This window comes from Oscarella lobularis, chromosome 11 (assembly GCF_947507565.1).
Source record: "Oscarella lobularis chromosome 11, ooOscLobu1.1, whole genome shotgun sequence".
Lineage (NCBI taxonomy): Eukaryota > Metazoa > Porifera > Homoscleromorpha > Homosclerophorida > Oscarellidae > Oscarella > Oscarella lobularis.
This window is the reverse complement of record NC_089185.1, coordinates 2119236-2190193: the sequence shown is the minus strand read 5'-3', so window position 1 is coordinate 2190193 and position 70958 is coordinate 2119236. Positions and strand designations below refer to the sequence as shown.

Below are 70958 nucleotides of genomic sequence, written 5' to 3'. Positions count from 1 at the left end.
TATAGGTTACATGTTGCAAGTTGCAAGTTGCAAGCTGCAAGTTGCAAGTGGCAGGATGCATGTCGCCTGTTGAAAGTGGAGCAAAACCGTCATTCGATTTCAGAATTTTTCAGCAGAAATCTCTTTGAACTACTCTTGCAATTTTGTTAATTCTGTTTATAGTAAAGTGTCCAAAGCAAATCCAATTTTGGTTGTAATTAGAAGTGTTCAATGGTTTTCCGCTGAAAGCTGAAATCATCCTAGTGTCGTAGGACTCCTACTGAAAAGCCATGTAAAATGACTTTAATCTCAGCCACTTTTGCTTTTGGCAAATGAATTTCTTTGCGAAGATCGTTTCTGTATGCGCCGCGCGTCGCATCATTTTCCGAATATGTTCAGTGTAGCAGCTTCATGCAAGTGCAGTACACAGTCTGTACGGCAGTGTCTGCAAATAGTGATCATTATGTTACATATTCCTTTGAACAAAACGGACAAACTGTACAGCTAAGTCTAGAACTTCTTTCATTGGCATGTAATGTAACTGTTCGGGGTCACTATTGCGGCTATGCAAAAATTGTCGCCGAACAGTCTTCAATTCGTTTGGCACGAGTAGCTCCTGTGACGAATCCATGGTTTGTTCTTTTCCGTATCTTATGACGTCGTCATGCACAGGTTTTGCATAGTTTTGTCCACCTGACGTTACCAAAATTATTGAATAATTTTGATTTTCAGCTACATACCAAATTCTTCGCTCAAACAGAAAAGCTCGTTTGGAGAAGCTTCTTTCTGTGCCGTTCGCCTTCGCTGTTTCCGAAACGGGTGGTTGTTCCACCTCACTGTGAAGTCATTCAGTGCCCTCTGCATTGGTCTCCACAGGATGACTCTCATACAGTCTCTGAAAGAAATAGAAATATTTGTCATTGGATATAATAAAGCTGCCTGCATTACTTTTGGAGGCTATTTGAAAAATTGACAACACCGTTTATTTGCAAACTCTTAAGACAGCTAAATATTAGGAACATTTACTTCACCGTTTTCAGTTGCTGGCATACCCTTAGGTGTTCAATCCACCAAGTGGCAAAATATTTCTTTAAAATGCTCCACAAAGCTTCAATACGTTGATTGAACACTGAACGACCATATCGATAGCTCTTTTCGCCTCCAAATCTGTCAGCCGCTCCGTGACGTTGCATTATATGCAGTGTTGCCAACAACGAATTCTCAGTTCCGCAGTCTGAACGGATTATTGTTGGACAACCTAATGCAATTAAAGTTTGTAAAATTTGGTAATGACGTCATTACAAACCTCTTACTTTTATAAAAGAGAACGCTGTCTAAATATAGATCAGCCACTTGGCGACGATCGAGGTTACTTGAAACCATTGACAGCCAAATTATTTTACGCGAGAATCTTGAAGATCGGACAGCTTACATTTACGTAACTGATAGTACAGATACGAAGCTTACCCGTCAATCGCTCCGTGTATTTCAAAGCCAAATGCTTTAAGCTTATCATAGCCATCGATATGCCAAAATTTGGCCCCTAGCAAATCAACAGAGCTATGGATCACATGGCCTGTCACTGGCCGCTTTCATTTAATTAACGTACTGGGTTCTCGTATTGGCGTCGACGAAATCGCTGACGGCTTCGGTTCCTAACTCAACAAGGATCAACAATCTTCAGTACTTTTCTCACAGTTTCTCTATAATTCAACATATAAAAGTTGTTATACCTTATACAGTTGAATATACCTCAGCACTTGCCCGTCGCACTTCTTCCTTACCACCTGCCACATCTGCCGGTAACCAATATCTCTATTGCAAGAATGTAGTTCAATCTATGTAAAAATTATTTAGCTACGTATGACTATTACTTCTTTCCCAAACCATTATCAAGCGCACAATTGTCCAGAAATGTTCTCGCCGGTGCCCTCGTCTTCGAAGGCGGTGTCGCCTCAAGTGACGCTTTAACGATGAAAAACTGAACCAGATAATCCTTAAAAAATGTAGGAATAGTAGGATGCAGAAATACCTGATACGTTGACCAGTACATCGCTGCAAATAGATCAGTATGACGTTCAGCTTCTTTCCCAGTTTGAACAAGCGCCGAATGATTTGCGACAGTTGATCGATCTGAAAAGAATGCTCTGGTGAAGGAAAACAGGAGAATGGAGTCTTACCATTGTGTCGCGAGTAAGGTACAGGTTAGCGTATATGTGCGCATGCGCTAGCATATCACGGCCACGCAAAAGAACGGTTTGGGCTCGCGAGTGCAAGCAAGTAAAATGAGTGTAGTTCTTGTTGTATTTGGTTGTAGTGATGCGCTCGATGCGGCAAGGCAAAGGCATTGCGGCTCGCACGTACGACGATCGTGAAGAGACCTCATCGGAGGAAGAAGAACCTGTTTACGAGCATGAAGGAGCCAGAATACGTGAAAAGAAGGGCGCTGCGCTTTCGTGTACGTATTTATCCATGAAAACGAGTGTAATTTGAACAAAATTTTTCAGTTGCTGCTAAATACGAACTCGACAAGCTAAGCAGAGTCTATCAACAAGAAGGAATCGCGAAGAAACACGGAGAGTCGCGCAGTCGTGCTGCATCAACTCGTGGACGAGATGATGACATTGTGGACGAAAAAGTTAGAGGAAAAAATTCTCTGCCAGTTAATATTTTTACACATTGGTGGCAGATGGTTGAGGTGTTCGTATTGCCTCGAATCTTAGCGAAGAACGCCAAAGGAAAAACTGTCCTTCAGGAGTTGACCGACGAGGGCGACGCTGTGCAGGACCTTAAAGTTCGGCCAAAGCACCTACGTGAGAACACTTCTTTGCTGAAGCTGCGTTTGCTCTGCATTTCAAAGGACATCCCGAATACGTCAAAGCTATATACAAAGGTTTTACTGTAATAAATATTGCCTCTTTCAATAACAAGGATTTTTTTCTATTAACATAGATATCGTACTTTTTCAAACGAAGAACCGTGAAAGCAAGATCATTGACGACAGGCTTATACATCCGCAGACAAAGCAGAGTGTTCCATTTACCCTCGGGCTACTTCTGAAAGCCAGTCGCAAGACAAGTCTTACAATATATGCAGCTGTTCCCCATAAAACCAACTGTTGAGCAAGCTTTACAAATATTAGCGTGACATTTTTGGGATAGAAATCTGCAACTTCACTTCTAATGACAGCGATGAAGAAATAATAGTGGTGAAGGACAGTTCGACGACTCAAGAAACAGCAGGTTATAAAATTGAAAATACAATTTGTAATGTACAATTTCTTTTAGATAAAAGGTTTCAAAACGTCCGTCGCGATTGCAATCATACTCCTCTCAAAAGAGACACGTGGAAGTCGACGACGAAGTATCTGTGAAGGTGAACGCGAGTCAGGATTCAATTTGTGAGTGCTGCTAAAAAACCAAGCAGTATCGCCACTCAAAAATTTGATTGCTTAGATGTGACGCGAGAAGTCTATGGCTGTCAAAAATTCGGTTTGTCTACGTAATACTACGTATATTAGTACATCTTCATGTGTTAGTGTGGTAACTGCTTTGTTACAGATCGCGATGACGTCGACTTAATCAAACTGATTGGTCGAGGATCCTTTGGACGGGTGTACGAGGCGCAAATCAACTTTACCACGTATGCAGCGAAAGTCTTCTAGTTTGAAGTCGGAGCTGATCACGAGAAGGAGGGAAAGATTCTGACGTACGTGATAAGGCTTGTAATTCGCACTATAAATTTGGAAATATTGCAGACGTTTAAATCACCCGAACGTCTTTCGTTTCTTCGGGTATGTAGCCGACTCCGAAGGAACAATCCTTGTGACGGAAATGGTCAATGTAGCAGACTCGCATCGTTTGATATTTGGATCACTGGCACAAACTCTAAGCACATTATAAATTTCACTATGTCTCCGGAGATACTTTAATAAAACGTTAGCTTTCGACCAAGAAAGACAAGGTCAATATTGCAACTGGAGTTTGTTCGGGACTCATGTATTTGCACGACAAGAACGTCATACATTTTGACGTCAAACCTAATAACATCCTGGTAAGAATTTATTTATCTGCATGAATTTGCGGTTGTAGCGATGCTGCAGGTTGAACTGCCATCAATGGCGTCAAAGCTTTGCGACATGGGTGTCTCAACTCTTCTGAAAACCGGCCGTACGACTCTTCGTGGACCACGCGGCACCCAAGAGTTTATGTCGCCGGAAATGTTTGCTTTTAACGCTCACATCACAAAAGCAACAGATGTCTGGTCTTTTGGCGTCGTTCTCATTGAGTTGTTTGGAAGACAGCAAGTGTGGCAACTTGCAAGGCATGGTAGCGCAGCAAATAGTTGGCGCTCTGAGCGGAGGATATAATCGTCCTCCTCAGGGACCGGACAGAAAGCATTTGGAGGAGAGCGTTCGTGTCATCGTCGACAAGTGTCTTACGCTTGATCCCGACAGCAGGCCTCCTTTAGAAGACATAATAGTTATCTTGCTTTCACTTCTGGAAACGCCTTTGGAAGGCAAAGAAAGAAGCAAAGAAGGCGATTGAGACAAGTTACGATGCCGGTTAAGATAATTGAGAAGGCGGATAATTCCGCTAAGTACTGTTGAGCCCGTTGGCCAAACATACGTGTTCTTTTTTTGAGATAATTACTTGGGTAGACGTTTTGGCGATCTATCGAACTTTCTGAGTTATTGTTATTAAGTAACGCATCTTTTTCTGATTTAATACATGTTATGTGAAACTACTCTTAGTGCACAAAAACATTGCTTACTATGAAAAAGCCAACGAATTTCGGATGTTCTAACCTTCGCAACTCTCATGTTACAGTAACAGGAACTGGCACGTTCTTGCAGGAAGACATCTTGTAACTTTTAATTTTTAACATGCAACATGCAACTTGCAGCTTGCAACTTGCAACATGCGCTATGCAACATGCGCCATGCAACTTGCAACTTGTAACTTGCAACTTGGAACATGCAACTTGTAACTTGCAACTTGCAACGTGCAACTTGTGACATGCAACATGTAAATTGCAACTTGCAACGTGCAACTTGTGACATACGCTTGTAACTTGCAACTTGCAACTTGCAACTTGTGACATGCACTTGTAACTTGCAACTTGTGACATGCACTTGTAACTTGCAACTTGCCACTTGCCACTTGCCACTTGCCACTTGTAACTTGTGAGATGCAACATTGAACATGCATAATATGCACGAAACTTGTAACAAGCAACATGTAATTAGTCCCCACATAAATGGTCAATAAAAAATTTTACTTGGGCGATTCATAATATTTAGAGTCCCGTATCAAATGTCGGACAACATCAAATCCCGGACAGCTTCTAGCCTTACCAGCCGACCGGGGGCGGCCGACCCATTGCTATCCACAAAGCTTAGGTAGTAAGCATTAATGTGGCACAGCATTTGCCTAGCGATCTATTCGCACGAAGGAAGGAGAGGGCTTTATTCGTTATTTTTAGCAACACCTATTCTCGGACGGATGACATCATACCCGGACAACGCCTTCCCTCTCGTCGAGCATAGGGTCTGAGTAGGAAAGCCGCATATCGCCCGAAAGCTCTGGCTTCGCTCTATCTGATGCCGTTTAGTTTCGTCGATTCGACGGACTGTTTTGGAGAAAATGGCCACCTAAGGTATCAAAAGTCGGACACCTCAATATTCGCTAAATGTGATCTTAGCTGGAGGATTGAGATAAAGTAGAGCTGAGCAACGTTTTAGCAAGTAAGGAAAAATATCAGATGAGGCATTTGGTCAACTTGAGAACACATGGGTGAGGGAGTAGGTGCTAGAGCCTTTATTTTTCTTCTTCTTGCGTTTTTAGAACGTGCAGATCCTCTGCTTGAATAGCTCGTCTGCTGAGCGATACATAGTAATTAATATTTAACCTTTTACGTATGTAACCTGATTGCTACTTTTGTACAATTTTTGTATATAATGTCATTCGAGTTTCTTACCAAATCTTCACTTTGACCCGCAACTGAACCGTTCTCTAAGCTCTTTTGGCTTACAAGGCAAAAGCAGGAAAGTGAAATTTTTTAATTAACTAAACCTATGGTGCTGAGAGGCACTTTTTTGGTTGCGTTTGCAGCTGAGCTCATGAAAGTAATCGCAATCTTTGATGATATTTGTGAGTTTACGGTACCTTGTTTGCGCTGTTAATATCAATTTGTTTCCTGCTTTTCTCCGTACTCGTATTTCCTTTTCCTCGCTGCTTCTTCATGTCTCGACGGGGACTTGCGCAGAACGTTGGGCCAGTGTTTCCTCGCCTAGGTAGGTCTTGTCTGGCGCAGACAGCTGCAATAGGCGTAGTAGAATACTGTAAAGTGTCTTTCGCTGCAGTTGAGCGACCAACTGTTTTTAAAAAATGGGCAAAAGGTCCGCATGGAGCAAAAAAGCTAGAATCTGCTTTGCATGACATTTCCGAAGGAGCATCGCTAAGAGTTGTTGAGCAAAGATGGGGTGTTCCCAGATCAACAGTATTTGACGCAATGAGACGCAAGGAAAAAAATTCCCACGTACCGGATCAAAGGAGGTACCTCTCCAACAAGGAAGAAAATGAGTTTGTTCAGTTTCTTCTCAATTGCGCTTCTCTTGGCTATCCCAGAACAAGGAAACAGGTTACCATCTGCATGCTCTTCATGTTCATTTTTAGTGCAGCCTTAACTAAAGTTTAAGCAGGTTATCACCCTTGCGTCCGAGATCGTTAGTCGTAAAAGCGCCGCAGAAATTACAGTTGGTCTCGGATGGTGGCAAAGATTTCGAGAGCGCCATCCGCAAATTGCTTTGCGTCAAGCCGAACCACTTGCCCAAGTTCGTCTGAACGCCACGAAGAGAGAAGTCGTCGACGCATACTATTTGAACCTGCATCGTATTCTGGAGGAAGAGAATCTGTTTGAAAAGCCCGGACAGATTTTTAACTGTGACGAGACAGGAGTACCGTTGAATCCGCGCACCGGCCGAGTAATTGTGGAACGAGGCTGTTCGCACCCTTACGTCGCTACGTCGGGCGATAAAACGCAATTGACTGTCCTTGCATGTGTGAGCGCAACAGGCTATGTTTTGCCTCCCACGGTGGTATTGGATCGCAAGAAGATCAATTCAGAAATTTTTGAAGAATGGTTAACCGATCATTTTCTTGTTCACGCTCCCAGGAGTCGCCCATTGTTCTTGCTGCTTGACGGACATTCGTCCCATTTTACCTTGCCTGTTAATAAGAGAGCTGTTGAAGAAGAAGTGGTCGTTTTTTGCCTTCTACCCCATACGACGCATCTTCTTCAGCCACTCGATCGCGGTTGCTTTGGTTGCCTAAAAGTATACTGGAGTGAGGAATGCCAAAAGTTCACAACAGAACGATTTGGCATGCTGGTCAACAGAAGTAATTTTGTCGAGCTTTTTTCTAAGGCTTGGCGTCGAGCCATGACCATAGCAAATGTTGAAGGAAGTTTTTGAACTTGCGGTGTTTACCCATTCAACCCTAAAGCTATTCGTTTGCCGGGAGAAATCGACCCAGTTCCGTCAACTACTCCAAAAAGGAATCTTCTGCCCATGCTAACTCCGTTAGCTGACCGACATACATGTATGCAGCCTCGTCAAAGTTTTTTTGACCCTTTAGAATCGTTCACAAGAGAAGAAGTAAATCGGTTTGAAAAATGAAAAGACGAAGGATATGATTTGCCAAATCAGCGCTACAAGAAGTGGCTTGAGGTTACCTCCGTAGCTAAAAACCGCTCTCCGCCTTCACTTCTTCCGAATTCGCCCTCAAAATTTCAATTGACGGAATCGACGACTCCACCCTCTTTACCCGCCATCTCAGAGCCTCATGTTGCTCAAGTACCCCGGAGATTTCACTCTCCACTGGTCACAAAACGAGTTCCTTTTTCGTTGCGAATTATTACATTGCCGCAGCTGCCGCCACCTCCTGAGACAAGGAAGATTCCAACCGCAAAAGTCGTAACAACTGCTGAAAACATCGAGAAACTTGAAGAGAAACAGCGAAAGAAGAAGGAAGCAGAAGAAGAAAAGGAGAAACGACGAATTGAAAGGGAAGCAAAGGCCCGAGAAAAAGCTGAAAAGAAAAGGCTTGCTGCCGAAAAAAAATTACAAAGAGCTGCCGCAGCTGCAGAAAAGAGATTGAGAGAGGCAGACGATGCTCAAGCAAGGCCTGAACGGCCTCGAAGAGAAAGAAGAAAAAAGCTGATGACAACTTCGAGTACAATTTCGACTAATTTTGAATTTTGCTGTCATTGAACGCCGTTTTGTTCAGTTTGGTGACTGTGTTAGATTAAGGAACTCTGGAGTACTTTGAGAGTTAATTCCGTTGAATTACTTTGCTTCAGAAATAAAAAAAGGTGTCCGACTTTTGATACCCTAGGTGGCCTCACGAAAAGTCGATTTTCTCCAAAACAGTAAGTCGGATCGACGCAAACTAAACGGCATCAGATAGAGCGAAGTCAGGGCTTTCCGGTGATATGTGGCTTTCCTACTAAGACCCTATTCTCGACGAGAGGGAAGGCGTTGTCCGGGTATGATGTCATCCGTCCGAGAATAGGTGTTGCTAAAAATAACGAAAAAAACCCTCTCCTTCCTTCGGGCGAATGGATCGCTAAGCGAATGCTGTGCCACATTAATGCTTACTACCTAAGCTTTGTGGATAGCAATGGGTCGGCCGCTCTCGGTCGGCTGATAAGGCGAGAAGCTGTCCGGGATTTGATGTTGTCCGACTTTTGATACGGGACTCTACCAGGTTTTTTAAAAATTTAAAGATTTTCTAAAAACTGTTTCCTCATTTTAAGTAATATTAGTACAGAGTTTCTAGAAGTGCTATGAAAAATTCATTTTCATGCTTTTAACGCTAAGTAAAAGAAGTTTCAATTACCAGGTTAAGAATAGTGACGTTACATACATATTTACACACTTACATTAATTAACCGTAGACCTATCTGTGATAAAAATGTATTTAGACACACCTCTGCTTTCTTACCGAACACAGTTGGAAGGCTTTTTGCTCCATGAAGCGCATCGTAACCCTGTCATATCAAAATAGGAGTATCCTTGCACTGTATGATAGGTCAACGGTTTTCACAAGATTGGCCTTTGAACAGCCTGTATTCATGAATTCCTCTTGCTGGGGCTTTTTGGGAAGGTGTAGAACGTAAGGCCTCCGTCTTCTTGTGTGTTATTGAAGCAGATGGAGACACGGCACGTCTCGTCACACCGCCTTCTACCGGCGGAACCGAAAATGACCTTTTCTATCGGAGATTCACGTCGTTTAGCGCACTCTAGTTGGTCAGCGATTTCTGTCCTTTTGCGAGGGAGCGACGAGGAGCGAAACGGGTATTTTTGAAGTAGAGTTCTTTACCGTACAGATGCACTGTCCTAAAACCCCGTCTGATATTCGACGAAGGCGTGGGACGTTGCCAAATAGGCGACCTCTTTTCGCTTGTGGAATGGCGTCCGCTTGAAGGAGATGCTCGAATCTTGGCTCGAAGCAAGTTCTGATTTACCAGAAAGGCTCTTGCGGGGTGACGATGTGCTTACATAGAATAGGAATCGAGAAAATCGGTCTTGTGTCCGACACGGTAGGTCATTGATCCCCTCTTAAGATGGCTCCGTAGAGCATGCGCAGCTAATACGGGTTCGGTCTATTGCATTAGACGACGATGAACGGCACCCACAAAAGAGTGGGCCTTGTGACCTAAGCCAAGTGGTACCTGGCCTTTCTCGTTTATGAGGGCGATCAGGAGGAAGGTCCTGGCTCGCGACGCTACGAAATCTCTTTGTACGTCCTGTCCGCGCCAGCGAATTTGGGTAAGTGCACCACGCACGGTCCGTACCGTCATTAACGACGGTTAACTCCGTTAGCCTTAATTAAGTTTTAAAGGTCACGCGTTGGAGTTAGCACGTGATCGAATCATCTTTCCCAAGTCACGCATTCGGAGGAGCTGCTGTCCGAAGTCACCTTGTAGCCAAAGCCAGAGTCCTAAAACGTTCGCCACAGAGGTCAGTTGTGTGTGAGCAGATTATTACCTACGCACATCGTTCTTGCGATACCGACGACTTACTGTACTAACGGACTTGCGGATCATTTTACCTAAAACGAGTTCACTCCTTCAGTACAGAGCGTTTAAAAATTTTCACCTTCGTAGAAAGATGATTTATTGCTCTCTGCGATTGCTCGCTGCAGCTATCATTGCTCTAACATTGACGAGTCTCCCACCCTGCCTCTGCTTTACGGCGATTCTTGTGCGCCACAGTCAATCATCCGATGTTCCGACTTGTCCTCCAGGCTACACGCGTCTGTGGCATGGTTATAGTTACATGGGGAACATTCCTATAGAGGGGAACGGCAACGGGCAAGATCTCTCAAGTCCTGGATCCTGCTTGAAATGCTATTTTGCTAGAGCAACAACAAAATGCTATTATTACGGCTCTTGCGATAGCAACGACAATCGAGATTTTTCAGCTTGGCTGTGGGGTCGTTCAGAATTGAATCCTAGTCGATGCATCGTATGTGAAGGACCTTACAGTCACATTGTTCTTCACAGCCAAACAACAACACCTCCGCCTTGTCCAAAAATGTGGCACAGTGCGTGGACAGGTTACAGCTTTGTTGAAGTAAGACTCGAAACATGCGTATGTAAAACGCATGCATGCTTAAGACTTAAGATATTTTAATGAATTTAGGGAGCAATTCACAGCGTTTATGATCATCCAACTCAGCATTATGCAGGAGGAACAGCAATGGATTTAGGAAGAAGTGGTTCGTGCCTTCCGCATTTTGAGTCACTTCCATTTTTTGAATGTCGCGTTGGTGACGATAAGTGTGCTCACGTCACACATGGAGACAAGTCTTACTGGCTCACAACCAATGTTTTTGATGCTGCACCGCAGCACGGCAGTCATCGTTACAAATCAATAAGCCGATGTCACGTCTGTTACAAGTGAGAACTCATTCTAAACAGAAAACGTTTTTGAGTGTTTCAATGCATGCTTCACTTTCAACAGACTTTTCATTTGTTTGGACTCGCTGTTTTTTGCCTCTTTGTTTGCTACTTAGTTTTTTCCTTTATTTCATGAAACCATGTCGCTTCAGCAGTCTTAATATTTTTTTCTCCGCTCTGAAAAGTATACCAGGTACGTCGACCTAAAATAATGGGCAGCCTAGCTCTGATACACGCGTTGCGGTGATCGATCGATCTTCTCAACGTGGCGACAAGAACATTTCTGGCACAATTGCGTTCCTTAGACGTGTGCCGCCGGCAAATGAAATGGCTCGGCAAGTGAAATGAAAAGTCCCTCCCACTAGAAGAAGTCTATCATGTGTACTTGCTTCGGCATCTGTAGGGCCTAAACTGGTATACATGTCCTCTGCTGTCCGGCCGGCTCAGCCCGGCCCTTACCAATTTTCGGAAAGAATGTTTCAAAGCCGATTACACTAAATAAGTTTGTAATAACTGCTCATGCTTGGCTCGAGAATCCAGCCCGTTGCTTCGCCTTACGCGCGAGAAGGCGTTAGTCTCCACAACAGGCGGGACCCAACTGACAGCACGTGCCTAACGTGATCCCTTTGGCCAATCACTGTCGAGCATTGCAAATTCCTTCTTCTCGCCTCTGATTTGTCAAAGTCAATCACGTGATTAATGTTACATTGTTTGGCGTCGATCAACGATAGAATGTGCCGTTCTCATGGCCGAACGACTTCATTCAGATGCGTTTGACCAATGTTTCGCTAGCGAACACCATGATTTCTGGTTTTTGTGCTTTTAGACGCCCGACTTCATGCAGAAGCGAAACGGTGCCGCTTGGCCAAGGACACCTGATAGAAATATCCAGTAAACGTGTGAGACCCTGTTTTATCGGCTCGAAAAGTTCGTGTTCACCCGTGATAGAAGCCTATGCTATTGCGAATATAGAACGGACATAAAAGGATCGTTCTTCGAGCTCGTAATAGCCGCTCGGGCAGCATAGCGAAGACGGCTGACACGGCCTCGATTTGGCAAGCGATAGCAAGTGTTTTGATACGTTTCCCGACTCTTCCACAACGTCTAAAGGACAGGCAAATCGATGTTCTTCCTGTCGTCCTAAAAGAACGCGATACGTAGGCTGTTTTGTCAACAGGATATGGAAAATCACTAATTTACTATCACTTTCCCCTTCTTCACGACGAACTGTACCCTAAACAGTTCGGCAATCAAGCTGTGGCACTAATTATACCCTCTTTAACTCAACTTATGGAATCTTAAGCGCGTTTTCTCAATGAGATTGGGCTGGTCAGTCAGGTTCTCTCTTCTGCTGGCAGCATCTTCAGCATTCGCTCCAAGACGTCACATCATTTTTCAAGACCAGAAGCAATACTTTCCAGCAATTGGCGTCATGAGGTGCAAAATCGCAGCCTGGGGAGGCGAACAGCGTGTCTTGTAATAGACGAGGTTCACTGCATTACCGAACGGTAAAAGTAATTTGCCTTGCATTACTTCTAATTCTTAGGATAAATAATTTTATTATTAAGGGGTGACTGAGAAGAAGCAGCAAGAAACAGCATTTAGAAAATGGTATCGACGACTAGGAGAGATAAGAGCCTTGCTGGAAGATACCGTGCCTATGCTGTGTCTAGCAGCTACAGCTTCTGCTAAAACTAAACAAAAAATAAGCAAAGTTTTGTGCTTAACAAACCCACACTTTTTGGAAGGAAATCCGAATCGACCGGAAATAAGGTACATTGCTCGTCGGGTTTCGAAGAACCCGGAAGAAACGTTTGATTAGGTTATTGAAGGCTTGTGAAAACGAGAAGCAAGAGCCGAGAAAGTAATCACATATGGTCTTGTGTACGACGTGTTTCCAGTCGGCCTTCCTGGCACCTCATCTTTTGTGTCTGCAGATTGCGAGAAAAGTCCTGCTAACAGAGCGATTGTTGCTATAACTCGACACGATCCATCCTTTTGAGAAAAAGAAAAAGCGATGAACGTCTTCAGTCTCAGTAGAGCTGTGATAGAGGAATGGACTTTCCTAACGTACGATTAACTACGGGCCTCCAAACTCGCTTATACAGTACATTCCACAGTGCAGAAGAGCTGGGCGCACCGGTCGTCCATCTACTGCCTGTCTCTACTATCATGGAAAGCAGCTAAGGACAGCAGACGGCAATATGAACAAGTTTTAGTTTGGAAAAATGTCTCGGTTTTTCTTTCATGAAATTGCAGGTGTAACAGTAAAATATAAAGCAGTGTGCAACGTGAAGGGATAAAGAGAAGAGAACTTGATTGTGGATGATGACAATGAATATTATCATCGATGATCAAGTCTTCTTCTCTTCCTCAATCATACAGATTGCTCCCTCCGTTGTATTTCATTTCACTGTTACACACGCAATTTTATGCAAGACTTTATGTTGTGGGTTTTTAGAGAGGGAGTTTTAGTGGAGCCCACTCAAAATACCCGTTAGTTTCCGGAGGGCGGGGTGTAGAAATGCTGGCGGCAGGAAGCAGACGGAAAATCTGGAACGATCTCTGGAAAATTCATAGATGCGAGCAAAAGTGGTGTTGAATGAAGTACAGTGCGCATGCGTAGGCAAAAAATATCAGAGGACGAAGCTAGAGGATTACTCAGAAAATAAAATTTCCGTTGATCAGACTCTGTTACATTTACGGCTGAACTTTTTCTCTCGCATGAGCACCGTACTTCTTTCGATCAAAACTTCTTCTCGCATTCATCAATTTTTGAGCAATCATTTCAGGTATCGAGACATGTTTGAAGCTTGTAAAGACACGGGTTGAGTTCATTGCGGGCTTGTAGAAGTGGTGGCAAGCGATGTGAAAGACACAGAAGATATATCGATGTGTCGAGCTATAGGTTTGATAGATTTCTCCAATTATTACAGAGGCGACCGCGATGTGTCTGTTTTCTGCGGGTTGGTTGCAGGAGAAGAAGAGGTAGACATGCAGCGTTCGTGACTTGCTGAATGATCGTTGAATGAGATGTGTTGTATTATGAGTACGGTTAACATTGGGAGGCGTTGTTATTTAGACTGGTACGATGGTGAGTGTTTAGGTGGCGGTAGTTGTCGTCCGATCTGGTGTAATCGTAATCGCCGTCTGCAAAAGCAGACTGCACCAGCATATCCACGAGAAGCAGATTGCATGGCTGGGACGCCTCATTTCGTGTGTGAGAACACTCCCCTCACCATGGTATCTCCCCTCACCATGGTATCACGCCTCCCTGCCGCAGTCAAAATACACTTCTCATTCACCGCCCAGCAAGAATGCTGTAGACCACTGTTCTCCTTAGCGTATAGCCCCGGCCAAATGCTGCCAAAACGAACAAATCGCCGTCCCCGTGAAAACGATCGAACAAACTGAAATACAATACTAATCAAGGGCATTTGCCTGATCGAGTCTAGCTGTCGAGGCTATAATGCACATCGATTGCTACTTCGCCCAAGCTCCGGAAAGAACCGGATTGTAATTACATGTATCGGCACAAGCCGGGGAAAAATTAAGCCATTCGAGTCCAGCAGTTGTTTTAGATTCGCCGCCTGCCCTCAAACTTTCACACCCCTAAGCTAAGGGCTTCTGATCAACTCCCTTCCTCAGGGTTCTGCCTACAGTGGTCGGCAGTGGTCGAGGCCGACCACTAGTGCGATTGGCCGACCAGTACTCGCGGGACCGACCACCAGTTGTATATATTTTAGTTTATGCCGTAAATTTGCTTACTTTCGTATGATATAGCCATCGCGAGACGCTTTTTGGGCGTTTTAGAGGCCCTCCTAGTGCCTCACGAATAACAATGGCATGTGACAATTACTGTCCCGTACTTCCCACGAAATGTCTATACGCCAGTTCTTCTCGTCGTCTCGCAAAAGCGACACTACTCGCGAATCGGCAGCGAAACGCGTCCGAGAGGAGTCAGAGACCGACAGTGACAGCGACATATGTGAACTTCTGAGTGAAAGTGAGACGTCTTCACGAACGGCAGAGTCTGCGACAACGAGTCACTCCAGTAATTCGGGAAAGCAGTCCAAAACATTCCACTCGTCATGGCGCCACGGACGACCTTGGCTGAAGTACGTCGCCGACGTTCAAGGCATGTTTTGCTCTCTCTGTCAAAAATACAACAAATTACCCTATAACCGCGACTACTGGAACAAATCGCCTTGCCGAAGAATACGCCTTAGTAGCATTACAAAGCACGAAGAAAGCGCTGCTCACGTTGAATGCGTCAAAAGAGAGGCTTCTTCAACTCTGAACCCACGAACGAATATAGCTGCAGCAATGAATCCTCCTGTGCCTCAAGTAGGTATGCAGCAAGGATTCACCTGCCTCTATTTTTTGGCGAAGCAAAGAATTGCACAAACGACAAATTACGAGCCTCTTCTGAACCTGGCGGGTTTGTTAGGAGTGAATATCAAAGAAAAAATCAGAGTTGCAAAAAATGCTGTTTATACTTCTGATAAAACAATTCAAGATATGATATTTGTTATATCAGACGTCATAGAGAAGGCTATCATTTCAGAAATGAAAAGGCGTACGCTCTGATGCTGGACGAAACAACAGATTGTACTGTTACCGAACAGATGGCTATACACGGTAGATTTATTGAGAAAGATTCCGGGAAGCTAAAGTGCCACTTCCTGAAGATAATCGACGTCCTCAAACCAGAAGTTGACAGCGTTTCCGACACTGCCTCGCCGATAGCCGTTAACGTAAGTGTTGGAGCGGAAACACTTACAAAACGAGTGTGCGAGTACGTCAAAGCTGTGGGTCTTGACCCGAAAAAATGAGAGGAATTGGCACTGACGGCGCTGCCACAATGACAGGTCGACGTTCCGGTGTTGTCACCCGTCTTAAGGAGCTGGCGACTTCAGCTGTTGGTGTGCACTGCGCGGCTCACCGCCTAAATTTAGCAGCATCCCAAGCCTCTAATGCCGTTCCTTATGTTAAAAAATCGACAATATTATAAGGCAAATTTACGACTTCTATGACAACAGCGCCGTACGAACGGCAGGCTTGGAAGCTGTAAAAAGCCTCCTCCATGAAACCGGGGCTTTGGCAGCACCATGCGCAACAAGGTGGCTTAGTATCGACAAAAGCGTTCGGAAATTGAAATCCACTTTTTTGCTCCGTGGTCACTAGTCTTCAGCGCGAAGCAGAAGAGAGAAGCGACGCAAAAGCAGTAGGCCTAAGCTCTCTCATGTGCCATTACAAGTTTGTGGCAACGCTTCACTTGCTGTGCGACGTTCTTCCGCACGTCTCATATTTATCTAAGTGTTTCCAATTCTCGGACTGCGACTACAGTGCTATTCCGCTAATGTTGGGATCTTGCCTTAACTCATTGAAGCAGTTAATCTCAACCGATGGAAATAGCCTCAGCGAACTGCCTTTGTTTCTGCAGAGGGCAAAAGACGCCGGGATTGACATGAAAATGTCAGGAAGCGAAAACAAAGATCTCTTCAGCCGTCAGGTACGCAAGCCCTATTTAGAGGAAATCATCAAGAATCTCGAACAAAGGTTTGAAGACAAGTCGATAATGTCGGCTTTTTCCATACTTGATCCAAGGAGAATTCCAGACGACCCGGAATTATTTGTGCAATATGGAAATACTGAAATAGAAGCTCTTTGCCGCCAGTTTGAGTGCGCCCTTCCCGATGATGAAGAGTGCCTGAGTGAATGGAGTGCCTATAAGCAATATGTTGGTGATAATCTGCGTGACGTAGGCCAGGAAGACATAATCAACGATCTTAGTACCAATTCAAAGACATCCGGTGTTTTTAAGAACTTGAGTCATAGCAAAAATTTGTCGAGTGATTCCTATTCACACTGCCGACGTGGAAAGGACATTTTCAACTCTTAAACTCGTTAAAACAAGCATAAGAAACAGAATGAAAGAAAAAACATTAGACTCTCTTCTACGAATTGCGGCCGAAGGTCCCGCGATTGAAAGTTTTGACGCAGCGAAAGCGGTTGCCGAGTGGGCAAAACTTAAAAAAAGAAGAATTACGACTTCTTAGGGAGTGTTATATAATAGCGTTCTTAAGCTAGGGTGTCACTGTAAAAAGAAGAAAAACCAGTTTATAAAAACACGCCCTTCCAAAATTTTTTAGGGGCGGAGCCCCCAAACCCCCGACCACCACTCACAAAATCCTAGGCAGAACCCTGCTTCCTGGACCCCACTAAAACTCCGTTCATCCATCTGTCGCTAGCACTGCCGTCTTTCGCTTTGGTCAGCTAGCTTTCGCATTTGGTTAGCAATAGTTTCAAACCGCTATAGACCAAAAGACAACAACCCGAGAAAGTTCAAGGTCTCGTTATTCGCAAACAAGCACTCTCTCGCAAACAAAATTGACCGCTGTCGAACCAGTATAATAGATCACCGGTATAATAGATCACTGCGTCATCGTGACGTAGAGGTACGTATGAATGACGTCACCATATGCCGCGGTCCCTCTCAGTCTTCGATTCGGTCTCGAGCAATTTCGTTCGTGAAGACGATTCTCGAGCCTAAATAGATTCAGCGAGTACGCTCTCACGCTGATCTTTTATGCCGGTGATCTTTTTACCGCCGGCATAACAGATCACCGGTATAAAAGACCAGTGCAGTGAATGCCTTTCTGAGACGTACAGCGACAACAAATTCATTATGGTTTGGACACTATGCGCATGATCACTTATGCAGCCGGCAGAAAAGAACTCCATAACCGATAGATGCAATTCTGTTATTTAATTAATTTTTTAATTAAAGGTGACTGCATAGCAATATGTTGCCACACTAGTGTAAACTAGCACATCATCATCAATCACAGCAATAATTCGAGGCAATGATTGCTGCTGCAATCAAGCCGTTGTTTCTGCGGTGTCGTCTGTTGATATGCGAAAATTCAAGTTTTTATAGTTACATCTATCGGTAGTAAACGCCATACTTCACCGATCATTGCAACGATTGTTATTATGGTTGGTTAATTAAAGTGCAAGGCAGAATTAACTAAAATTTGCCGAGAAACATTCTAAAATGCGTAAAAATTTTTTATGTAGAAATGGATCGCGGCACTGTTTCCAAAAGTTATTCTGCAGTAGGAGTAGGGAGCATCCGCAATTAGGGCGATGCAGCCTCACGGAAGTAGAACTAGCTCTCCTAGCATTTCATTTTATCAACGCCACATTTCATGCAGGAATAACGCACTACAGAATACAGTAACGATTACAACATGCACTGATGAATTTTCATCACAAGGCATTGCAGCAGAATTGACTATCGATGTGAGTATTCCAGCAAGCATTGTCGCAATCATTATTGCTGTTTCTGCTCTTTTATTTTGAAAGGAATACAGTAGAATCTTGTTAAATCCTATTGTTTTAGAAGCGCATACACTTGTTACTAATTCTAAAATTGTTCCAAGACAATTTTAAAAATGGTCTCAAAACAATTCTAAAATTGTCCCAAACCAATTTTCAAAATTGTCTCAAGACAATTCTAAAATTGTCCCAAGACAGTTAATTTTCTATACGTTAGAAGAACATGCACTAAGATCTGGAGATCTTTTCTGCCGGCTGCATAAGTGATCATGCGCATAGTGTGTCCAAACCATAATGAATTTGTTGTCGCTGTACGTCTCAGAAAGGCATGCACTGCACTGGTCTTTTATACCGGTGATCTGTTATGCCGGCGGTAAAAAAGATCACCGGCATAAAAGATCAGCGTGAGAGCGTACTCGCTGAATTTATTTAGGCTCGAGAATCGTCTTCACGAACGAAATTGCTCGAGACCGAATCGAAGACTGAGAGGGACCGCGGCATATGGTGACGTCATTCATACGTACCTCTACGTCACGATGACGCAGTGATCTATTATACCGGTGATCTATTATACTGGTTCGACGACCGCACTCTTATTAACCGTAATGATGCACGACTGCATCGCGATAAAGTTATAACGAAAAGAACCCTGCGTACTGTGATTGCTACTTCTACAGACAAGAAGCATTAAACATCTAAATGTCATACCCTCAAATGGCTGTTCTTTCCAGTTTAGTCACAAGAGTGTATTAATTAAGCTTCTATTGGAAGGCATAGGAAAGTCATGTAATAAAGTTGAGCTAGTTCTTGAAGTTATTGGCGGTATATCAAGAGAGTATTGGAGGTTGAAGAGCGAGGAGAAAGCTATGAAATTTGTTGACATGATTCTTCAAGCAACTTGACTTGACCACTAGGGCGACTTCTGTTGTAACTCGTCCAGAAAAGATAATCAAATGTCATTCAATCATTCACTTGCACTCTAGTGGAAGCTACGCAAAGTTTGAGTATCGATATGCTTCCAATACTTAGCTGTTAAAAAGAGCACAATAACTCCTAAAGAAGAAAGAACGCATGATTCTGAAGCCGAATACGCGGCTTCTGGAGTTCTCCAGAGCGAAAATTCTTTTAGCAAATGACTTTTAAGGTAAGACGCTGGCGCGAAATGCATACTGTAGACATCTTAATAGTATTTTATTATAAAAAAGAAGGCGGGGTGGCTTGTCGTTCCTGGAGGTGATCAAGCTGACAACCAATGATCGCCTGAAAACAACAAGGAACGTTTGCGTCATGCTGACGTGCCGCATCAAGCACCAATGAAGGAGTGCCCGCGCGCTGCAGTTGGTTAATCTTTGGTATTCTACAATAGCGCAGCAGTAATAGCGCTGCCTGGAGATTATGAACCCCACGTAGCTTAAGGAGAAAATCTGTCTCCTTTTTGATAACACGTTGACATTCATTGATGACAAAATCATCGCTTCAAATTGGACTCCCAAGAAGACATGTTGCCGTCGAAGAAAACGGGCTGTCTGTAAGGAGCCAAACAGATGGAATAGACTAAGGCGAGAACGCCTCATTTTTGTCTCTGTGAATGACAAGACCGATCATGCTTAACCGTTCCTCAAATTCTTAAAACGCTGTGACGACCGCAGCGCACGGACCAAGGAGAACAGCATCATCGAGGTAACTGGTGATAAAGCCGGAAGAAAGACGAGATTTATCGTGTAATAGACAGAATGCAAAGCCAGATAAAATAAACATTGGACCCAGAGGGACTCCATGTTGGACGCCTACCCGTGCAGAAATTCTCGTTCGGAATCATGCTTACTCTTGAGTTCGGACGAGTCCTCAGCGCGAAGGCCGGTACCTCACGAGTCCACAGCGCGAAGGCCAGTTACCTCACGAGTCCTCAGCGCGAAGGCCGCTTCCTCATCCGAACTCACTCCCCTCCATGCATAAAATTGGATTCTAATGACATTGATCGAAACCTCATACGACGTCGCGTCGATCAATCGGACGTACGCCCACCGTACGCGCTTATGCGAGGTCGTATACAAGCGCGTATACCAACGTATACACGTCTTGTATAAAGCCTTAGACGCGTACTAACTATCGATGCATGCGATTTAGGTCAATTGTCGCATTTTAGCTTTTTGCGATCGGACTTGTTAGATTGCGCTGATCAAGCAAGATCATATACTTTACTTGGATCGAATCCGACGTATACATCCCTAGATTGCTACCTGCATGTTTCACAATCTCTACCACTAAAAGCGTACGCGCCATCTTGGACGAATCGGTTGTGCGCGAACTCCTCCTTCGTTTCGAAGCGCATGCAGCTCTCCGCTTTTCGACCCCTTCTTCGAAGTCGTCTGAGTGTCTGTCGCCGCTTTCCGCGCGTCGGGGCCCCTTTCGAGAATCGTCGTTTTTCCGGCGATTCGGGCGTCGTTTCGATTCGTTCGAAGTTCCGAGAGCGATTATTCGACGCCGCGAAGCGTTTTCGATCGTCGAATCGCCCCGAAAACGCCCGCGAAGCGCCGTTTTCCGCGATTCTCGCGATCGATCGATTTCGAACCGCGCCCGGACGACTCTCTCGACGACATGGTCGCTTCTTCGCGTCTTCCTCGACGCCCTTCCGCTTTCGATTGCCGATCGGGGCCCCTTTTTGGGAAATCGTTGTTTTTCTTCGAAGTCGCCCACTTTCGCGAGTCGTTTCCACTTCCGAAGGCGTTTGTTAGATGCAGCAAAGCCTTTTTTAGGTTCTCGAAGTCTCTAAATCGCTTTCCAACTCTCTTTTCGTCAATGACGTCATCGAAAACAGCCCGCGCCATCTTGGATTCCGTAGGTCACCTGATCTACCGTTCCTTGGCGCTCGGCCTGCCTTCCCGGCGTTTTTTCCTGCGTTTTCGGACTTCGAACCCGTTCTTTCGCTTCATCGGAAGCGATATTCGTTAGTTCCAACTGTTCCCAATCGCTCCTTACGTTCTTTTCGACAGTCCTCACTTTCGATCGCTCTGGACGCTTTTCTCCCGGCGTTCAAGGGCAATTTTCGACGACGACTCGAGATATTCGTCGCTTCTTCGGCGCAATCGTCGTCTTCTTGGACTCGAATCGACGCATTCGTGGCGCATTCCAGTCCGGGGCCAAGTCGTCTTTTCGGCACAATCGCCGTCTTTTTTTGGACTCGGATCGCCGCATTCGAGCCCGGGGACACATCGTCTCAACGTTCGCAAAGAATCGCGCTTCTGTCGTTGCGCGAACCTTCGACCATATCGGCGCGTCGTTTGCGTCAAGAAGGGTTCGATCCTTGGCGCCCGGCCGTCTCTGTGGTCAGTTTTCCTACGTTCACTTTTTGTGCGCTATTTCATTCCTCTTCTTTCTAGATTTTTTCGCTCGGCACCTCAGTCCGCATTGCCGGGGCGGGCTCTTAATATTCTTGAAAAGCTTGAACAGCCAAAAAAGCCAAAAAAGCCAAAAAAATCCTAAAATAACGAAAAAAGCCAAAAAATCATAATATTTCACAGGTTCAAATATGCCGAGAAAACGGAAAAGCGGTTCTACTCTTGCAAGGAAATCAAGCAATGCGAAACGAATGAAAACGGTAAGAGCGGCGAACAGATCAAGAAATCCCGAGCTGCCATCTCCACTGAATGTTCCCGTTGGTGAGTTTAGCTCCAATCAAGACTCCTCCTTTCATTCGACAGCCGATGATTTGCCTTTTTCTCAATCCATCCCTTCAGTCACTGAACAGCCACTGTCCTCTACACAAGACGTTACTATTAGTACCCGTAGTCGTTCATCGCCAACCCATACGCCACCCGTACACGAGTCTTTCCCTGTTGCCATTAACGAAGAAGCCCAACACGACGACGATCCCGTAGAAATGCGAGAAGTCGAGCCCGTACAAATTCGCGAAGTGCCCGTACGTCTCCCAAATTATCCCGCATTTCATTATAACCCACAAAATCTGTACGAGGGAGCACGCGTAGTTGCAATGTCTGCTACCTGTCTTCACTGCAATGCAAAGAAGTGGCCGACAGAACCTCCGGGAATGTGTTGCGCAAACGGCAAAGTCGACGTTCCCTTGCTCGGTCCTCCTCCCGAACCCTTACGCGCTCTTTTGACAAATAACACACCACCAGCCAGAGAATTCAGAAAAAATATTCGCACATACAATTCCTGCTTTGTTATGACGTCATTTCAAGCGCACACTGTAGTCGAGCCCGGATTCATGCCCACCTTTAGAGTTCAAGGACAAATTTACCATAATATCGGACCTCTCACTCCTGCAGCTGAAGAGCAACCCCAATTCGTCCAAGTATACTTCATAGACGATCGCGGACAACAAGCTGACGCCAGATTAGCGTGGCAAATAGATCGAGATTCCCAGCTAAATAGGCACACCACCCTTTGCCTACAAGACATCCTTCACGAGCACAACTAGCACGTGCGCATTTTCAAAACCGCGCTCGATCAGCGAACACCAGACATGCCTGACTATCGTGTCGTTATTCGCGCCGACAGAGTTCCCCAAGGCCAACATCAACGAACGTTCAATGCGCCATCTGGCAACGACGTTGCTGCTATTTTACCCGAAGGTCAAGAAGGATATCGCGACATCGTCCTTTCCAATAGAGATGATACAATAAAACGCATTACCGAAATTCACAGATCTTACGATTCGTTGCAATATCCGCTTCTTTTTCCGAGAGGCGAAGACGGTTACACAATATTGTGCCGACAGAAGGATCCGAAAACGAATCAAATCACCGAAAAAAAAATGTCAATGCTTCAATTCTACGCATTTCGAATCATGCAGCGCGACGGCGACTTTAACATTCTTCTACGTGCAGGCGAATTGTCTCACCAGTTCATCGTCGACGTTTTTGCAAAAATAGAAACTGACAGACTGAACCTCCTTCGGACTAAGCAAGAACAACTTCGTGCGGCCTCTTACACGGCGCTAAGAGATGCAGTCGAAACTGACGGCGACGTGCGTGACGTCGGCCAATTGGTCGTTTTACCGTCGTCATTTACCGGAGGACCCCGATACATGCACGAAAAGTGCCAAGACGCAATGACGTACGTCAAGCATCACGGAGCTCCCGATTTATTTATAACCATGACCTGCAATCAAAATTGGCCAGAAATTACGAGCGAACTCCTTCCGGGACAAACCCCAAAAGATCGACACGATCTGATAGCCAGAGTTTTCCGTTTGAAAGTTCAAAGGTTCATGTACCTCGTGGACACGCAACACATTTACGGCATCAAACGCTGCCACGTTTACACGATCGAGTGGCAAAAGCGCGGCCTACCTCACGTACACTGTCTCTCTTGGATGGTAGAAAAAATTCGTCCCGATCAAATAGACAGCATCATAAGCGCCGAACTTCCCGACCCCAACGAAGACCCAGAACTCTTCGCAACTATAACCAAGCACATGATCCACGGACCTTGCGGCCGACTCAATACCAGATCTCCTTGCATGAAAGACGGCCAATGCACCAAACACTATCCAAGAGAGTTTTTGCGAGAGACCATCACATCTCTCAACGGTTATCCTCTATAGCGACGTCGATCTCCAGAAGACGGCGGAGTAGAAACGACCATAGGCAGATTTCACGTTGACAACAGGTGGGTCGTTCCGTACAGTCCATTTCTATCGCGCACTTTCGACTGCCACGTGAACGTCGAATACTGCAGGTCCATTTGCGCCCTAAAATACCTCATGGCCTACTTGAACAAGGGCAAAGACAAAGCTGTCGTCGGATTGGCAAATCAGCACAGAAACGACGAAATCCTGCGGTACCAAATTGCGAGATACATTAGTACAAACGAAGGCGTCTGGCGCATGCTGCAGTTTCCCATTCACGACCACTTTCCAGCAGTGGAACAACTTCAAGTCCACCTCGAAAACGGTCAGAGAACTGTTTTCAGCGTTCAGAACGCCCCGGACCGTGCAGCAGAACCTCCTGCCACAACTTTGACAGGTTTCTTCCAGCTCTGCGCTTCTGACGATTTTGCCAAAACTCTACTGTACATCGACGTTCCGCGATACTACAGATGGGTGAAGAAAAAATGGCAGAGAAGAATACAAGGTCAACTCGTGCCCGAAACTGACGGCATTAGAAAGTCGACAACTTTGGGACGCATTTACACGGTTCATCCCAGAAACACCGAATGCTATCTTTTGCGACTTCTTTTGCTTCACGTTCGAGGACCGACGTCTTTTGCAGACCTACGAACGGTAGATGGTACCGTTTTTGATACGTACGCCGAAGCGTGCCGAGAACGCGGACTTTTGGCCGATGATCAGCATTGGCACCTGGCACTCACAGAAGCGACAGTCACCGATCGTCCTTACAAAATTCGCGACATGTTTGCCATCATGCTTCACATGTGCGAAATTTCCGATCCTCTTCTTCTATGGGAACAACACAAAGAAGCGATGGCCCAAGATTTCCTCCGAACGCTTCGCAGACGCGCAAACGACGACACGCTACCGTACACTGACGCAATTTTCAACCGAGCTCTAATTTGCATAGAGAACAAGCTCCTTTCGTTTCCCGGAGGAAAACCTCTCAGCGATTACCATTTGCCAAGTCCTGATCGCTCTTCTGAACAAGAGGACGACAGCCTTCCTAGAGAAATTGCCGCTGAATACTCTTATAACACCGCTGAATTGCAGGAGCGACTGACAACGAATGAACACTCCCTAACCGAAGAACAAAGACACATTTACGAGCAATTACTTGCTTACGTCGCACGAGGTCCCGACGATTCTATCATTTTCCTCGATGCGCCAGGAGGAACAGGAAAAACCTACTTGCTCAATCTTTTCCTTGATAAAATACGATCGCAAGGCGACATTGCTCTCGCAGTCGCTTCTTCGTGAATCGCCGCAACTCTCCTCACCGGCGGCAAGACAGCCCATTCCGTTTTTAAGCTACCTCTGGACATCAGTCGTTACGAGAGTCCCACTTGCACCATTCAGAAAAACACTGCACGAGCGCGACTTCTCTCCCTTGCCAAAGTCGTAGTGTGGGACGAATGCACCATGGCAAACAAAAAGGCTCTGGAGGCACTAGACAGATCCCTGCGAGACATTCGAAACAACGACACGCTCATGGGAGGTCTACCTCTTATATTGGCAGGAGACTTCCGACAAACGCTACCGGTGATACCAAAAGGAACGAAGGCCGACGAGATCGCCGCATGCCTCAAATACTCGCGCTCCATTTGGCCTAAAGTCCGAACTATGCGTTTGACAAGAAACATGAGAGTTCATCTGTACGGAGACCGCGAGTCAGGCTCTTATGCAGAATTACTCTTGGAAATCGGCAATGGAACAATTCCGACTGGCCCTGAAGACGGTCTCATTAACGTACCTTGCGGCACAGTAGTCCAATCACCTAACGAACTCGTACAAGCCGTTTTCCCTCAACTTCACGAGCGATACAAGGACACCGCCTGGCTTGGCGAACGCGCCATTCTCGCTCCTCGAAATGACGCCGTCAATCAAATAAACGACACTATGCTCCAGCTCATACCAGACAACGAAAAAGTTTATCTCGCCGTTGATACGACTATGGAACCAGACGATGCAGTCAACTATCCCACAGAAGTTCTTAATTCCCTGAATCCCCCCGGTCTTCCTGCGTACACCTTAGCTCTAAAAGTCGGTGCGCCTATTATGCTTCTGCGAAACATCGACGCCCCGAAACTGTGCAACGGAACAAAGTTGACCGTCACCCGACTCTGCCCCAACGTTATAGAGGCGACAATTTGCACTGGACAGTACGCAGGCGAGAGTGTATTTATTCCGCGCATCCCTCTAATTCCTTCTGATTCCACTGTTCCGTTCAAGAGACTGCAGTTTCCCATCAGGCTGTCCTTTGCAATGACGATAAACAAATCGCAGGGACAGACATTGAAAACGGTAGGTCTCAGTCTTCAGACCAAATGCTTTGCTCACGGCCAATTCTACGTCGCCTGCTCGCGTGTAAGTTCTCCTACTAATTTGTACGTCCTAACAGAATCTCCAAGAACAGCAAACGTAGTCTATCACGAAGTGCTTTAGCGGGACCTTCCCTTCCCCTTCCCTAACCCCAAACTACCTTATCCTACGCCTCGAAAGAGGCCAACATTTTTGGGCCACGTGGCGTACGGACCTCCCCGTGGTGTGGCCTGGGTAACGCCAACACGTACGCCAATAAGTAATTAATTTAGAGCCTACAGTTGCGCCCCTGCGTGTGTACAAACGATAGCAGTTTTGAAAAAGAACTTGGAGAAAGCACCCGGGCGAAGCCGGGTAACCAGCTAGTCTCTACCATTAAAAGCATACGCGCCATCTTGGACGAATCCGTTGTTCGCGAACTCCTCCTTCGTTTCGAACCGCACGGCGCTCTCCGCTTTTCGGCGCCTTCTTCGAACTGGTGTGGGTGATAGTAACTGGGTTTCGCGCGTCGGGGCCCCTTTCGGGAAACGTCGTTTTTCGGGCGATTCGGGCGAAGTTTCGCTTCGTTCGAAGTTCCAGGAGCGATTGTTCGTCGCTGCGAAGCGTTTTCGATCGTCGAATCGCGCCGAAACCGCCCGCGAAGCCCCGTTTTCCGCGATTCTCGCGATCGATCGATTTCGAACCGCGCGCGGACGACTTTCTCGACGACAGGGTCGCTTTTTCGCGTCTTCCTCGACACTCTTCCGCTTTCGATCGCCGATCGAGGCCCCTTTTCGGGAAATCGTCTTTTTTCTTCGAAGTCGCGCACTTTCGCGAGTCGTTCCCGCTTCCGAAGGCGATTTTTCGATGCCGCGAAGCCTTTTTTCCGTTCGCGAAGTCCCGAAATCGCTTTCTCGCCCCGGTTTCGTCACTGACGTCATCGCGAACAGCGCGCGCCATCTTGGATTCCGTAGGTCACGTGATAGATCGGTTTTGACTGCTCTTCCAGCCTCCTTGGCCTTTCTTTCTGCGTTTTCGCACTTCGCACGAGTTGTATCGCTTCGTCGGAAGCGTTATTCGTAAGTTCGAACGGTTCTCGATCCCATCTTTCCTTCTTTTCACCAGTGTAGTCCTTTCGATCCGTCTGAACGCTCTTCCACGTCGCCTTCGAAGCTCCCCGCCGCGAATACTGTTCACAAAACGGGTATTCTACACATACGCCTAATTAGTTCACTTTGAGCGAAGCCCTGCTATTGCCAATTCGTTCAAGCGGGTATTCGTCATAAACGCACAATGCATTCTACGTGTGAAGCGCCAAAGCTGGTCGAGCCGATTGTCTTCTGCTAAGTAGAGTATATGACGGGATCACCCTATCCATTGAACAAATAATTGAACTTATTACTTTGGGTTAAATCAATTGAATCGATTGCCTTCCATTGATTTAACCCAAGCTCTCCATATTACTGTCCAACGATAAACTGAGCAAGTGCAAGAACTAAAAACGTTAAAATCCTTAGCGGTAGCGGGTTTGGCTAAAAACGTTCTGGAGACGCTGTTCTTCAATCAGAGTATACAATGACTCTGACTTTCATTACATGCATGGTCACTTTGTTCTGACATATACTTACACCCATAACTTCATTTGCACAACGTACCGTGCAGTTACGGCTAAATCAATTGAAGGCAATCGATTACAGGCAGCTTAAGCTCTTCATATTACTGTCCAACGATAGACTGAGCCCCTGCCAGAACTAAAACGTTAAAAACCTTAGCGGAATCGGCTTTTGCTCCGAATGTATGATGGTACGTCTGGAGACGCTGTTCTTCAGTCAGAGAATGCAATGACTCTGACTTGCATGATATGCACGGTCACTTTCTACTGACTCATGTATACACCCATAACTCCATTTGCACAACGTACCGGGCAACTTCTAGCGCACTTACTCTGAACAAGTAGTGGTATCTCAAAGTGCAGTCGGTATACACCGACCAAAACGCGGGTCACAAGATGTAAATTCGTTCTTGGCGCGGCCAGATTAGCGAGAACGGGTTCACAAAGAACGAAAAGGTGCCGGTACTAACGACCGGTAGCGACGACCGGTAGTGACGACCGGAAGTAACACCAACTATTACCGGATGTAACGCCGAAAATGTCAAAGTTTCACGTGTCTGTAGCGAATAACCACGCCAGAACAGAAAACTTGGAGAACAGACCCGGGCGAAGCCGGGTAGTCAGCTAGTCTACACCACTAAAACCGAGTGCGCCATCTTGGCCAAGATGGCCGCGCCCACCTTTGTTCGCCTTGCACTCCTTCGCATCGAGGCGCCTCGCCTCGCCCGTTTCGAGACCGCTTTTTCGAACGAGCGCGGATGTTCGTACGGCGTCGGATCGCGTCGGGGCCCCTTTCGAAAGTCGCCGTTTTTCCGGCGGTTCGGGCGTCGTTTCGATTCGTTCGAAGTTCCGAGAGCGATTATTCGATGCCGCGAAGAGTTTTCGATCGTCGTATCGCGCCGAAAACGCTCGCGAAGCCCCGTTTTTCGCGAATCTCGCGATCGATCGATTTCGAACCGCGCGCGAACGACTCTCTCAACGACACGGCCGCTTTTTCGCGTCGTTCTCGACACCCTTCCACTTTCGATCGACGATCGAGGCCCCTTTTCGGGAAATCGTCTCTTTTCCTCGATAAGTCGCCCACTTTCGCAAGTCGTTTCCACTTCCGAAGGCGATTTATCGACGCAGCGATGCCCTTTCTTCGTTCGCGAAGTCCCGAATTCGCTTTCTCACTCGGTTTTCGTTGGTGACGTCATCGCGAAGAGCCAGCGCCATCTTGCATGCGGTCAGTCACGTGATATGCCACTTTCGACTGCTATCCTTGCCTTCCTCGCCTTTTTTCCTGCGTTTTCGCACTTCAAAGCTGTTCTATCGCTTCATCGGAAGCGATATTCGTAAGTTCCAACGCTTCTCAAACCCATCTGACGTTCTTTTCGCCAGTCTTCTCCTTTCGATCCGTCTGAACGCTCTTCGACAGGCGTTCCGGCGCAGTTTTCGACGAATTTTCGTCGCATTTGGTCGCATCGTCGGACCTTTTTCGACGCGAATCGTCACGTTCGTCCCACGCGTACGAGTCCAGGGACGAATCGACGAGAGAAATCGTCCTCCTCTCTACATCGCGCTTTCTTCTTCGCGCGATCGTCGTGCTTTGGGCGAAATCGTCGCGTCCTTTTCACATTTACTTCCACTTTTCCCCGAACAAGCCTAAAGTTACTGATTTATTTCCGCAGATCTCAGAATGCCACTAAAACGAAAGCGCACCGGAAATATCGGCAGATTATCTCGAGCTGCTAAAAGAACACGACTGGCGAGAGCGGCTAATTCAACGTCAAACAATGCTGATCGCGTTTCCGAAAAAAATCATTCTGCCGGTCTGTGCAGCTACGACGGTCAATTTAGGTCCGATGCAGATTCCTCTACTGTTTCTGAACGTGCAGAAGCGTCGTCATCGTCTGTACATACCGAGTCCCCTCCTGGAGAGCAAACGGTTCAGAGCGACATTTCCCCAGATGCAAAGAGAATGAAGATCGCGAGATCCACTTCTGAGCAGCAGAATATACTGTCTCCACAAAATTCCTCTTCCATTGATCACCTCTGCTCCCGTTCGTCGTCGCCCTCTCTGCACTCCGCCGATCGTTCGTATTCTATTGAATTTATTTGTTCCAGTTCTATTTCACGCGTCTCAGAATCGCTCCAAGCCGATCATTTGTACTCAACACCTAGGGACCAAAGCTCATCGCTCTGTTCGAACAGCCCGGCATCTCTTACCGCCATTTCGCCATGTGCTTCGGCTGTCCCCGTTCTTACCTTTTCTCGCACCTTAACGTCCACTAACAGAATTAATTTTACTGCAGTTTCACTCCCCGGTCCATCCAGCGCAGAACGTCTCTCTACTTCAGATGCCTCTCTTTCCCATGACGACGCAAGCTTTTCTGGCGGCACACGTGACGGCTCACGTTCTTCTTTGCTAACCACAAGCCGAGTGCCTTTGCTCGCCCAAAATATTTCGTTGGTGCAACGAAGCGTTCGAATCTTTACTACTTCGTGTTTCCCTCTAAGACCTATTGCTGCACCCGTCCCCGCAAGACCTATTGCTGCACCCGTCCCCGTGAGACCTATTGCTGCACCCGTTCCGTTAAGACCTATTGCCGCAGCCGTCCCAGATGCGTTGAATTCGGGTGCTAGCTCTCATCGAACTGACCGTCAAGGAGACACCGAAATTCACGAAGTACCGCTCCCGCTTCCAAATTACCCCGCATTTCGTTACAACCCGCATGATTTGTACGACGGCGGACGAATAGGTTCAATGTCCGCTAAGTGCCGGCACTGCAACGCTAAGAAATGGCCAACCGAACCTCCGGGAATGTGTTGCGCCAAAGGCAAAGTCGACGTTCCGTTGCTCGGTAATCCTCCCGAACCGCTACGCGCTCTTCTAACGGAGAACACGTCGCTCTCCAAAGAATTCCGAGAAAACATTCGCAAATACAATTCGTGCTTCGTAATGACATCATTTCAAGCGCACACCCTCGTCGAACCTGGATTCATGCCGACCTTCAAAGTCCAAGGACAAATTTATCACAACATCGGACCCCTCACACCGGCAGCCGAGCAGCAACCCCAGTTTGTTCAGATTTACTTCATAGACGATCGCGGACAACAAGCCGACGCCAGACTTTCGTGGCAAATCGACCGCGAATCGCAGTTAAATAGGGAGACAATCCTTCGTCTTCAAGACATGCTTCAGGAAAACAACGAGCACGTGCGTGTTTTTAAAACTGCACTCGAGCAACGAACGCCAACGATGCCCGAATACCGCGTCGTCTTACGTGAAGACAGAGTTCCCCGAGGCGAACACGAACGGACGTTCAATGCGCCATCCGGCCACGACGTCGCCGCTCTCGTGCCCGAGGGACAAGAAGGATACCGCGACATCGTTCTTTCCGACAAAGATGACAGAATTATGCGTATTCACGAAGTTCACAGATCCTACGATTCTCTGCAATATCCGCTTCTTTTTCCATTGGGCGAAGACGGCTATCACTTGTCTCGCCGTCAAAAAAATCCGCAAACAAACGTAATAACCACAAAAAAGATAACTATGCTGCAATTTTACGCATTTCGGTTAATGCAGCGAGACGGCGACTTTAACACTCTACTTCGCGCCGGCAAACTGTCTCATCAGTTCATTGTCGACGTGTTTGCCAAAATCGAAACCGACAGACTAAACCACATGCGCCACCACCAGGATGATCTGCGCGCGGCCTCTTACACTACTTTGCGAGATGCAGTGGAAGCCGACGGCGACCCAACAACGTTGGTCAGTTGGTCGTTCTTCCTTCATCGTTCACGGGCGGCCCTCGATACATGCACGAAAAGTGCCAGGACGCAATGACGTACGTCAAGCACCACGGAGTGCCCGATCTCTTTATTACGATGACGTGCAATTCCAATTGGCCAGAAATTACCAACGAACTTCTGCCCGGACAGACGCCCATAGATAGACACGATCTCGTAGCCCGAGTTTTCAGGCTCAAAGTCCAAAGGTTCATGTATCTCGTCGATACGCAGAACATATACGGTATTAAACGCTGTCACGTTTACACGATCGAGTGGCAGAAACGTGGCCTACCCCACGTTCACTTTCTCTCGTGGATGGTAGAGAAAATTCGACCCGAACAGATAGACAGCATTATAAGCGCCGAACTCCCCGACCCGAACGAAGACCCGACACTTTTTGCCACGATAACGAAACACATGATTCACGGACCGTGCGGCCAACTAAATCGCAGATCTCCTTGCATGAAGGACGGGCAGTGCACGAAGCATTACCCCAGGCACTTCCTGCGCGAGACAGTGACTTCTCTCAACGGTTACCCCTTATACAGGCGTCGTTTTCCGGAAGACGGCGGCATAGAAACGACCTTAGGCAGATTCCACATCGACAACCGGTGGGTCGTTCCGTACAGTCCATTTCTATCTCGCACATTCGACGCTCACGTTAACGTCGAATACTGTCGGTCCATTTGCGCACTGAAATATCTCATGGCCTACCTAAACAAAGGAAAGGACAGGGCCGTCGTCGGCTTGGCGAATCGGCACCGAAACGACGAAATCACACGATACCAAATAGCGAGATATCTTAGCACGAACGAAGGCGTATGGCGCATCTTGAAATTTCCCATTCACGATCACTTCCCGGCCGTCGAACAACTCCAAGTGCACTTGGAAAACGGTCAACGAACGTTGTTCAACGTTCGAAACGCCGAAAACCTCGCACAACAACCTCCTGCCACGACACTTACCGGCTTCTTCGAGCTCTGCGCCGCGGACGATTTTGCTAAGACCCTTCTCTACGTCGACGTTCCGCGATACTTTAGGTGGGAGAACAAAAAGTGGCAGAGGAGAAAGCAGGGTCAATCTCTGCCGCATACTCCAGGCATCAAGAAGTCGACAACTCTAGGACGCATTTACACCGTACATCCTCGGGACACGGCATGCTATCTCCTACGACTTCTATTGTTGCACGTTCGAGGGCCTACCTGTTTCGCCGACTTACGAACAGTAGACGGTGCCGTTTTCGACACGTATGCCGAAGCTTGCAGAGAACGCGGCCTCTTGACCGACGATCGCCACTGGCACCTCGCACTCACGGAGGCAACGGTTACCGATCGTCCGCACAAAATTCGCGACATGTTCGCCATAATGCTGCACATGAGCGAAATTTCCGATCCTCCGGATCTTTGGGAACGACACAAAGAAGCGATGGCGCAAGATTACCTTCGCACACTTCGCCGACGCGCAAACGACGAAACGTTGCCCTATGCAGACGCAATTTTCAATCGAGCTTTGACGTACATCGAAAACAAATTACTCTCTTTTCCTGGCGGAAAGCCGCTTAGCGAGTATGGTTTAGCCACCCCCGACCGCTCGGAAGAGCAAAGCGACGACTTTCCTCGAGATATTGCCGCTGAATATTCGTATAACACGCCGGAGATGCACGAACGACTCGCAACAAACGAACGGTCTCTTACGCCGGAGAAAACACGCGTTTACGAAGAATTGCTCGTTTACGAAGAATTGCTGGACTACGTCACCCGAGGTGCGAGCAACGCCATCATTTTTCTCGACGCTCCTGGAGGAACGGGAAAGACCTTTCTTCTCAACGTTTTTCTCGATAAAATTCGATCGCAAGGCGAAATAGGTCTCGCAGTCGCTTCCTCCGGCATCGCCGCGACACTTTTAACTGGCGGCAAAACGGCTCATTCCGTTTTTAAGCTACCGCTCAACATCTGTCGTTACGACCGTCCGACCTGCAGCATTCAAAAGAACACCGCACGATCGAGGCTTCTCCGCTTGGCCAAAGTAATCATTTGGGACGAGTGCACTATGGCAAACAAGAAGGCTCTCGAAGCACTGGACCGAAGTCTACGCGATATTCGCGAAAACGACGCCCTCATGGGAGGCTTGCCACTCATACTCGCAGGAGATTTTAGGCAAACTTTGCCAATCATACCAAAAGGCACGAAAGCCGACGAGATTGCAGCCTGCCTCAAATATTCCCGTTCTCTTTGGCCCAAAGTGCAGACGCTCCGTTTGACAACGAACATGAGAGCCCACCTATTCGGCGACGCTCAATCCGGCGCGTACGCAGACCTCCTCATGCAAATCGGTAACGGCGAAATCGCCCCCGATCCACAAGACGGGCTCATCGCCGTTCCGTGTGGAACCGTTGTCAAATCCACCGATGAACTCTTGGAATCCGTTTTTCCCCAACTCGCCGAAAGATACAAAGATATTGCTTGGCTTGGCGAAAGAGCTATACTAGCCCCGAAAAACGACAAGGTAACGGAACTTAACGAGGCAATGCTCCAACTCATACCGGAAGACGAAAAAATCTATCTAGCCGTTGACACGACGTTAGAGCCGGACGACGCTGTCAACTATCCCACGGAGGTTCTCAATTCGCTCAATCCCCCAGGTCTACCGTCGCACACGTTACGACTCAAAGTCGGCGCGCCCATAATGCTTCTTCGCAACATCGACGCCCCTAGACTCTGTAACGGTACAAAATTGACCGTCACTCGACTGTGCCCCAACGTCATAGAGGCCACCTTGTGCACTGGACGATACGCGGGAGAGAGCGTCTTCGTGCCTCGCATTCCGCTCATTCCCTCCGATTCCACTGTTTCTTTTAAGCGCCTGCAGTTCCCGGTTAGACTCTCCTTCGCCATGACCATTAACAAGTCGCAAGGACAAACACTGAAAACGGTAGGCCTATGTCTCTCTACGAAATGCTTCGCCCACGGTCAATTTTACGTCGCCTGTTCGCGAGTCAGCTCTCCAAACAATCTTTACGTTTTTTCCGAATCTCCCAAAACGGCGAACGTGGTGTACCGTGAGGTACTATAAATACCTCCCCACTTCGACGTGCAGCGCATTTCCTTTCCGAATTTGACCTAATTCACATTGGTATGTTTATCACGCCAATATATATACCTATAGTAGCTACTTCAAGATTTCCGATCTAACCTCGATAAACCGCGTCAAACCTCGCTAAACAGATTTAACAGATTTTCAGACCGAACACTTCTTTCGCTCTTCTGCGGAGAAAAAGACGCGCAGCCGACATTTTCAATCCTCCCCTTGCCAGTATTGGTAATGCCAACACGTGACGCGCAAGCATAATTCAATTACCGCTCATGAATGACGTAATGTTCACTCCAGCTCTCGCAATCGCTTGAAAACCACCCTCTACGACTCCGTTCTCTCAACCGAAACGTTTTTCGATCGTTCTTCACTCAAACAAACCCATATGCGCACGTATACCGCGCCGTTTTACACCTTTTATGATACGAACTAGCTTCCGCGCACCAGCGCATTCCATTGTTCCTTTGTTTACCATTCTCGAACGACATCTCTACGACTTCTCTCTCCTGTGTTTTTCCGCTTTACGGTAATTATTACTCGCTCTCCGATCACCAAGTCTCTACGTAAACGCGTACTCATCGAGCCAAGACCGAATCCTACGCTTCCACGAAATCCTTTGTTTATCCTCGATCCTCTATCGCTCTCCTTACCTCTTTCGCTCTAATGCCAATCGATTCTTTCTCTGAAGATGAGCCAATTTTCAGCGACGCGCAATTCACCGAACGTCGCACTTCAAGAGAAGGAGTCGGTCACCTTTGACCGCATTGCCGACGTCTATTACTCTATCATCAGTACGCGGACTCGATCGCACCTTAATTTCATAGGCCAGTAACTTTTTCTAGAGTACCGCGCCAACTTCCACGCGAAGATCGACATTCTTTCGGACATCAAGCACAAAGCGCACTTGCGCTGGTTCGACGGATGGTTCGCGGACGAATCTGGGCGTATCAGATTTGTCTGCTTTTCGGCGAACAAGCACGCCCTTTTCCAGAATTACGCGCGCGCCGATGCCCCTCTTTTCTTTCGCAACATCCTGATTCAAAGACGTCAAAATGGCAGTTCTATGGAAGTCGTCGTTAGCAACGAAAATACCCCGATGAAGTCCCCGAAAAAAATCGCGTCTCCAGTCATCTCGAAGCCAATCCAGACGAACCGCGACGCATTAAACTCGACGAAGTTCCAGATGAGATTCCAGGCCAAATGGTTGACATCTACGCCAAAGTCGTCGATCTCGCTCCACTTCAGGTTTCCTTTGGCCGCACCTCTTCTCACGTTCGCAGTGCCGGCGTCAGCGACCGAACCGAAGCAACTGTCGTTAAACTCTGGGGAAGCGACGCCGAGAATGTCGTCATCGGCACCTCCTACGACTTCCGCTTCTCCGTTAAATACGAATCCGGAGAATACTCCCTCTTCACCCCATTGAACGGAAGGCCAATCATCCCCATCGACGACCTTGAAGACGTCGCCGTTCTGGACGTGGTCCTGTCCCCACAGCCCACCTTTCTCAGAAATGTCTCCGTTCTCGGAATCGCAGAATTCGAATCGTATCACGCCTGCTGCCGCTGCACCCGAGGCAAAGCGACTCCCGTCGAACCTCCTCGCCCCTACGCTCGCTGCGCCAATTGCGGCACCATAGCGCGCATTGCAGATTGCCCTCGTGAGGCAACGGCGCTACTCATTCTCCAAAACGACACCCATCCGCGCGTCGAACTTCGCGCCAATTCTGCCGCACTTGAAATCATCGCCAACTCTCCCGTCCGCTCGATCGAAGAGGAAGACATCTTCAACGCTGGGAAATTTGATGTTTCCTACAGCAAAGATAAGATCATCATAGACGTCTTTCGACCATGAGACGTCGCCAGCGCCGCAACCCAAGGACCTTCACAGCCGCCGCCGCCGCCGCCGCCGCCGCCGCCTCCGCCGCGTCCTCAGCAACAGCCGACTACTATCAGACCGCCGGCCCGTCGCGCTCTCGACTTCTCGGAGAAGGAGAAGGAAAAAGAAACGGTCGCTTCAGCGGCTCCGAAGAGCAAGCGTTCGAAGACGCAGGCGGTTTCGGCCAAACAGGCTTGACTCTGCAGTTTCCGTTCTTCGCTATTGTTTTGAGTTCTTCTTTGCGTTCTACTTGCTGCAAGCGTTTTCGTCCGTCGTTAAAAGGACGATCATTTTTTTTCTTCCATTTTTTTGACATTATGTTTGAAAATGTCGTTACTCATTAAGGAACGTTTATTAATTAGTAAAAGTATCGTGCATCCCTTCCCCTGCCTCGAATCAAAAACAAACCACCCGGGCGAAGCCGGGTAATTAGCTAGTCTACACTACTAAGATGAAAAAGACGTCACGGCCTACCGCGCGTTAAATACGGCGCGAGTAACTCTATGCTTCGCTTCAAATTTCTCCGTTCGCGCGCGCGGCGGCCGTGCGCGAACCGCTTCCGCCGCCGTGCGACGAAAATCGTGACATTTCTATAGAAGCGCCTTCGTCGGGGTCCCCGGGATCCCGCGCACGACGTCGCTCGACGTCACCCGACGTCACCGTCACGTGACGGTAACGCTCCACGCCCCGTACACGCCCCGTCTGTTTGGGCAGCCAATGAGGTGCCGTGCAAACGCGTGCTTCGCATTTTTTCCTCCATGGTTTTCGGTGTCAGGTCGCGCTCCATCTTCGTCTTCGTCGTATCGATCGCGTTCGCCTTTTTTTCGCTTGGCTCCGGTCTTGAAACGCGCGGTAACGTTCATTACGTTTCCTCGCAGCCAGACGGCTGTTTCAATCTATTTTTCGTAGCGTCGTCGCCTTGGTCGTCGTCGCGGCTTGCGTCTTTCCATTTTTCGTCGTCTCAATCTGCTATCGTATTGAGAAAGAACGGTAAGTCGGCCAATGCTGCGCAGCCAGACGCCTGTTCGATCGATTTTTTCGTAGCGTCGTCGCCTTCGTTGTCGTCGCGGCTCGCCTCTTCCCGTTTTTCGTCGTCGCAATCTGCTATTGTGTTGAGAAAGAACGGTAAGTCGGCCAATGCTAATTTGTTCGTAGCGCCCGGGCGCCATTGTAGCAAAAAACTTATTGTTTACTCTTCGCGCTCAGCACCGTCGCTCTCGGTGTCGTCCTTTTCGTCTTCGCTTTTTGCGCATTCGTCCTTACTTCGAAGCGACGGTATGTTCAGCTGCATGCGGCGCGTATTTCCGTGCGAAAGACCTTTTGCGTATAGTGTCGTCGTATTGGAGACTCGCCCTCTCTCATTTTCTCTTTCGATTGCCTTTATCTTCGCTTTTTGCGGCATCCTTTGATTTGAAAAAGAACGGTAATTCGGCTAACCAAACAACACCATTACTTTGCGACGTTGAAACCACCTTTTTCTTAGTGTTACTCGACTGTTTTCTCATGGCTGTGTTTCGATCGAGTTTTGGCGGCGCCGCAGCAAAGACGTTCGAGCGAATAGCAGATATTCACGACTCGCCAACGCGTAAGATTTTTTCAAGTTTTCCAACGCTTCTCGACATATTCTCTGGCAGCCTATCGTGCTGAATTCCACGCCAAGATCGATCTTCTTTCGGAGATGAAGTCGAAAGGGTCAACGAAGTATTTTCACGGATTCTTGGCCGACGAAACGGGAAGAATTCGCTTCGTTTCGTTCTATCCCGCCAAGCGCGACAAGTTCGTGGAGTACGCCCGCGCGGGCGAAGCTATTTGCTTCCGGAACGTCATCGTGAAAAGAAACAAGATCGGAAGCGACATGGAAGTAGAAATTCAAGACAACTCCGGCTTGGGAAAGTCGCCACAGAAGATCGCCGTTGCCACCCACGTTGACCATAATCCGGAAGTTCCCGTACGAGCGACGCTCAATGAAATCGGCCGCTTTCTACCCGGACAACTCATAGACGTGAAAGCCAAAGTCGTCGAACTCACGGACGTCAACGTCACCCGAACGCAAGTCAAAGCCGTTAAAGCCGCCATCGCCGATGGCACGGGTTTCGCCACCCTCACGATATGGGGCGGCGACATGGTGGAGAAAGTCAGGCTGCTTTCGAGCTACGACTTTCGAGTTTGCGTCAAAGCCATGTCCGAATCCGACGGCCATCAGCTGTTTACTCCTCGCGTCGGTGCTCAAATTAACGCTATCGAAAATTTGCACAACGTCGTTACCGTTCCTTTTTCCCTCGGAGAAAAGCCGTCTACGCTGAAGGACGCCAAAGTGATATCTGCTGGGAACTTCGACGTCGTCTACAAATGCCCGTCGTGCAATAAAGGCAATACTTCGCCCGTCGAACCGCACTCCGAATATTGCCGATGTTCGTCTTGCGGCGATCTGAGTTTGCTAGAAGCCTGCGACCGGGAAACGAGAACCGTCCTGACCATCAAGAGCCAGTCAATCAAACTCCATCTGACGGCCGACTCCCAGCAAATGGAAGCGATCTGCCAGAAACCGCTCGATTTGATCGAACGATCTACATTTCTTCGTGCTCCGAAATTCACTCTCAAATACACTGCCGATCGTCGCATTGTCGCTGTTTTTCGCCATGATTCATGTCAGGACGACGTCGGCGACCATTCCTCAACATCCTCAGGAACCAATGCCGGCACTACATTTGGAATCACTACCGCCGCTTCGTCTGAAGTCGCCGCCGCCACTCCGTCTGAAGTCGCCGCCGCTTCGTCTGAAGTCGCCGCCGCCGCTTCGTCTGATGTCACTGTCGGCGCTTCGTCTGAAGTCGCTGCCGCCGTTCGCGCTGTTGAATCCGGCATTCCGAATCCCACTTCTGCGCGTCGACGTCTGGCCAAGAGTTTTTCCGTTTCTGCCTCCGGTGACGCCCCGAAACCGATGGATTGCGACGATCCTGAGACGAAGGAACCTCCGCTTGCGAAAAGACTTCGACACAAATGATCGGATACTTCTCATTTCGGCCCGTTGGTCGAACTTCTTAATATACCGCCCCGTTGGTGGTTTCGCGTGATCCTTATGATGTGATTCGATCGTCCCGTTGACGATCGGGAGACCTTTAGGTCATTCATCTCATCTAATAAACCTTGAAGCAATGCATCCATTTATCACTCAACATACACACGCGATACCACGCGCGCTAGCCGTTTCTTTCGCTGCTCTGCCGTACCGCTATTTCGCCTCTTTTGCTCTTGCGTTCCATTCGATTCATCGTTATTTCGACACCAGTCACCTTTCTTTTGCCAAATTGTTTCCGTGACCAAGTCCTTTCGAGCCTTGCGAACGAAAGAAATAGTCCGATCATTTCGAAGCTTTCCATCGCCTCGAGTCCGCTGCCACAAGAGTTTACGAAGTTCGTCTTGCTCTTTTTTGAACCAATCGCAAACGGGTCGTACACGGGCGACGCTACAGCCACAAGTACGTTTGCAGTTCCCTCGAAAGAGGCCCCGGTCGTTGAGTCTCACAACGAATTTTTTTCTCTTCTCTCTAGATTGCCTGTCAGAAATCGCCCATTTATTCGTTGTCAAAACTCACTTCACGACCCTCACGTACAAGTACACGTTAATGTATCGCTCGAATTAGGCCCCCTTATGCACTGTCTTTCATTAGATTCTTCGTCGAAGTACGTCTACTTCGACAAAGCTTTACCGCTTATCTTGCTTCATTGCTTAACGCTTCATACCGCTTATTTGCTTATTTCACTTCTTATCCGATGAAGCGAAATCTTCCTGAGGACCGATACTCCACCCCTCCGAAAAGAAAGTCCCACGACGAATCAGAACCTTCGGCATCAACGTCACTCCCTCCTAATCTAGCTCAATCCGATCATTCATATTCTTCTACTTCTCAAACACTAGGTGAAACATATGTCACTGCCCAGCAACCACAGCCCAGACACTTAGATCATTCATACTCTGCACCAGTTACTCATCAAGACCCACCGTCTGTGTCTCCCATTACCCAAATAATTGATCATACGTATTCTACTACGCATAGCAGTCTCCCAACTGAAAGGAATAGTTCGCCCACTGTTTCTCCGCAAACAATCTGTGTCGATCTACGCCCATCAGATCAAAGTTCAACGCTCAGCATTATCAGACCTCCCGTCAGAAACGCCATTTTCCGATTTCCATCCTCTCCATCGTCATCAACCACTCCCAGAACGTTTATCTTTCCTCTTTTCCCCGCACTCCCCTTTGGTTGGACATCGCGACCGCTTCAACTTCGAACTTCTACTAATAGGCCACTTCCTCCTGTTATACATCGTCGCACTTCACCTCTTCCTCAACAAAATTCTTTGCATGTCGGTTCTGGTTCCTTACCACTTACCTCTAACACTACCTCTCAAGAACACCTATCGCGAGCACATACAGCTCCTCAAAATGAAAATCCTACTTTGCGGTTTCCAGCATTTTCCTACAATCCCTCAGCCACGTACGACTTGGGAAACATAGGTTCCATGTCACAAGCGTGTACCCATTGCAATGCCATGAAGTGGAATGACGAACCACCGGGCATGTGCTGCGCTAATGGCAAAGTGAACGTACCTTTACTTGGCCCCCCACCAGAACCACTATCATCCTTATTAACTGGGGCCGACACTGCATCAAAAAATTTTAGGTCTATGATACGATTATACAATTCCAGCTTTCAAATGACGTCCTTCGGAACGGCGACCGAAGGAAGAATAATACGGGAGCCAGGATGGAACCCTACATTTAAAGTACAGGGCCAGATTTATCATAGAATAGGACCACTTAGGCCGCCCGCAGACGAAACTGCAGCGTTTTTGCAGATCTATTTCATGCAAGATCCCGAAGAAGAAGCTGATCGGCGACTTGCCTGGCAAGGGCGCACTCATTTAGACCGTTCGTTGATTTTAACACTGCAGGCCATGCTTCACTCAGAAAATGCTTACATAACAGAGTTCAAGACTCAATTAGATCGACAAACAGAAATTGCCGCCCATTACCGAATTGTGATTCGCGCAGACAGAATTCCCGTTGGTCACCACCCACGCACGTTTAATACCCCACAGTGCAACGAAGTAGCAGCCTTAGTTCTAAACAGCGAAGAGGCTCAATATCGCGATGTTGTCCTCACAAGCAGGAACAACGCTCTGCAAAGAGTGAACGAAGTCCATGTCGCTTACGATGCGTGGCAGTACCCACTACTTTTTCCTCGAGGCGAAGACGGATACCATTTGGAGCAACGCCTCATTGACCCCCTCACAAAACAACGCACAGACAAAAAAATGTCAGTATTACAGTTTTACGCTTTTAGATTAATGCTCCGACCAAACGATTTCAATATCTTACTTCGAGCCGGTAAACTTTCTCACCAGTTCTTCGTTGACATGTACGTCAAAATTGAAACGGAGCGCCTAAGCTTTTACCGAAAAAACCAAAAAAAGCTTAGGGCCGAGAACTATTGCCATCTTAGAGACGCAATCGAAACGGACGACAACGTACGAAATTTAGGGCAATTAGTTATCTTGCCATCAAGCTTTACGGGCGGCCCCCGTTATATGCACGAAAAAAGCCAAGATGCAATGACCTACGTCAAAAATTTCGGACCACCAGAGCTTTTCATTACCATCACATGCAATCCCAAATGGCCCGAAATAACCAACGAGCTTTTACCTCTCCAGACCGCTGTTGATCGTCCCGACATCATAGCAAGGGTTTTTACTTAAAAATGAAAAGGTTCATGTACCTTATTGAAAAAACATCTTTTTGGCCGAAAGCGATGTCACCTCTACACAATAGAATGGCAAAAGCGCGGACTGCCGCACCTTCATCTTCTTCTTTGGATGATCGACAAAATACGTCCTCAAGACATTGACAAAATCATTACAGCCGAACTCCCTGATCCCAATACTGATCCTGAGCTTTTCCGAATCGTTTCCACAACGATGATCCACGGTCCCTGCGGACACATCAACCCCAACTCGCCCTGCATGAAGGATGGACGTTGCACAAAACATTACCCCAGAGAATTCCTAAGAGCAACGGTGACAGCACGTGACGGCTACCCTCTCTACCGCAGAAGATCCCCTGAAGAAGGCGGCGTCTCAGTTACAATCAATGGCAAACAAATTGACAATAGGTGGGTTGTGCCGCACAATCCATTTCTTTGTCGAACATTTGACGCTCACGCCAATGTCGAATATTGCGCCACTGTAAAGGCCATAAAATACGTGTGCGAATATATTAACAAAGGCAAAGATAAAGCTGTAGTTGCTCTACAGCGAAAGTACCGAAACGACGAAATAACACGTTTTCAGGTTGCCAGATATATCTGCACAAGTGAAGCACTGTGGCGCATCTTTCAGTTTCCCATTCAGGATCACGATCCGACCGTGCAACATCTTCAAGTCCACTTAAAAAACGGTCAAAGAGTATACTTCACGCCCGAAAACGCAGAAGACTTAGCCGCTCAACCTCCAAAAACAACATTGACGGAATTTTTTCAACTGTGCTCCACTGACGACTTCGCTAAAACTTTACTATATTCCCAAATTCCAAAATACTACACGTGGACAAACAAGCAGTGGAAGCGTAGAATACAAGGTACGCCGCTGCCGGAAAGACCTGAAATCAGACAAAGTTCTGCACTAGGAAGAGTTTACGCTGTTCACCCTCGAAACGCCGAATGCTACTACCTCCGCCTTCTCCTTCACGTTGTTCGCGGCCCAACCAGTTTTGCAGACCTCAAGACAGTCAACGGCGTTCTTCTACCCACTTACCGAGAAGCCTGCAAAGAATTGGGCTTGCTTGAACACGACGATCATTGGCACCGTGCCCTTCAAGAAGCCGCAACGACAGACCGCCCATACAAAATCCGAGACATGTTCGCCATCATGCTACACATGTGTCAAATTTCCGATCCACTCGCACTGTGGAACGCTCACAAGCAATCCATGGCCGAAGACTACCTTCATGCTCAGCGACGACTTGCATCAAACAACACTTTGCCTTTCAGTCAAGCAATTTTCAATCGCGCACTCATTTACATAGAAGACAAATTACTTACTTTTCCCGGAGGCTTGCCGCTTAAAGATTACGGTTTACCTGCGCCTGAAAGAGAAAATGCGAATACCAATCATTCATCAAGAGAAATTGCAGCAGAATTTGCCTACGACGTTGACCTACTCCGTTCGACAGTCACACGCGACGAGACTACGCTTACCGAAGATCAACACAGAGCATACGACGCAATTCTACACTCGATAGAGTCCCCAGAAGCCTCTGTCATTTTTTTAGACGCACCAGGAGGCACAGGAAAAACCTACCTTATTAATCTTATTCTAGCAAAAGTCAGATCCCACGGACATGTTGCACTCGCCGTTGCCTCTTCGGGAATTGCTGCGACACTATTGACAGGTGGAAAAACTGCTCATTCCGTATTCAAACTTCCTCTCAACATAACACGCTACGAAAATCCCTCCTGCCAAATTGGAAAGAACACCGATAGAGCAGCCTTACTTCGCTTAGCAAAAGTTGTCGTATGGGACGAATGCACGATGTCGAATAAGAGAGCTTTTGAAGCCGTCGATCGGACACTGCGCGATATTCGCGGAGACGATCGTCTCATGGGCGGCCTATCTTTCATTCTCGCAGGAGATTTTCGGCAAACTTTGCCTATCGTTCCAAAGGGAACAAAAGCGGACGAAATCCAAGCTTGCCTCAAGTCATCCGCCAAACTATGGCCACACGTTACCACCCTCCGTTTTCGCACCAACATGCGCGTTCATCTATTTGGCGACTCTGACTCTGGTGCATATTCTAATCTCCTCCTCGACATCGGAAGTGGCACAATTGCTACCGATCCTACTGATGGACTCATTGAAATCCCGTGCGGTCAACACCTTTCCTCCCTTCACGACCTCATGTCGGCAGTCTTTCCCGATCTCTCTACAAAGTACTCAGACACAAAATGGCTTTGCGAACGAGCCATATTAGCACCTACCAATAAAGCCGTCAACGAAATAAACGACACCCTCCTAACACACATTCCTACTCGCCAAATTGTTTATACCTCTTTCGACACTACCGTAGATGCCGACGATGCCGTCAACTTTCCAGTGGAACTCCTAAACTCGCTCAATCCTCCCGGCCTACCTCCCCATTACCTTCAACTAAAATTAGGATCACCAGTTATGCTCCTTAGAAATATAGACGCACCAAAGCTGTGTAACGGTACTAAATTGACCGTCAAACAGCTTCTTCCCAATATTATCGAAGCAACAATCTCGCAAGGGCACTACGCCGGAGAAACCGTCTATATTCCTAGAATACCTCTAATTCCCTCAGATACCACAGTTCCTTTTAAACGTCTCCAATTTCCTCTCAAACTCGCCTTTGCCATGACAATAAACAAGTCCCAAGGTCAAACTATAAAAGTCGTCGGTCTTTCCCTTCTCACTCGATGTTTCTCCCACGGCCAATTTTACGTCGCATGTTCGCGCGTCAGTTCTCCCCGAAACCTCTACATATTGTCCGAAACACAGAAAACTGCTAACGTCGTATACACCGAAATCCTTTAGATTTTAAAATTTATGTTTACGCCATATCAAAATGTAACTCTTTCACTCCCACTTCTTCCCTCACCCTCTCTCCCCCCCCCCCCCCCCCCCCCGGGTCACGATGCGTATGGACCTCCCCGTGGTGTGACCTGGATAACGCTAACACATACGCCGTTCCTAAAACTACTACCCGGGCGAAGCCGGGTGGCCTGCTAGTCTATACTCAAAAGAACTTAAGGCCCCGAGCGCGCGCTAAGAATCCAAATTGAAAGTCGCCATCTTGCCGATCTTTGTGCGCCTTATTTGCCGCCGTTCCGCTTCCTATCGTCGCGCCGCCTACGCGAACCTCTTCGTCGAACGTTCGAGCGTGTTTAGGTTCGGTTAGTGTCTCCGAGGGGCCCTCGCGGGGTTCGCCTGTGAGCGTGTGGTTCGCTTCGATGTCCCGTATGTTCTTTTCTTACTCGCTATACTGGCCTTCGCCCAAAGTACATAAATATATAGTCAGTCAGTCGGATTATTACAAAACACGCGCAGAACTTTAATTAGTATTAAAACACGTTTATATACCCGTCGAAGACGGGTACACGTATTGAACGGGTACACGTGTTCGACGGGTACACGTGTTCGACGGGTACGGGTAGACGTATTCGACGGTGCACGTATTCGACGGGTGCACGCACGTATTCGACGGGTACACTTATTCGACGGGTACACGTATTCCACGGGTACTGTCGCGTAAAATATGGTCCGGGTAAAATAGTGTCCGGCCGGACCATATTTCACGTGAAATATGGTCCGGCCGGACACTATTTCACGTGAAATATGGTCCGGGTCCGTGAAAAGATGTCCGGCAGCTCGGACATTCTATTACGGACTCAGACCATATTTCACGGTAAAGTTTGGCCGTCCGGACACTATTTCACGTGAAATATGGTCCGGCAAGACACTATTTCACGTGAAATAGGGTCCAGCTAGACACTATTTCAACCAGGGATACTATAGATCTACGTCTATCATCCCTGGTTCAACAGTCTATACGCGCGTAATGCTCGTGACGCGTAATACTCAAACAACGTACGTTTCCTAAAAAATAAAACCTTTCCATGCTGCTTCTTTACGAAAAACAGCTGTTCGTCCTAGTCTCGTGCCTAGACTCTCTCCCGCCCGGATGTACGTGGACGGGAGAGAGAACGAGACTAAAAAGTTATTTCCGTAAGAGAAAGGTTTTTATTTTCGCCGAACTACTCGTTTCACGTTCTCCGGGATCCCCCTATTGTACCATTTTTCAGTTGCATAAAGATAAACGGCCTCTATGAGGTCGAAGGGCGGTGCAATTTGAAGCATGTTGAAGCAGAGACTCATGTAAAGCTAGCGCATATCCTTAGAACATGACACGCACGCTCAGGAACTCTTCTAAAGCGTTTACGGTAGTCGGACATCTTTTCACGGACTCGGACCGTATTTCACGTAAAATAGTGTCCGGCCGGACACTATTTTCTGTGAAATATGGTCCGGCCGGACACTATTTTACCCGGACACTTTTTGCCATGACAGTACACGTATTCCACGGGTACACGTATTCGAGGGGTACACGTGTTCGACGGGTACACGTAATCTACGGTGCACGTATTCGACCGATACACATATTGGACGGGCAAACGTATTCGACGGGTACACGTAGCGGTGCTATCTGGGCATATCTCGGGTACCCAGGCCACGCCAGAAAAAAGGTTCTATCTGCTGATGTGGTGTGGGAATATTACAAAACAATCGCAGAAATTTAAATATTATAATAATACACCCGTCGAAGACGGGTACACGGCTAGTCGTTGTATAAGGACGCTGCCGAAGGCATTCATATACGGGCTTTCATTCTTAAATTCTCATGAACATCCATAGCGTTAGTGACTAAAATAGCATACGACACAGAAGGCTCATGTGAGACTTTGACAGAATAGCAGAGTGATAAACAAATGTATGTCAATCATTATTTAATGAGAGATTTTCTCTGAATGATAAAGTTGTCTCGCTGCAGTTCGTCTCAAGCTGGCACGCTCCTCGTCGTCCGCATCTGGTAAGTTGCTGCCACATTCTGACTCAGGCGCCGACTCAACATTGGGGCAATCAACGGCCTCACAAACGTTCCCTAAAAGCGTACAAAGTCCTTAATCAAAGACACGTGTACAGAAGTGGGGCGTAATTAATTTAGATCATTGCACCCAATCAGGGCCCGACATGTATAGGGCACTTTCTAACGCCCATACAATTACGCACGTTCATCCTCGGTCAAAAACCTCCGAGTCTTCCAACGAGTTCGCTTCCGAGTCGGATTCCCAGTCGGAGTTGCGCTCCAATTCGGAGACGGAAGCCAAGGCCGACTGTGACTTTGGGGCAGGCCCGCAGTTGACGACTCGGATTGCCGGCACCGCCTCGGAGTCCGAAGCGGGTTTGCTTTGGAATTTCGATTTTTCCATCGCGCCAGAGGCGATAACGCTTTGGCCTGTTCCGCGTACGACGCTCCATGCAGGCAATACGACGCTGCACTTCCTTAATTGAAATAATTAAGTAAGTCAATTAGTAAACGAATGCAAGCTCTCATTGGCTTACTTGAGTTAGAGCGCTCACCGTCATTGGCTAGTAAATAGCGAGCGCGCAATCGCTCTAGGCACAACAACATTCACGGTCTCTTGGCAAAGACATACGCTCCATCATCTCGCTTCCTTCACCAGCAGCGAATGCAAAATGACATCTCGTGTCTTGAAGAAAGCAAAATTGGACGACTACTATACTGCTCTGACAGACGATGAATGCTCCACCCAGCTGTTAAAGCCGAAAACTGATCAATGTAGGAAGATGCATTAAGGACGTATGTTTTGTTTGTGTGCTTGCGAAGAGCTCATTCTTGCGCGAAACAATGCACAGCAGGACGGGGCCAAGCTAACCATGACGCTCACGTACAAAAGCCATGGCGGGATCAAGTATCCTTTGTAAAACGCCCCTTCACATTCGCAATCAAATTCAATCGCCCAGCCAACGAGCACGTTTGGGAACGCGTGTCTTGTTCATTCCATGCACAATGACGCGCGATTAATCGATTGTATGAAAGCAGTCGCTACGCCTAAAGAGAAACGGTACGCGTGACAAATCGATACCCTTTCCATACGTCACACCACTAAGTGACATTCTACATCGGATACGCCCCAGGTGAGTTACGTCTTTATTCGATTAGAAACGCACGAGATGACGCGATTCCTCGCTGTCACAAGCAGTCTAACATAATCTTTCCTTTGCTGTAGAAAGATCTTGGGTTCGTTATGGTGACGAAGAAAAAAGCTAATCAAAATGGCAAAAAGGCTTGCTCCTGAGTTTTATTCCAAGGCAAGAACAGAGAAAAAATGTGGTGTGAACAAATACGTTAATTTTCTTTTGATTTAGGAGAAGATGATTACATGTGGAATTTTGAAATACAAAAGAACAGCAGAGAAAGAAGCTGCTTCAAGGGATTCAAGGGAGAGAAAGCTGAAAAATGAACGGAAAGCAAAAAATGCTGCTGAAAAATCTGAATAAGGGAAAGACGTCTAAAAGGAGTGAATTTTATGTAGTGTTTGACACTTATTTTTCATTATTTTTTATTGTGTGTTTTGTGTGAGGCGTCTTATTGAAATAAAGGTAAATTGAAACAATTTGAGAACTTTAAACTGAAACAATATGAGGCGCCTGCGTGAGGAGTGCGTCGTGAGGAATGAGTCATACGCCTTCATCACGTCCCAAATACCGTTTGAGAAATGGCACCTGAGAGCATTCCAGAAACTCGTGAGTGAGCATGAGAATTTCTGCACGGGTACCTCCGAATGTACCACTTTGCAACCATTGTTGCCAGCCCAAACAGATTTGGCGGATTGGAATAACAAGCGGACACAAACGGAAAGCAAAGGTAACTGTTCCGCAACCCAGTCGACAAATTTGCTTTGTGAAACGGAATTAAAAGCTTTCTTAGCGTCCATCTTGAGCAACAGCCAGTCCAGGTTTGAGACAGAGCAAATGGGATATGGTGCTGCATGTGCTCAGCCCCCTCTGGGGTCGCCACTCCAAGTTGTAGTGAACTAAAGATGACACAAAGATGACGCTTTAGTATGGCGGTATTTTTTTGGTCAAAAATAAGAGCTTGAAGTATCAACAGGACTTTAACGTAAGAACAGGACTTCAAAGCAACAACATTGTTGTTATGTACAAATCTAGAAGAAAAACGTGTTATTATTCAAAGCAACAACGTTTCGGTGTTATTGTTGCTTCGAAGTACTGTTGTTTTGACGAATGCTTCGAAAATAACAGCGCCTTTTCCGCCATACCTTTCCATATCGACACACATGCAGAAACTATTTAGTTTTGACGCATAAGACTCATCTAGATAAAAACCACTGCCCATCTTAAACTGCCTTTCGTTAAACGTACCAAATCGACAACAAGAAGATATTTTGCTATTCTTTTTATGTGAGAAACAAGCTACAAGTGTGACTGCAGCTAAAAAACGTAACCTAACCCAACACAAATAAATCGCTGCAGTAGTGTCAATGAGGTGAGGCGGCCAATAAATCAAATTTGGCCAAAGTGTGCCAGTCCTCCTTTAAAGGCATAATTAAGCTTTTCGAGAAACGTTGCACCATCCGGATGTTGCGAAGGCAAGGCTTAAACGATAGAACACGTGTTGGCCGTCGGCAGGCTTGAAGTGTTTGAGAACTTTAGCATCGCTCTCTTTTCAAAGCCCAATGGTAGAATTCTAGAAGCTCCAGTAAACAACGCGAGCACTTCTTCCAAGGAGCAGAATCAATCAGTAAAATCTATGGAGTACGTCTCTTGTGTAAGTATGTTGCGGTTTCGCTCTGCCATTGCTCTTTGTTGTGTTTCTTCTCCACGTACACGACTGTTTTAAATAATTTTAACAGTTTTTGTAAATAGTGATTATAAACCGATTACGCAAAAAGTTTTCTGCTATACCTGCGGCGAGCTTTTCTTTTCTCCAGAAAAGTACCGTTTCATTTGTTTTGAATGTAAGTTCACTCCTCGGTCGTGCCCGCCGCAAGATGGGGATGACTCTGGTGCAGATGTCTTTCTGCCGTCGCTAGTGTTGGCAGCGGTGGAAAAGAAAGTTTGTCAAAAAGAAATTCCTCGGGCAGCCAACCTTCAGACCAGCTCGGGTTTGGCTTCGCCGTCACATAAGACTTTCCGTACGTTACAGGCAAAACACCTGCCTGCATCGTCTGCATCAATAGTAGCCTCTGAAGTCGCCCTGCTTTCAGTTCTTCGTGGTTCTTCTTGGGGTTCAGGTCCAAGTTGCGATAGTTGGAGGTTTAAACATTTGACGATGACGCTCTACTGACTAACTTTTTGAAAACCTGCGATTTGTTCTTGGCTGAAAGCATTCTATCTTCAGCAAGTGCAGCGTTTGCCGCAGCCCAATTAATTGCTTTGCCAAAAAATTCATAGGAATGTTCGATGAATTGCAATGGAAAGCGCCTTCTGAAGGTGCTTTGCGAAACTGGCGCTTTCAGTTCGTAAGAAGCAGGTTACGGCTTTTTTTTCCGTTTCAAATCAACGTTGCTGCTCCGTGGGTGCAGAGCACTTGGTGCATCTACTTTAGCTGTGTGACAGCAAACATCCGGATTAAATCATAATAAAAACAGACGCTAATAATGCTTTTAACTCTGTTTCGCTTCCGCTGTTTTTTGACAAGTAGCGCAGCACTTTCCTGCGCTCTATGCCTTTGTCGCTGCGTTTTTTGTTATTTTCTGTTAGCAATTACAAATAGATAATTAAAAGTACGTGCTTCAAAACAGCATGTATTGGATAACCTAGTGAAACTGTCGTCTTTCGCAGCGCTTTTATTGCGTCAAGCCAGGACCCTCCGGAGTCTAAAGGAACCCGAATGCCATAGAGATAGGGACTAATAAAAGTCTTCACCGTTCGCAAAACAGCATTGGACTGTCATGAAAATTTAGACCTCCTAAACAAGTGACCCCAACCCTTGCAAACGTACGTAATCATACCTTGCGGCGCTAGTCTGATAAGGCACTTTGCGGTAATATGATGCTTGTTCCGCCGCGCATCTCGATGAAAAGCTCAAAACATTCTATAAATAGAAACTTCCTTTTTCCTGTGCTCTCGCTGAATGCTGAGAGGCATCGTTCTTTGCAGCAGTTTTCGATCAGGCCAGAAAATGAGAATCGTATGTTGCGGCTGCCACCTACAGCACGTTGGAGTCTAGCGTCTCTAAACTATAACCTATCTGCTGCTCCTTCACCAAGAACCCTACCTACTGGCGGCCGCCCTAAACCCTAATGCAAGGGGGAAGGACCCATGCGTAACTACCGTAGTGATGCGTCGTAGGGATGCGCAAGTTTTTAGGCGCACCGGCGCCAATAAACCGAACTTAGTCTCACTACGTTTTCTGCACCGTACATTACATTGTCATATAGATCGGGACGTGTACATGCATCATGGTCGCTGTGATTCAAGGATTAAGCATCATTCCGGTAACCGCTGTCAATGGACACACCAGCCCAATCCCTGTCCAACTGTTTCACTATGACTCGGGACTTAGACAGCGGCAGCGTGCAATCACGTTTACAGTGCCAGAGAATCCTGCCCCCTGAGTAAAAGCCTACACCAGAGGGGGCCCGTACTTAACCTACAACATTTAATGACGCGTCTCTTCCCTTGCGTATCTACGTTCTTTTCAGTCCTCTTTTATCCTCTCCTTTTCCGGTCGCCTTTCACCTGTTCCGGTCACCCTCCTTTTTCGGTCGGCACGTCCGACGAGCGAAGACAGCTGTCCAAAACAAGATACACAGTTACAACTTTGCCAACGCTTTTTCTAACAGATTACTTACACGAGGCGAACGACAACGGCGTCGATCCAAGGAAAAAGTCGACGAGCTCGCCAATCGCTCGCACAACGCAACGATCTAAGAGAAAACTCGATTACTGAAAAAATCGCGTAATCGTGAGCGAAACTTACTGAGCGCGCGCCACGCGGCGCATCTTCCACGGATGAGGGCGCAGTCCTTCGCGAAGGACCACTGGAACGCACTGTGAAACAGAGAAAAAACGTGCAATTAGTTAGGGTAAAAACTTCGCTTGATTTTCGAAACCGTTACCGGTTAACTGCGTTGTCGCGGCCGCTCTCTTTAAAGCAGCTTCTAAGACCCGCCTCGCGGCGGTAAGCCCCGCAAAGGAAATAACGAGTCGTCCGCTCCGGTCAACGCTTCGGCGGAAAATGACTCACGGATTGAGCGAGTGGAGCAAATTAGCTATCGGAAGGCCGTCTAAAGGCGTGAACAGTCTCGAGTGCGACCGCACGTGATTTACGCCATCGTAGGCCGATTTTGCGATCTTCGACTTGTCTTAGAGCGCGCGGGCACAGAGAGCTATTTTGTACGTCCATCCTTGAGCTGCGACGCGAGTCACCAGACAAGTGTCGTCTGGAATAATGTCCCGGCCCTTTTTAAGAGTGTAATCGTAAGAGCGAGGATTCTTCTGCTGTTCGGGTAAGCAGCTGCAGCATGCTTCTGCAGTTGTGTAACTAGACGTGCCAGATTCACTAAGATGAAGAAAAGCTGATGGCAGCACACAAATAACTAACGATTCAATTGAAAAGAAAAAATAACTCCCTCTACCTACACAAAATAAAACAACTCTGTCTGCTCGTGCCAACCATTCTGACACAAACGTCTCAAAAGGACGATAGTAGGTGTGATATTCTGCTTCATTGAACTTATAAGGAATATCAGCCGTAGCTTGCAAGCAGCTAATGGCTTTTGCGCATCTTTTCTTGATTTGTCTTGTAATTTGCACCCGCCAGCGTAATACACTGAATTGTTTTCACTCTCTGACAAGCTGTCAGATTCTTCAAGGGTGTGACGCTTTCTCAGAAACGGGAACGCTAAATTGGCGAAGAAGTAAATCGTTGAAAAGGCGGCGACCAAGTGCCTGAGAAAATAGGGATTTCAAACATTCATATTTATAGGCGAGTACTGTTGGCCTTAGAGCTGCGACAGAACGCTCGAGCGCGCGCTTGCGAAGGATGTAAACGCATTCTCTTGCTAAATGCCTTAGAAAGCATATTTTTAAGCAATATGTAGACCTTCATTACTTTACAAACGATTCCAAGGGCTATTTCGATAAAAAAATATAGCAACGATAGCAAAGAGATCCGGTATAAAACTCCTAATCCCTATAGTGAGGAAGAAAGGTAAACTATTTTGATATCATGTATAGCTTATTAATCATACGTATGCAGCTTACGTACCGCATCTTGTGAAGACGACGCGAAACTGCTGGTCGCACTCGTTCGAAAATAGCAGCTCAAGTCGATGCATAAGGGTAAGCCTTGGGTTTCCTGTTTTAATGTTATATACATGCTAACTAAAGATGAGTGACAAGTACATAACGTGGCGACCTCTATACCTGTCACAAAAAAGTAGAGCGGGGCTGTCCCTGACAAAGAAAATTGCGTACGAGCATGTCTACCTCAACTCTTACTGCAGAATGCGAGTGGATTTTGCTGCCCAGGTGAGATACACGCAAAAGCAACATTATCTATAAATGATAATAATCATTTAAAATCTCTTAGGTTCTTATGGAAAGTGTTGCTACCCCCATGGAGTTTCATTCGTAAAGCATATGTAAGGTAGAACAAATGACGTTGCAATCTGAACGCAATCCAGGAAACCTACATATACATTACAGTTATGCATTGTCGGCATGGCATCTTCAGTGCTGTTAGCCTTTACCGTACCTAGAATACGGAGGTCTTCTCTTAATTGGTCGAGTTCAGCCTTGATTGATGTTCAGGACTGAGAAATGCAGAAGAGCTGATTGAAATATTTTGTTTTTGACATCCATTCCCGCGCTCATCAGCGGCCTTGCGTTTCCGGACTCCGCAAGGTAATCCATCGCGTCGTCGCTCGACAGAACCCTCTGGAGTGCCGAATCAGACGCTGCTTCTTCTAACTACAAGGACAATCACTTCTAGGTCAAGGAACTCTTATTCAACTTCATTGCCTCCTTTAGAAATTCTCTGACGCCGGGGTGTGGAATTTCTTCTATGGCAATTTCCAAGTCATTTGTGGTCCCCGTAGCCAAGTACTTCACCACCCAGGTAGCAAAAAACTGAAAGCCGGAACCTTCATTTATAGTACTTATAGAAATTAGTTGGCCAATATGACGATAATGCTGCGCATAAAAAATGACATAAAACCTAGCTCTGCCTGCTTAAAAATAGCTTCACCTCTACGCTTTCGGACGAATGACGAGGACGAATGACGAGGGGCCATCCTATAATTATTTCCCCAACAGAATTCTCTTTTAATCGTATCGGATACAATCGCCAGAACTCTCTCGTGGAGCCACCAGTGTCATGGCCTTCCTCTCCAACAAACTTAATCTACATTAGTATTATAATAGTTAATGACAAACGGACGGACTTCTCGCTTATTCTCACCCTAACGCGTTGCAAAGGATCAAAACTGACCCGATTTCACCAACGGAAAGCATTGACCAGAGCTTTTTCTCTCCGAACAGGTACAGTGCGTCCCAGAATAAACCCGGAATTCTAGAACAGTGTTTCTTCTTTTGTTTTATGGCATGTTTGTGCAAAAGTATGCCGTAAAACGAAGAAAGCGCACCTCCAACAGTTTTCTAGAAACGGGGCCCCTTTTCAGGAACCTCTCAGTTAAAGTTGTTTTACTCTTGCGGTAAACATCGTTTTTTCGTTTTCCTAGTCTCTCAGAACGTAACTTTGAGTCTCCTATTGCGTTTGTACACTGGTCCGGCGTACCCCGCGTTCATTCAGATCTACGCCATTCGGCACGTTACGTTAGACTTTAGTCGCAAATATTTTGGCTAAATAAAGCTTTACACTCTGACAACTTTGATCAATTGTAAAGACGACCTTAGGTATAACGTAGGATAAACCTAGAACTTGAATAGGGCTGAAATGGTCAAGAAACGAACTAAACGCTAAGCGAAGTTTATTTTCGGGAAAAGCGCCGTAGTTTTTTTAAAAAAGCTATTCCAAAAGGCTGATTGCACAGAATTCTGTTAAAAGCACCTGCGTTTGGAATGGTAGTAATGGTAGTTAAAAAATTAAAAAAATTAAATTTAGTCGAGAATTGAACTAAAAACGGAAGTGGGAGAGCGTGGCTTTTTCCGCAGGCTGCGGCACTATCTAAGCATCGAACCGACGTTTAGCGTCTATAGGAAAATTGCAAAATGAATGCGCTTCAAAGATGCAGCACTACATTTCGTAATAAATTCGTTTCAAGGAAGAACGAGGGTAAAACTGCGCGCGCTAAGAATTCCGGGTTTATTCTGGAACGCACTGTACTGTTCGATAATACTCATATTCCAATTCTTTGGGATGTTGACGATCGCTCTGCCTTGCCACGAATGTTTGCAAATTTGAGGAATTGCTGGGCATTACAGTTTTACGTCACGAAACAAATCATGCTCTTTCTACTCGTTCTTACACAAGGACATTAATTTCATGATCGTGGACTGGCGCTGTTACCGCTCCAATGGATTGTTCGGTAGCCTCGTCCGCATCTGAGAAAAAAGGTCAACGAAGAAGTTGCATCTAGTGAAGGCTGATTCTTTTTTGCCTTCTTCCCACATTTTCTGACGTGCTTCTGCAGCTGAGCAAGAGGAAATATGTCGTTGCATAGAGGCATTTGAATTCAACGTCTTTTACGTTAGAGTTTTCTACGACAATTAGAGTACTAGAAACGACATCATGTGTACAATGATGGTTACCTTGAGCGGTATGTCTTCCTGCAATGGTTTTATGTAAATTCACCCAAAGTTTACTGAACCGCCGAGATTCTCCACATAATATGGTGGATGAAGAGGAATGAGAACAGACCCTCTTCGCTTTTCGCAAGCCATTAGGGTGTATCCACCAGTATCGCTAAGTTGAGGAAATTCGAATTTCAATACGGCGTCAACGTGGGCTGTGTCTCCTTTAGCGCTCAAAGTTTTTTCTCGCCCAATCCGCTGACTTGTAGTTGTGATTTTTCTCCAGCTTTTGGAGCCATTGACTGCTTCGCTCTCGCCAAGCAAAAAACGGGTGCGTCCACGTGAGCGCACGCGAAGACGTTGCTATTTTCGAGCTATGAACAAGCTCTTTGGTTATTTGACGCTCCTGGGCTTTCCTTTTCCGTTTTTTAGACCCGCTCGTGCCGAATGTTCGGCGATGTTCGGCCATTAATTAAGGCGTCGGGGGTGAATCTGGGACTAGACGTGGCGAAGACATCATCATCACTATCACTGGCATTTCTAGATTGCTTAGACGCTCTAGATTAAGACGCTGACGCAGTCGGTAGGGAAGCCGCGCCAAGCAACGACGCTGCTTGGGCCTTGAGCCGATGGTCCAGCCTCGCCTTGCAGCTGCCTGCCTGTGGCGGCCAAGGCAGCCACATTTTCGATTAAAGTGGAGAGAATCCAGTTAGTTTGTCTAGGTTTTTGTCCATGCCGCTGAATTACGTTATGTAACAGACGCAATGGGCATGATCGCACGACCAATTAACCTCGGACAAAGGACAGCAGAGTCTTAGTCTAAGGGCACTAAGAAATAAAACTGTCTTTCTTTCAACTGTCGTTAATCGAGAAGTGCCTAGCTGCCAGGTATATATCTATACCGTAATTATCCGATTGTGACAAAGAATCGATTTGTCGCAAACGAGCCTGCAATTCTGTTGAAAGCCTTTAAGTGGAGGGAATATGAACAGCGAACAGAAGTAGATGAGTGAGACGTCAAAATCAGACTGAGAGTCTGAAGAACTTTCGTACCATTCTTGACATGCAGTTCTGTCTAATCCTAGACCTAGAGTCATTCCAAGAACAAGTTGTCTGGGACTTCTTCCGCCCTCCGTCGACATAGGCTGATTCCAGGCGGCAGAAAATTCGGGTAAATGTTCATTAATGCGTCGTATGAAGACGTGAGGCAAACACACAAGATCGGTCTCAGACTGTGTGGGTCTAGCATTCCTTCGTCCTCCATAAAGTAAAAGAGCTGATAATACGTAGTTGTAGCTTGATTGAAGACGTCGTGCCAAAGTCGTTCTATCTTTTGTTATGAACAGAGCGCCCTGCCAGCATTGATGCTCTGTCGAGGCCACGACGCGACAACATAAAGAGTGTTACCAATTCATTTCTCCTCCACGGTCCGACCTAACTCGAGAAGGCAATCCGTGTCTATAGTTGTTCTACGGTTGAAGCCCTATTGTTGTTTGAACAATGCAAGTACACGATGAGACGGCTAAAACCGTCAATTCCGCCATGGATAACCAAATCGTGCACATACAGGTTATTCAATATGGTGCAGGACAGTTATTTCACAGCATGCCGTATAAGTTTATGATTCCCGTCGATGTGCCATATACTATTGGGTCCAGGGAGGTGATAGACTCTTCTACGTACAGTCGTCATTCGTCGACTAGCGGTGCCTATGGGGTCAACGTCCCTTAAAGCCTGCCTCACTCTATTCTGTTGGAGTGTAAGACCTCTTGAACGCAAATTTGCCAAAACCATACGATAACCGCTATATGGATTTTGCGAATGAATATCGCGAACGATGTCCACTAGTTCGCCCTGGGAAATGTCCGTAAATCGCTCACTTCGAGGAGTGAAGTCATACTGCCGAATGCGATGGGTCATTGTGCTTTCACTTACACCCATTACTCGACTGATTTCGGGTATTGGCAAACTGCTCTCTATGCACTGAAAGCCTCGGCCTGCCAATTTCACTTGAGTGTGATCAAGGTGCCATTCGTCTCTCCGGGACTTCAAGCACTGCCTTAAATCTATTGCTGCCTCCATAAAATTTGCTGCGAAAATCCTTATGTGTGGCAAAGTGAGGGTAATTTCTGCAAATGAAAGAAGACGAGCAAGAAAATGAACCTTTTCAAGAATAGCACCAGCAATCTGAGGCGGAAACGGACGTAAGTGGCGATATCTTGAGCGATAAAAGTAGCTTATTTGCGTAAACTATGGCTGAGAGGTTTTCTTTATTGTAGGATCTGCTGTTCGAGCCGCCCACTGCGGTCTAAGATGAACGTCTATAAAGAAACTGCGTTAGCCATTTGTCTCATTCACGCATGCCCTAAACACTGTTATAATTGATACACTCATGCAACATATAACACCTAAACTAGTGTCTGATAATTTAAACTAGTGTCTCATACAATAAACTGATATCTCATAACCTAAACTAGTGTCGCATACCCTAAACTAGTGCTTCATAACCTAAACTAGAACATAAGCTCATAACCTAAACTAGTGTATCATAACCTAAACTAGTGTGTCATAACCTAAATTAGTACATACACTGGCGTCTCATAACCTAAACTAGTGCTTCATAACCTAAACTAGTGTCTCATAAACTAAACTAGTGTATCATAACCTAAACAGCTTGAACATCATACTATTGACTGACTTCAACCGCCATAGAGTAAAAGCACGGGAGATCAGTTTGCCTAGCGTAAGAAAGCTGAGAGCGAGTCAATCGAGCAGGCGTCTGCGCGTATCAAAATCAGCTGAAATGCTTTTTATCGACCGTTAGAGCCGCTTTTTGAATGTATCGAGGTTTCGATCGCTACGCGTAAGCGATGTAGCTGACTTCGTTATGTCTACTCTCTAAGATTGGAGCCGAACTTCCGACGCTTAGTACTCAATTGACGTCCTTTCGTAAAAAACTCGTGGATCCCATATGAAAGAAAATTTAGTGAAGTCTGGATGTGCGAAAGTATTAGCTTATCCTGTTCGAATTGACCTTATCAGAGGCCATTTTCTGTGGGCGGGTCTTAATAGAATAAACAGTCGCGCTATTGGCCCATTGGTCGTTGTTAGCAGAGCATGGGTATTTGAAAGTCCGTCCTGCCGCACGAGACTGACCACAACGACATAAGTGATACTGTGACTTCCATGACTGACGAGGTAGCGAAAACCAACCCTGAAGGGAGCCTTAAACGAAACTTTTGGAAGCAGCAGTTGCGTGCCTTGCACACAAATCCCAAACAAATGCGTTGACATCCTGCCGTTATTTTGTAGTGCCTTCACCTCAAATACAAATCTAGCGCTGCTTTCACTTCGAAATTCCGGACTTCTTCTTGTCCTTCCATCGGAAAGAACTCTTTTACATTACTCCCCATTGGACCAAAAGTGGACCAGGGTTTCACAAAGACGTCAATTTGCAGTTGATTCACGAGGCGGACGTCACGGCCGAGAGCGACAAGTATGTCGCTATTTCTTTTGACGAAATGAAAATCAAGGAGAACTTAGTATTCGACAAAACAGCTTTGGAATTGAACGGCTTTGTAGATTTGGGATCAATTAAAAACTTTCTTGACAGGCTGGAGAAAAAGATCGAAGAAAACAGCATTTCGTCTACTCCAAAAGTTGCTACTCACATGTTAATGTTCATGGTACGAGTAATCTTCACCAAATTAGAATTTGCTTACGCCCACTTTCCAACAAATGGCGCGACCGCAGAGCAACTGTATCCCATTGTATGGGATGTCATTCGTAATGTAGAGGAATGCGGGCTCCTATACATTTCTCTTACGTGCGACGGCGCTTGTAAGCCGAGCAAATTGAGAGTCACGAGACAAGGCAAGCTGACGAGAGCGTTGAGAGCCTCCGAACGGCAATTGAGAATTTACGCGCCAAGAATACGGAGGGTCAATGTTGGCTGATGCTGAGAACTTGTCTAGGGGAAATTAAAGAACGTGCGCGCTCGTTTGCTCTCAAGATGCATAAAACATCCGATGACAAAGAAAAGTTAATCTACAAAACGGAAAATCCATCCTCTGCTGAAGGTCTGCCAATATTCTTCTTTTCCGACGTGCCTCACTTAAATCCACAAAAGAGGACGGGAAGCACGTCGTAGTCAAATTTCTGCGAAGTGGCTCTCGATACGGCGAGGAGGTTCATGAGTTTTGCAGCAGTCAGCATTTTGCGCCACGAATACGCCCCGAAAGAAGGGAAGGCCCGACGTACGAGGCTGGCTGGTTTTGCGGGTGAGGCGCCTTGGCGGCGCCTGACCAGCCACGGAAACGGCAGGCTACTGCTCCAGGTCGTAGCAGAAAAAGCGCAAATAGATATCGTTGGCTCCTGTGAGTCGTAAGCGACAACAAACTCCGGCTGCCGATACTTCATTGGAGGAGGAAGCTCCAACGCCCCTAATAAAGTGTAAAAATTTGCGATTTCAAGGTAAAACATTCTCTTATATAAAAAATATTTTTTAACATTTATTTATGGCAGTACGCAGATTGCAGTACTCTACTGATGAGGACGACGTGGCTGTTCAAATCGCCGTTCAAGAAAGTGCGTTGATAAGTCTGTGGAAGAAGAGGATAGCGATAGTTTGTTTCGAGAGTTAACTGTCGATGTTATTTGGTCAATGATTTAGAGCGATATTTTGTATGACGAGCAAGAGGTAGATAAGAATACAATTTGTTACTTATTATGGGGAGGGTGGCATTTGTACAATCACTGTGTTGAATCTAGTATTGGGCAGGAACTGCTACATTCTAACGGTCTATTTATGCCTAAATTATTTAAATGATTACTTTGGATCGAGAGTTTAGGGATTTTGCAAATCGGTGGAATTGCAGTATGCTATCTACTAAATACTTAGGAATAACGTGCCGCTTGAGAGACAAGCAAATACAAAAATTAATAAAAGACAAACTGATTTTGTCATTTTTGAGGGATGAAAGCTACCAAATGTGCTCGGATTGCGACATGCACGGATTAGCGGATGGTTCAGAGATACGGACGTCCGACTCTATTGTGTTTACACAGATATTTAATTATTGCCTTGTACTGTACAATTTTTTGTTAATGAAGGAGCTCAAATACCAATCGTAGAGGGGTTGCCCTTTTAATGCATTCAACATATTTAAAAAAATTATTCCAGTGTGCTAGTTGTCGGCCTTCATGCCCTACCAGATTCGTGCAAAACATTAATCGCTTCAGGGGTTTCAGCCAATTGGCGTGTACTCTTTTCTCGGCAGCTGACTAACTCTTCGAGTGGTTTGACAATCATTCCACCAAAGTTAAACGGCTTGATCAGCTAAAAAGCTAGGGAGAGGAGGACCTTCTATCTGAATTTTAAGTACATCTAAGAGGATAGTAAACTTCAGGTTGGTTCTTCTGTTGGTCTTGATAACGTTCAAGGTAGAGAACAATCTCTCCTTATGAGCATTTGAGAAAGGTAGACTAACCACCAACTTACAAAGTCGAAAAATGTTAGGCAACTTGCTCTCTGAATCAGAAGACAAGTGTAGCTTATACCAGACTTTCCGGTAACCCTCTTGTCAATGATAAGATACTTCCTAGAATATTGTACGATCCTAAATGCAAGCCAAGTTGACACACTTAGCTTCCAATGGATCCCTGAAGTGCCAAGAAATGCACTCCAATGCATCTCGTATCTCCGCCAGGTTGTCGACATCGTCTTCCTCTTCTGAGTTCATTTCGTCACTTCTGGGGGAAAGGCGCCAGCTTTGTGAATCCGAGAAGAATTGTCCTCAGCATCTTACCATCGGACTACTCTAGACGTGTTCTTATCTCTTCTTTTCAAGTCGATTCACATCAGCAAGAGCACTGTCTGCACAGGATTGTTCGATCAGCTAAAAAAAGCCATTATCAGCAATTACCCTGAAAGTGACAAAAGAGCAAACCTTCGTCAAATACGCGTCGTCAGTGAACTTCATAGACTGGCCTATTTCAGTAACCTGGTAAATATAATTCTTTAAACAAAAGTAAATTATTGTACATATGTACTTTAGAAAAATACCTCTTTTGTGAACGATGTCGGTCTGCACCTTTCAATGTCAGGGTGCTCTGAAGCAGCCCTAGAATGCGGTTGCGTCCTCGGATTGAGCGGACACCCAGAGACCATTCGACACTTCAGAAAAAACCTAGGAAAAGACAATATTCAATTTGTCAATTTGACGAGGCAGTGAAAAAGAAAAGGCCAGCTTAATTATTTATTTATCTAAATAATTACAAAAATATTGTATTTTCTTTAGATTGGGAATACTAATAATCGATGATTTTCATTCCATTCACAGAATTCAGAGACCAACTTCATCAGAGACGTCAACTGCCATTCACATGGCAACAGTCCTCATCGACGTTCACGACACGATTCCTTTGAAAATATCAACGTTTTCTGAAGCATTGACGCAATTGGAAGACGTGAAACTGTTTTTGGAAAGCAAGAACTGCGCAGAAGAAGCAAAAAAGATTAGGCAAAATATTGACCGTGTTTCTGCCTGCAGCAGGCGTTGTACAAAGCAGGCAAGCTTGGACGCGTTTATCTTATAATTCTGTTAGCGAAAAGCCGTTTCGAATTGACGTAAAAAATAGATGGTTTTCTTTGAGTGGACAGCTTCTCTAGAGTGGGCAACTTTATCTTCCCCAAAGTGTCCACTATTCGGAGAGTCGACTGTATCTGTCTTCTTTGATGGTATTCGTCATGTTTTTCTCTATCTTTGAATAGTGTTCAATCAGGCTTTGCATTGTTTTAGATTCAAACTCTCTTTTCTCGGCGGCGAATTAGTCTAAGATATCAGAGTCTTTAGCAAGCATCGGCGTTATGTTCACCGTAATTTGTAGTCCTTTTGGGTGTAATTGTCGTTCGACAAAGTCACTGAATTCGGCTCGGCGGGCTATTGCGATAGCTTTGTTGCTTTCGTTGTCGTTGATCTTTTGATGAGATCTTGTGCTTCTTTCTTTTGTTCGGTGATGATTTCAGGCGTTAGCTTCCTTATAGGCATTGTAAATTTCTCGTTGGTTTCTTTCGTCGCCTCTTTCTCTTCATTCTTCTTTTCTTTCTTCTCCCTGGCTGATTGCTCCTTCAATTGCGCTCCCAGTTCCTCCACTCTTCTTGTTTTTTTGATTGGCATTGACGATGTTGCTTTGTAGGCGTGGCTTGGACCTCGTGGCGGGTCCCCCTTTGGGGATCTTTTCTCGGCTTCTTTGGCCCTTTCTTCTTCTTTGTCGGCGTTGTCCGACTCCATTGATACTTCTGGGTCCTCGAATTGCTCGAGCTCGTTCGGCCAGCACGTGTTACTTCACTCCAACGTGCGGAAACCACGTCTCTGGCCAAAAATTACGTCAACACTTTAACGGCCCGTACCGGGGGCAGAATTGTCTCAACGACAGCACGTACGCGCTCGCTCAGGTTCAATCCGGCTCAACGACCCTGGCAAACGTTCAGCGAATTATCCGTTACTATTCGCCTTCAACTCAACTTCCGCCGAGCACTGCAATAGAAGTTCTTCCTTCCGGCTCCACACCTTCGACCTTTGTTCATCCTTCAACGGAGGCCAGTCTGCAGCTGTTACCCTCCGTAACGACCTCGTCGAGCCTCATACCCATTCTCCTACTCCTGGGATCGAGGATCAATGTGGAAGCAAGGCATCGGAAGTCGCTCCCGGAATTCTTCGCCGCGTGACGACGTGCGCGCCGGTGGCCAATCGGATAATTTGCCTGGTATCTCTCTTGGTAACTCCTGAGTTCTTTGATGTCTCTGTTCTCTGTTTTCCCTGCATGCGCGCCCATTAGTCTTTTCTTTTGTGTTTTTGGTCCGACCATGGATGAGGACATCCACTCCTGTTGGGGGAGTATTGTTGGGGTTTGGGACCAAGGTTATGTTGATTGGATGCTGAGTGGTGCATGCGTAAAGAGCCGGATTTAAGATTTAAAAAAGTGCAAGCAATGTCACCTCGTACGGCTTCTCGCGTTGTCAACATCCAATCTCGTCGGCGTCCAGGCGGACTTTGGGCCTCAACACCACTAAGAAGAATTTATCTTCTACTTTAAGTTTGTTGTTGGCCTCGAATCACTCAGTTAAATTTTTGAACGTTTATTGAGGAGAGCGCAAATCGCAATTTCAAAGACTTTCCGCAGAAGATTTTCAAAGCTAAAACTCGCAGCTAAAACTCACATTGGCGTAACGAAGTCTAAGGTGCATGCACGCGCGCACGCATATGTGAAATGAACTACAAGCTAAATGAAAAAATTCAAGGTTGTAAGACGTGCGCGCAATTAAGTTCATTTAACTAAGCGCGTAGGCGATCTCCGAGAAGTCGACGAGAACGATCAAACGAGTGAGCTTCGTAGTCGAGAGTGACACAGATTGAGACTGACAGAGATTGAGAGGCCGAAAGTGTCAATCCACTGAGTGTGAAGTAACGTGATAGAAAAACACTTTCGTGTCTTCTCCTCGTATGGGTTCGAGTGCATCGGGTCGAGTATAGACGAGTGCGGCTCTCGACTCGAGAATGGACGAGAGCATATTCTCTACACAGACCGAATTAAATAGAAGACGGTATTGTTAATTATATCGTTAACACAGGTAACTCGTGCAAAGACTTCATTTCATTTGCTTGTACTTTAGTATGTATGTTTCCTTCTTTTTTAATTAAAGGAGGCCTCGAATATAGAAAAACAAATTTTTGCTTTACAGTCGTTTTCAGGTAGGTTGTCCTAGCTGCAGGTCTGAAGAATGTCCCGTACACAACTGCGCACGCGCAGTTTCTCAGAAGTATTCGAAACTACTGTGCAGCTCTGACAGCTTGATCATGGCTAAAGCTTATTCTACGGATCTACGATGGCGAGTAGTGCGGCTTTTTCTTTGTCAACGAAAATCGCCAAGCGAAATAGCAGGAATACTCTTCATATCGGAGAAATCAGTTCGTCGATACATCCAGAGGCTTCTTAGAACCGGCGACGTTACTGCTTGGAGACAGAGACATGGTCCGATGAAGATTCTCAACCGGGTTGATGAATTCGAACTGCTTCTTCGCGTCATTCGCAATCCCACAGTTTATTTGCGGGAGCTTTCAGCATACCTTTTTCACAAAACAGGAAGAGAAGCAAGCCTATCGACACTCAGCCGCTTTTTGCAATCAAGTAATTTCTCTCGCAAAAAATTGAAAACAATTGCGTCTCGCAGATGTGAGAAAAAAAGGTCTCACTTTAAAGCCGTGACAGTCAGCAATCCGTACTACTTGCCTGAAATGTTCGTTTTTATTGATGAAGTTGGATTCGATTTTCGTAATGGAATTAGAAGATACGGATATGCTCCAAGAGGTAAAGAAGCCACAGAGAAGTTTCCTGTATTTTACAATAAGAGAAAAAACACTATTGCCGCCATTTCAATGTCGGGTGTACTCGACGCAGTTACTTACGACCACAACGTTAGTGGTGAAACGTTTGCTAATTTTTTAAGGAAGAATATGCTGCAGCATTTTCAGCCCTTTAATGGAACAAACCCTCACAGCATTGTCGTAATGGATAACGCATCCATTCATCATACGGAGGAAGTGACAGGCCTCCTTCAAAGTATAGGCGTTTTGGTAAAGTTTCTTCCACCGTACAGTCCCGATCTTAACCCGATAGAAGAAGTGTTTTCTAAAGTGAAATATTTTATCAGAGCTGAATCCAGTCGTCTAATGCGTAGCGCCATTGGCTACAGGAAGTTAATCGTTGAAGCTTTTCTTCATGTCACAAAGGCAGACTGTGAACAGTACATATCTCATAGTGGTTATACTTAAAACGTTAACTTTATTCTGCGGTAGAAGGAAATTCCATGCAATAAACTCTTTCGTAAAACGTTAAATTTAACTCTGCCAACGCTCAATTAATTAACCCTTAACAAAACAAAGCGTTTTTACGAGTTTCTTACTTAAACTATGAATAACCAAAGCATGTTCTCAAATCTGTATAGCAGACTGTTTGCTAAATGTTACCCAGCTCACCCATTATCAAGCTCTTCTGGTCGTCAAAGTCACACTGATCTATAGCTCCTATCTTCATCAGATCGTGAAGTTCGCGTAGCTGTTGAATGTATTTACTACGAATCTCTGCTTTTCTGGACGGGCTAAGAGAAACGTCGCCTCCAGCCGTAGAGCTTCGTAGACAAACAGGCTTGCCTGACACAGCCGACGCGATAGCAGTTCCCAGCTCCGAAACGGCAGTTGCAAACGTAACTCTTTTTCCTCCTGATCCTGTTTGTTTTCCCAAGAACGCTGGGACATCAGGAGGAGACTCGAGCGATTCGTGAGTTCCAACATCGACCATTTCTGCCCAAAGCCTGTACTGCAAGATTGTGAATGCGTTTCCGTGCTCGTCTTTCAAGTTTTTTATCAGTTCCTCAATTCGATCGTCTTTGGTATTTTTTTTCTTTCCTGATGAGGATTTTCGAGCTTTCTTTTTAAAAGGAGAGGTAGAATTGGAATCAGAATCGCTCAAGTTGTCATCGTCGCTTGTCGTGCCGTCTCGCTCTTGTGCCGTGCACCAAAGTGTGACGTCGGTGCGCTTCATTATTCTTTGAATCGTTTCTTGGACGTCTGCAGCTTTACAAAACCAAACCCGACTTCCATTCTTCATTGCGCCAATTTCTGCAACATGTCGTCTTCCGAGCTCCGAATAAAAATTTTTTTCAATCAAAGACTTAAGCTCGGATACTGTATTGATAGCATGCACGTCAGCACTTCTCAGTATGAATGTTTTTCCTCCTCCTCGACCGCCAACCGGCAGGATTTTGACTTTAAATGAATATGGATTTTTTTGATTCTGGCTCGTACTTAGTGACGTCACGGCAGACAGCGTAGAAGGACTGTGAACAGTCGACGGCACAGGCGTCACTGGTTTTGTCATCTGGACTTGAGCGAGGGACGGGTTGACTCGAAACGGTGCCGGCGAAAGAGTGAAAGACGGGGAAAGAACAGTTCCAGACACGGAAGGAGTCGTCGTAGAAACGATAGAGCCTAAAGCGACGATCGTAACAAAGAAGCGTGAGCGAGATTGCTTTACCCGGCTTCAGGATAAGAATTTGTGTCGATTTCGGAATTTGTTCCGCCATTTGCGAGTTTGATTATCCGGGACTGAGGCCCACGCGCGTTCACCCAAAGACGTGTCACAGGAGAGACAACCTACCTGAAAACGACTGTAGACGACTTCCATCACCTGCGTAACACCTTGTAAGCCGCGAATATACCGTCTGCTGACTAAGGCAAAATTAGCGTATTGAATTAGTTAGTATTTACTTTACTTGGATTAATGGCCCGACAGATACGTTTCACGCAGGCAAAAATGAGAGATGGATTCTAAAGAAAAGATCTTTTCAATATGAGAAGTGTTGTTGTGGATTGGAACCTTTAGCTGTGCTAGTTGCATTGACATCGTCGACTTAGCAACGAGGATGAACAGAAGAAATCCTACCAAAATACCCAAAAGTGATTACACTACCTGTTTGACCGACGTTTCTGACAAAGCAAAGGCAATAAATAGAGCGTTTAAGGGAGGTAGCAGAGCGGACAAACACTGCGCATGCTCGCCGCTAGTGAGGTAACAATAGGGGTTAGCCAATCAGTACTCAAAAACGCGTTCTTCAAAATATTTTTGGCTGGGCCAAGGTCTAGAAACCCTAGAAACATGTGAATGTCGCATTATCGCACGGGCGCACGAAAAAACTTTTATTTGAGCCTCGAGGGTTTTTCATTTAAGCTGCGGATTAGCAGATAATCGGCCAGAAAGACAAACACTCGCCTGAAGCTAGAGAACTTGGGCTTCCAATTTCGCGAATAATAGCTGAAATTTCACGTACGCTTAGGAGAATGTTTTGCTATCGGCCACTCATCCGATTTGGCGAGAAAATTTAGCGAACTCTGCTCGAAATCCCGTTTTCGCGGGTTCGCGTTCTCCGCAGCTGACGCCAACAGTTCGCCTCTCTTGGCGGCGAGACTTACACAGCATGTTCGGCATTGACGTACGCTACCGTGGAGGAACAAAGGAAGGGCTCACGCGGTCTGATTTGGGGCACAGGAAAAGGAAACACAATTATGATACTTCACACCCGTGATGTCTGACTGTACACGTGAGGACCTTCGCTGTTCGTCCACGGCAGCGTACGTCAATGCCGAACATGCTGTGTGAGTCTCGCCGCCAAGAGAGGCGAACTATTGGCGTCCGCTGCGGAGAACGCGAACCCGCGAAAACGGGATTTCGAGCAGAGTTCGCTAAATTTTCTCGCCAAATCGGATGAGTGGCCGATAGCAAAAAATTCTCCTAAGCGTACGTGAAATTTCAGCTATTATTCGCGAAATTGGAAGCCCAAGTTCTCTAGCTACAGGCGGGTGTTTGTCTTTCTGGCCGATTATCTGCTAATGCGCAGCGTAAATGAAAAACCCGTCGAGGCTCAAATAAAAGTTTTTTCGTGCGCCCGTGCGATAATGTGACATTCACATGTTTCTAGGGCTTCTAGAGCTTGGCCCAGCCAAAAATATTTTGAAGAACGCGTCTTTGAGTGCTGATTGGCTAACCCCTATTGCTACCTCACTAGCAGGCGAGCATGCGCAGTGTTTGTCCGCCCTGCTGAGAGAGGTATGTTTTCCCTGACATGCGCAGTCGACGGTTAATTCCTCAAAATCGAGTTACTGCGTTCTCGGCTCCTCTGCCGAAATATCAGGCATATTTCAGCTCGAATTACCTCTATATTGTTTAGGGAATCCGGAGCTGGAATTGGTGAAGAACAAAGCTTCCTTGAGACATATAAACAGACGCCTCCGCCACGTCGGGAGCGATCCTTTCTGAAAAGCTCCAATCCCTCGAAACAAAGAAAATTATTTGAGATGGAGTCATCCAGTTTTGTTTCAGAGAGTGCTAGAACATCAAGTGAACATTTTCGTAAAATGAGTCGAATCCAGTCTAGTTTGGCAATGAGACTGTTCATATTGAGATGTGCAAAGAGAACACCAGAGTTTGAGCAATGATAAGACCGAAGAGAAGTGATAGGCTCCCCATATTGATTTAGATTCGATGGGTCCAAGACTGACCCCGGCGCCCGTCCGCCGGCCGTGCTCGTCTTAAGAAGTTTTTCATGCTCGGACGTTTTTCCCTGCACTTTCAATTTTAATCGGACACTGAATAGAAACTCTCCGACGTCAACATTACATAAGTCGGGACATGAAGATTATCTGGGTATCGTTTCTGAGATTTTTTTAAAAAGGTCGTGACTAGTCCACGTCCGGGTCATTCAAAGATTCAAGCCATGCCTCCCATTCTGCCAAAAACGGCCGAGCGGCCGTACATGCATGTCCTCCTCTGTTGACGTAGCTGCAGCTTTCGACGACATTGCGTGAAATTCGGCTCCTCCTCTTCTGCGGCTCTTCTCCGTCAACCAGCTGTTAATCAAGATGGCGACACGTGAAGGAAGCTGCACTTCTACGGAGAGCTGCACCTTTACGGGAAATTGTCATTTAGCGCACTAGGCAAATGGCTACAATTCTCGAGGAGATCGCTCGGACAATAGGTCCGGACGTTAGGCAAGTTAATCGGACAGCAGCAACTTTTGTTCGGCATATGCCCGATTGCCGAACTTAAAAACGCGCTCTTGAAGAGCAAAGACGTATCATTATCCGATGCGGAAATCATGACTGATTCATCCGATGTTGAGTTCAAATTGTCATCAATTGTGATGGATTCTAATGACAATTCATCCAAATCAAGATCAGAATTTGAAAACGGGAGCACAGCGGGAACACTCTCATTCTATAGAATCTGATTCAGAGCAGAGATAAGTGGTGGCAGACGTTTGCATTTAGAGTAAAACCAGCGTTCACAAAAATCACAAAGAATACCCTCTTGATCAATGTATTCGATTTATTGCGGCAACCACACGAATATTTCACAGGGCCTGGGTTGAGCTCAACATCCCCAAAAGGAAGAGATGTAGTAGCAGAAAACCCTGGCAAATTGTACTATTGATAGCGTACTTTCAGCGTACTTCTAGCGTACTTTTAGCGTACTTCAAGTGTACTTTCAGTAGTGGCCTTTAGCAATTTTCTTCCTATTTCCTAGCGTTTCTTTGTCCTGCAAAATCACAGCCAAAATGCAATCAAATATCCATAATATGACAGTGATAAGAATAGCGTTGTACATTCCGTGGCCGCTTTCTAAAATTCATCTTACAAAAACTAAAAGACCAATCAAATCATTTTCTCTCCTTCTTATCACCACGTTACGGGCGCATTTCGCGGACTAAAGAAAAAATGCTTGAAATTAGTCCGTTTAACTAGTAGCAACACAGATAATCTTACTTTCGTTGTCTTCGTCGTCGTCATTGCCGTCTCTGTCATCTCCGTTATTTAAGACGTATATACGCGGAGTAATATATGAGTAAGTCGTTCAGTCAGGATTCTGTGTCACTATACAACCTTCTTTGTCGTCGTTGCTGTCGATATCGTCCTCTTTTTCGTTGTCGTCATAGCCGTCGCGAGCTTCGCTAATCGAGACGGCTGTACGCCGAGTAATGTGTGTTTAATCAAGTCGATAGTTCCATCAGGATTCTAGCTGTGTCACTATGCCACATTCGTTTCCGTCGTTGCCGTCAATATCGCCTTCATTTTCGTCGTTGTTGCCTACATGAGCTTTGCCAATCGAGAGGTGTATATAATTCTACATGCCGAGTAATGTATGGGTAAGTCGATCGTTCATTCAGCGGATTATGTACCACCTTCGTTGTCGTCGTCATTTCCGTTGCCGTAGGCGTCTCCCTCATCCTCGCTATTCTGTCACTAAACCACCTTCGTTGTCGTCGACAAAATAAGGCAATAACGATTCGACTTAGGAAGATGAAAGTCAAAAAATGTATTACTTTCATCGATCTTGCTTGCGGTTTTTTAAGTTTGCTGTTGCTCCTAAAGGTATTCCTGATTCCAAA

The 70958-nt window shown here is 46.3% G+C and overlaps 4 protein-coding genes and 1 long non-coding RNA gene across 6 annotated transcripts; 4 read left to right on the top strand and 1 right to left on the bottom strand.

The window, feature by feature from the left end:
* The first annotated feature begins 2307 nt into the window (after positions 1-2307).
* LOC136193052 (uncharacterized) lies at positions 2308-8384 on the top strand. The gene is made up of 11 exons (XM_065981842.1): positions 2308-2437; positions 2487-2617; positions 2669-2792; positions 3141-3221; positions 3540-3592; positions 3644-3772; positions 3922-4032; positions 4082-4302; positions 6474-6621; positions 6683-7379; positions 7818-8384. The coding sequence occupies exons 1-11, from the start codon at positions 2308-2310 to the stop codon at positions 8249-8251; spliced, it is 2259 nt and encodes a 752-aa protein (XP_065837914.1). The 3' UTR covers positions 8252-8384.
* Positions 8385-25345: 16961 nt separating this feature from the next.
* On the top strand, positions 25346-26368 carry LOC136193051 (ATP-dependent DNA helicase PIF1-like). Its single transcript, XM_065981841.1, has one exon. It carries the CDS (start codon positions 25346-25348, stop codon positions 26366-26368), a length of 1023 nt encoding a protein of 340 aa, XP_065837913.1.
* A 2756-nt stretch (positions 26369-29124) lies between these two features.
* On the bottom strand, positions 29125-30368 carry LOC136192693 (uncharacterized). Its single transcript, XR_010671210.1, has 3 exons — positions 30045-30368; positions 29538-29995; positions 29125-29480 (listed from the first exon to the last, which is right to left on the bottom strand). It is a non-coding gene; the product is annotated as an uncharacterized lncRNA (long non-coding RNA).
* Positions 30369-32945: 2577 nt separating this feature from the next.
* On the top strand, positions 32946-36883 carry LOC136192692 (ATP-dependent DNA helicase pif1-like). 2 transcript variants are annotated; one of them, XM_065981379.1, is made up of 3 exons: positions 32946-35229; positions 35392-35494; positions 35546-36883. In XM_065981379.1, the coding sequence occupies exon 1, from the start codon at positions 32967-32969 to the stop codon at positions 34683-34685; it is 1719 nt and encodes a 572-aa protein (XP_065837451.1). In that variant the 5' UTR covers positions 32946-32966; the 3' UTR covers positions 34686-35229; positions 35392-35494; positions 35546-36883. The 2 variants fall into 2 exon arrangements, with proteins under 2 accessions (XP_065837451.1, XP_065837450.1); XM_065981378.1 differs by having other exon boundaries at positions 32946-35494.
* A 467-nt stretch (positions 36884-37350) lies between these two features.
* Positions 37351-39582, top strand: LOC136193050 (uncharacterized). The gene is made up of 7 exons (XM_065981840.1): positions 37351-37430; positions 37488-37568; positions 37623-37703; positions 37785-37853; positions 37909-38001; positions 38062-38163; positions 38213-39582. Exons 6-7 carry the CDS (start codon positions 38082-38084, stop codon positions 39580-39582), a joined length of 1452 nt encoding a protein of 483 aa, XP_065837912.1. The 5' UTR covers positions 37351-37430; positions 37488-37568; positions 37623-37703; positions 37785-37853; positions 37909-38001; positions 38062-38081.
* Positions 39583-70958: the final 31376 nt, after the last annotated feature.

Coding starts and splice junctions, on each gene's coding strand:
- LOC136193052 (XM_065981842.1), top strand. CDS start 2,308: ATGCGGCAAGGCAAAGGCATTGCGGCTCGCACGTACGACGATCGTGAA. Junction 3,773..3,921: donor AACGTCTTTCGTTTCTTCGG/GTATGTAGCCGA, acceptor ATAAAACGTTAG/CTTTCGACCAAGAAAGACAA. Junction 6,622..6,682: donor ATCCCAGAACAAGGAAACAG/GTTACCATCTGC, acceptor AAGTTTAAGCAG/GTTATCACCCTTGCGTCCGA.
- LOC136193051 (XM_065981841.1), top strand. CDS start 25,346: ATGGCAAACAAAAAGGCTCTGGAGGCACTAGACAGATCCCTGCGAGAC.
- LOC136192692 (XM_065981379.1), top strand. CDS start 32,967: ATGTTCGCCATAATGCTGCACATGAGCGAAATTTCCGATCCTCCGGAT.
- LOC136193050 (XM_065981840.1), top strand. CDS start 38,082: ATGGCTGTGTTTCGATCGAGTTTTGGCGGCGCCGCAGCAAAGACGTTC. Junction 38,164..38,212: donor TATTCACGACTCGCCAACGC/GTAAGATTTTTT, acceptor ATTCTCTGGCAG/CCTATCGTGCTGAATTCCAC.